The 72,089-nt window shown below is 43.4% G+C and overlaps 1 protein-coding gene across 1 annotated transcript; it reads left to right on the forward strand.

Moving 5' to 3' along the window:
- The first annotated feature begins 26,393 nt into the window (after positions 1 to 26,393).
- On the forward strand, positions 26,394 to 56,803 carry esd (esterase D/formylglutathione hydrolase). Its single transcript, XM_078559476.1, has 9 exons — positions 26,394 to 26,494; positions 35,074 to 35,149; positions 42,667 to 42,755; positions 50,232 to 50,330; positions 50,683 to 50,807; positions 52,647 to 52,766; positions 54,192 to 54,290; positions 56,124 to 56,291; positions 56,396 to 56,803. Exons 1-9 carry the CDS (start codon positions 26,443 to 26,445, stop codon positions 56,474 to 56,476), a joined length of 909 nt encoding a protein of 302 aa, XP_078415602.1. The 5' UTR covers positions 26,394 to 26,442; the 3' UTR covers positions 56,477 to 56,803.
- Positions 56,804 to 72,089: the final 15,286 nt, after the last annotated feature.

Here is a 72,089-nt window from a genome sequence, read left to right on the forward strand (position 1 = left end):
CCACTGGTTGGAGTCAAACCTAGCACAAGGGAAGATGGTTGTGGTTGTTGGGAGGTCAATCATCTCAGTTCCAGGACATCACTGCAGGAGTTCCTCAGGGTAGTGTCCTAGGCCCAACCACCTTCAGTTGCTTCATCAACAACCTCCCTTACATCATAAAGTCAGAAGTGGGGATGTTCGCTGATGATTGCATAATGTTCAGCACCATTCGTGACTCCTCAGATAGTGAAGCAGTCCATGTCCAAATGCAGCAAGACCTGGACAATATCCAGACTTGAGCTGACATGTGGTAAGTAACACTCGTGCCACACAAGTGCAATGACCATCTCCAACAAGAGAGAATCCAACCATCGCCCCTTGATGTTCAATGGCATTACCATTACTGAATCCTCCACCATCAACATCCTGGGGGTTACCATTGACCAGAAGCTGAACTGGACTAGCCATATAAATACTGTGGCTACAAAAGCAGGTCAGAGGCTAGGAATCCTGCAGTGAGTAACTCACCTCCTGACTCCCCAAAGCCTGTCCACCATCTACAAGGCACAAGTCAGGGTTGTGATGGAATACTCCCCACTTGTCTGGATGAGTGCAGCTCCCACAATACTCAACAAGCTTGACACCATCCTAGACAAAGCAGTCTGCTTGATTGGCACCCCATCCACAAACATTCACTCCCTCCACTACGCACACACAGTGACAGCAGTGTCTACCATCTACAAGTGGCACTGCAGGAACTCACCAAGCCTCCTTAGACCATACCTTCCAAACCCACAACTATTACCATCTAGAAGGACAAAGGCAGCAGGCACATGGGAACACCACCGCCTGGAAATTGCCCTCCAAACCACACACCATCTTGACTTGGAAATATATCACCATTCCTTCACTGTCACTGGGTTAAATTCCTGGAACTCCCTCCCTAACAGCACTGTGGGTGTACCTACACCACATGGACTGCAGTGGTTCAAGAAGGAAGCTCACCACACCTTCTCACAGGCAATTAGGAATTAACAATAAATGCTTGCCTAGCCAGCAAAGCCCACATCCCGTAAATTTTTTTTAAAAAGTGGCCTCAAGATGGTGCGGGCTGAGGAGGTAGTCTTCAGAAGAGATGAGGTCAGATGGAGATGTGAGATTGTGTGTGAGAGAGTAAGTGGTGATGTCCTTTGAGCTGGCAGTGAGTGAGATGCCAGTGAATGTGACGGCCTTGTGAGTTTCTTTTTCTATTCATTCATGGGATGTAGAAGTCGCTGGCTAGGCTAGCATTTATTGCCCATCCCAAGTTGTCCTTGAGAAGGTGGTGATGAGCTACCTTCTTGAACCGCTGCAGTCCATGTGGTGTCGGTACACCCACACTGCTGTTAGGGAGGGAGTGGCTTGGAGCAGAACTTCCAGATGGTGGTGTTTCCATGTGTCTGCTGCCCTTATCCTTCTCGAAGGTAGTGATTGTGGGCTTGGAAGGTGCTTCTAAGGAGGCTTAGTGAGTTCCTGCAGTGCATTTTGTAGATGGTGCACACTGCTGCAATTGTGCATCAGTGTGGAGGGCACGAATGTTTGTAGATGGGTTGCCAATTAAGTGGGCTGCATAGTCCTGGATGGTGTCAAGCTTCCTGAGTGTTGTTGGAGCTGCACTTATCCAGGCAAGTGGAGAGTGTTCCATCACACACCTGACTTGTGCCTTGTGGATGGTGTGTAAGAAATTGGGGTCTTTAATAAATGGGTATTTTCTGCATTTTATGGAATTAGCTAAGCAACATTGATTTTCTTTCTGTAAAAAGGATTCCTAAACACTTTGACCTCCAAATTGTCTTAGTTAAGTCTGCCATGTTGACATTCCTGAGTTGTTAGCTGACACCCTGTGCACCCCCTTATTTCCCAAGTGTTTAGAAAAGACCAAACTATGACCCTCAGCATGAAGTTTACTAAAACTGACATCGAGCGGGGTGACAGACAAGGTGGTGATAACCACCCTGACGTTTTGAGTACCCGTCTTGCATCCATTGGTCAGAATAGTTAGATAGATGATTGACACTGGGTAAGCTACCAGCCCCAAGAAGGGTATATATACTGGTGGTAGGGTGCTGAAGTGCTAGTGAGGCGGCAGTGCTCATTGGCAGCTGCCTTCTTCAGACAGAAGATGGACCAGAGGAGGAAGATCGAGAGGAGAGTTTCCTAACACTTTGACTGGAGTGTGGAATGCTGTTATCTCAAGGTGTTACGGGCCATATACTTGTTTTTCTATCTAATTAGATAATGTATCTTATCTAAACTGTTTTTTCTTAATAAACCATCTTAAAATTACATACGAATAGTCGACTGCCTATTTAGGTATGAGTGGTCCCGAACCCAGAAATCTTACACTGGAGAGGCTTTGAGCAGTCAAGAGGTGAGTTACTCGCCACAGGATTCCTAGCCTCTGACCTGCTCTTGTAGCCACAGTATTTACGTGGCTAGTCCAGTTCAGTTTCTGGTTAATGGTAACCCCAAGGATGGTGATAGTGAGGGATTCAGTGATGGTAATGCCATTCAATGTCAAGGGGCGATGGTTAGATTCTCTCTTGTTGGAGATGGTCATTGCCTGGCATGAATGTTATTTGCCACATGTCAGCCCAAGCCTGGATATTGTCCAGGTCTTGCTGCATTTGGCCATACACTGCTTCAGTATCTGAGGAGTCATGAATGGGCTGAACATTGTGCAAACGTTAGCGAACATCCCCACTTCTGACCTTATGATGGAAGGAAGGTCATTAATGAAGCAGCTGAAGATGGTTGGGCTGAAGACACTACCCTGAGGAACTCTTACAGTGATGTTCTGGAACTGAGATGACTGACCTCCAACAACCACAACTATCCTCCTTTGTGCTAGATATGACTCCAATCAGCAGAGAGTTTTCCCCCTGATTCCCATTGACTCCAGTTTTGCTAGGGCTGCTTGATGCCACACTCAGTCAAATGCTGCCCTGATGTTAAGGGCAGTCGCTCTCACCTCACATCAGGAGTTCAGCTCTTTTGTCCATGTTTGAACCAAGGCTGTATTGAAGTCAGGAGCTGAGTGCCCCTGATGGAGCCCAAACTAAGCATCAGTGAGCAGGCTATTGCTAAGCAGGTGCTGCTTGATAGCGCTGTTGATGAGCCCTTCCATCACTTTACTGAGTGTGTGAGTTTAGAGTGATGAGATGGTTGCCTTACCCTGCCAGCATGGATTTCATCATTCATCCTCTTTCTGCACTGGATGGCCAACCTCTTCTGTGCAGTATTAGCACTGACCACCACTGCCACTGCCTCCCAAGCTGGAGTTGGGAGATTGCTGGACCTCCTGTGGCCAGAGCAGGACATCATGGTGGGCCTCCAAAAGGCATTCTATGGACAGGTCAATGAACTCTTCTTGGCTTTCGGGGCCATGTCGTCACTGGAGCAGCCCTGGGCTGCAAGCATTGAGAACTGTGTGCGCGGCTGCAGTTTAGATACGGCACCTGGAGTAAGGAAACAGTGAGGTAACGGCGTGGTGGACAATTCAGAGGCTGCCTGCCAGCAAAGTGATGTGTTTGCTGTGGCTGCATAATTAATGAGATGGGAAGCGGACAATAAGGCGCAAAAACTTGCCCTTGTGGCCGGCAGGAAAAATGTCTTTTTTCACTCCCGCCACCACACTTAGTGCAATTCAGGGAAAATTCCACCTAAAGTCCCACGTAGCAAACTGGTTAAACAAATAAAAGCCCATGGGATCCAGGGGAATGTAGCAAGCTGGATACAAAATTTGATCAGTGGCAGGAAACAAAGGGTTACTGTTGACATGTGTTTTTACAAAGGGGAAGCTGCTTCCAGTGGGGTTCAGTACTAGGTCCCCTGATTTTTGTGGTATATATTAAAGATTTGGATGTAAATGTAGGGAGAATGATCAAAAAGTTTGCAAACAACACAAAAATTGGCCACGTGGTTGATAGTGAGGAGGTTAGCTGTAGACTGCAGGAAGATATTGATGGGCAGAAAATTGGCAAATGGAATTCAACCGAGAGAAGTGTCAGGTGGTGCATTTGGGGAGGTCAAACAAGGCAAAGGAATACACAATAAATGGGACAATACAGAGAAGTTTAGAGGAAGTGAAGGGACTTGGAGTGAGTGTCCACAGATCCCTGAAGGTAGCAGGATAGGTTGATAGGGCATTAAGAAGGCATATGGAATCTTTTCATTTATTAGCCAAGGCATAGAATATAAGACCAAGGAGATCATACTGAAACTATATATAACATTAGTTAGGCCACAACTTGAGCATGGTGTGCAATTCTGCTCACCGCATTACAGAAAGGATGTAATTGCACTAGAGAGGGTACAGAGGAGATTTACAAGGATCTTAACAGGATTGGAAAATTGCAGCTGTGAGGAAAGATTGGATAGGCTGGGGTTGTTCTCCTTGGAACAGAGAAAGCTGAGGGGAGATTTGATTGAGATGTACAAAATTGTGCGAGGCCTGGATAGAGTGGATGGGAAGGGACTATTTACTTTAGCAGAGAGGTCAGTGACAAGGTAGCATAGATTTAAAGTGATTGGTAGAAGGATTAGAGGAGGGATGAGCACAATTTTTTTCATCCAGAGGGTAATAAGGGTCTGGAAATCACTGTCTGAAAGGGTAGTGGAGGCAGAAACCTTCAACTCATTTAAAAGATGTCTAGATATGCACCTGAAGTGTCGTAACCTGCAGGAGTTCCTCAGGGTAGTGTCTTAGGCCCAAGCATCTTCAGCTGCTTCATCAATGACCATCCTTCCATCATAAGGTCAGAAGTGGGGATGTTTGCTGATGATTGCACAATGTTCAGCACCATTCACAACTCTTCAGATACTGAACCAGTCAATGTCCAAATGTAGCAAGACCCGGACAATATCCAGGCTTGGGCTGACAAGTTGGCAAGTAACATTTGCGCCACACAAGTACCAGGCAATAACCATCTCCAACAAGAGAGAATCTAACCATTGCCCCTTGATATTCAATGGCATTACTATGTCTGAATGTCCCACTATCGAATCCTGGGGGTTACCGTTGACCAGAAACTGAATTGGATTAGCCATATAAATAATGTGGGTCAAAGGCCTAGAAATCCTGCAGTGAGTAACTCACCTTCTGACTCCCAAAGCCTGTCCACCATCGACAAGGCACAAGTCAAGAGTGTGATGGGATACTCTCCACTTGCCTGGATAAGTGCAGCTCCAACAACACTCGAGAAGCTTGATACCGTCCAGGACAAAGCAGCCCACTTGATTGGCACCCCAACTACTAATATTCACTCCCTCCACCACTGATGCACAATGGCAGCAGTGTGTACTATCTATAAAATGCACTGCAGGAACTCACTAGGCTCCTTAGACAGCACCTTCTGAACCCACGACCACTACCATCTAGAAGGACAAGAGCAGCAGACGCAAGGGAACACCACCATCTACAAATTCCCCTCCAAGCCATTCAACATCCTGACTTGGAAATATATTACCATTCCTCCACTGTTGCTGGGTCAAAATCCTGGAAACCTCCCCTCCCCAACATCACTGTGGGTGTACCTACACCACAGGGACTGCGGTGGTTCATGAAGACAGCTCACCACTGCCTTCTCAAGGGATGGGCAATAAATGCTGGCCTAACCAGCGAAGTCCACATCCCATGAATGAATAAATAAACATGCCCTCACTGCTCAAACCCCATCATCCCCCCACACACTCCCTATGTCCTATCCATGCCAACCCATACCCCCTTACACCCTCACCCACCCTCAATGACTCATACCCTTCACAGCAACCTATGCCCCTTTACCCACTCCTCATGGATCCTCAGACCCTCCATGCCAAGCTACGTTCATCCCCCTATTCCCCATGGTCCTTTATAGCCTCTTTGCAAATCTATATCCCTCCATCCACCCCTCCATGGCTCTTTATAGCCCCTATGCAAACTTAGTGCCAACCCATGTCCCCACCCACCACCCTTTTCCCTTACATCTACAATGCTAACTCCCAAAGTATCCACCATGGGCAGACCTTGGAAGCTGATATTAAATGATGTTCTTAAGTGTCTATTGATGAATTCACTATTTCAAAAAAAACTCACATTCACAAAAGCCCATTCACTACATTTAAATTCTTTTAATCGCTTATGAAAACAATTGTTTGTATTAATGGTCACACTTTATAGAGTTTATAACCACATGGAACTATCAAACAAGCTGTGAACTGACAGGCACCACACTGTGATAATGAAAGGTTGTGAAACATGTCTTGCAGCACTCATTCTGTAATGATAACCCTCAGGCTTATGCCAATGGACAGAGTGAAGTAGCTGCACTGTTATTTTTTAAACACTGCAAACCGCTCTTTTAATTTAAAGGGCATGAGATTTAAACCTTGAAAGCTATCTTGATGGTTCACTTGACACTTCCAACGAGCTTAACAGTCCCAATGAGTTTATGCACTTTTTATGCTCATTCATGTCCATTTTTAACAATCCCAAAGGGTACCTTACCCCTCCCAAAGGTGTCCTGGGACCACATCCAAAAGGGTACCCTACCTCTCCAAAGATCTCTGACAGTTTTTGATCTTTTCCCACCAGGTCTAGAGTGCACAAGTCATGTTTTAGACATACCACTAGCCATAATCAGATCTGACCAAGATAGCAGCACTTTAACATGTGCAGTCGCCTCTGTGAACCACTGATGTGCAAGTTAGAATCGACCCCCATTCTCTCCCCACCCCCCCACCCCTGTGAAAATGGTAGAGGCTGGATTCGGTGGTGGGACTTCCAGATCCAGTCCTCTGCAGCCATTTTTTCAAAGATGGAGAGGCTCTCCACCTGCTTGAAAATACAGGCCTTACTCTCCCTATTACGTTGCGTGGGAGCCACAGGTGTCCATGCAGCAGATGGCACAGTTCAACCTGCTGTCCCAAACAATGATAAATCAGATTCCTAAGTTATTTGCCAGGCATGTGTGCAAGGGTCTGCAAAACCCTCTTGATAGCCAACCACTCAACACTTGCTTTTGATTGTTGAAGCATGGCATATGGTATCTCTGAAGAGCATGTGCACACATTTTATTCAGGTATTGACTTATCATAATGATGCTATATGCTATCTGGGAAGAGTATCCTGCAGTCAGCATTACAGTGAAGCAGTCTGGGAAGAGTATCCTGCGGTCAGCATCGTGGTGAAGCAGTCCAGGAAGAGTGTCCTGCAGTCAGTTCTTCTTGAAAATAACAGGAGTGACATCACAAGACAGCGCGAGAAAGCGGCGGAGAGATGATGCATTTCGTGATACACGTTGTAAAAGTTGAACCTGATTGTATTTGTGATGGTGATTTTGAAATGGTTTGAAATGTTGTTGAAGATATTTTGTGAATAAAGTATATTTTTGCAAAAAAAAAGGAGAGATCAGAACCAGCACGAGTGCGGGGAAGCTTCAAAAAGTGACATCAGCAAAATGGTGAGAGTTGATTGGTGAGTAATGGTTATGAGTTTTTCTCCAGTTTAAAATAGATTAAGCTAAGGAAAGGTAAGGGTTCTAATTTTTATTTAAAGTACATAAATAATTTAACTTTTTTTACTGTATTTAACTTAAATGAAGGTTTTTTTTTTGAACTAGAGGCATGGCAGGGCAGACCCGTGTTATATACCGCCTCCAACATGCGGGACGTCCTTGACGCTCCTTACGTTCTGACCGACCATGTGTGCAGGAAGTGCCATCAGCTGCAGCTACTTGAGCTCAATGTTTTGGAGCTTGAGCGGCAGCTGGAGACACTGAGGTGCATCCGCGAGGCTGAGAGTTTCGTGGATAGCATGTTTTTAGATGTGGTCACCCCACAGCTTACGGAAGTGCAGACAGAGAGGGAATGGGTGACCATCAGTCAGAAGAAAGGTATCAGACAGGTAGTTAGGAAATCCCCAGGGTGCATCTCGCTCGAGAACCGTTTTTCTGTGTTGGAAAACGGTGAGAGTGATGGTTCCTTTGGGGAATGCAGCCACGCTCATGGCACTGTGAGTGGCTCAGCTGCACGGGGGGGGAGGAAAAAGAGGGGAAGAGCAATAGCGGTAGGAGATTCAATAGTAAGGGGAACAGAGAGGCGTTTCTGCAGCCGTAGACGTGACTCCAGGATGTTGTGGTATGTTGGCTCTTTGATGCCAGGGTCAAGGATGTCACTGAACGGCTGCAGGGCATTCTAAAGGGGGAGGGCAAACAGAGATCGTGGTACATATTGGTACCAACAACATAGGTAGAAAGAGGGATGAAGTCCTGCAAGCAGAGTTTAGGGAGCTAGGAATCTCTGGATTACTTCCGGTGCCATGCGCTAGTGAGTATAGAAATAAGAGGTTAGTCCAGATGAATGCGTGGCTGGAGAGATGGTGCAGAAGGGAGGGCTTTAGATTTCTGAGACATTGGGACCATTTCTGGGGGCAGTGAGACCTGTACAAAGCGGACGGGTTGCACCTGAACCGGAACGGGACCAACATCCTTGCAGAGAGGTTTGCTAGTGCTGTTGGGGAGGGTTTAAACTAACTTGGCAGAGGGATCGGATCCTGAGAGGAGGTTCAGCAGGGGAAGATGCACAGCCAAAATTAGAAGAGAGAGCAAGTGAGTCTGGAAGGCATAGAAATTATAGGCCAGTTAAGACACAAGGAAGTTTGGCAAGGTTGGATGATATTTATTTTATTGCAAGGAGTCTGACAAATAAGGCAGATGAGTTGAGGGCACAAATTAACACATGGAAGTATGATGTTGATGCTGTCACAGAGACATGGTTGAGAGAGAGGCAGGATTGACAGTGTTGCAATATTGATCAAGGAATCCATTACCGCAGTAAGAAGGGATGACATCTTAGAAGGCTCCTCAAATGAAGCCATATGGGTAGAACTGAAAAACAAAAAAGGAGCAATCACATTGCTGTGAGTGTACTATAGGCCCCCAAACAGTCAGAGAGAAATAGAAGAGCAAATATGTAGGCAGATTTCGGAGAAGGGTAAAAATAAGGGTAGTAATAATGGGAGATTTCAACTTCCCCAACATTAACTGGGTTAGTCATAGTGTGATAGGTTTAGTGGGAGCGAAATTCTTAAAATGCATCCGGAAGAGCGTTTTAAGCCAGCACATAGAAGGTCCAACAAGAGAGAGGATGGTCCTGGACTTAATTTTAGGGAATGAAGCCAGGTAAGTGGTAGAGTTATCAGTGGGGGAGCATTTTGCAGATAATGATCATAACTCCATTAGATTCAAGGTTGTTATGGAAAAGGACAAGGATGAGCCAGAAATCAGAGTTCTAAATTGGGGGAAGGCCAATTTTAATAAAGTCAGATATGATTTGGCCAGAGTGCACTAGGAGCAGCTACATTTAGGTAAATCTGCGTCAGAGCAGTGGGACTCATTCAAGAAGAAAATAGGGAGAGTATAGGGCCAACATATTCCAGTAAAGACAAAGGGTGGGACCAACAAATCCAGGGAACCCTGGATGTTGAGGGATATACAGGGTTGGATAAAGAGAAAAAGGGAGGCTTATGACCGAGGGCTCAAAACAACGTAAGCCCAAGAGGAGTATAGAATGTGTAGGGGGGAACTTAAAAAGGAAATTAGGAGAGCAAAAAGCATTGGCAGGTAAATGAAAGGAAAATCCAAAGTTATTTTACAAGTACATTAAGAGTAAGAGGATAACTAAGGAAAGAGTAGGGCCCATTAAGGACCATAGTGGCAATTGTGTGTGGAGCCGGAAGACATAGGTAGGGTTCTAAATGAATACTCTGTGTCAGTGTTCACAAGTGAGAGGGATGACTTGGGTATGGAAATCAGGCAGAAGGACTATGAAATAATTTTTAAAATTAGCATTAATTAGGTTCTAAGTGGTCTGGCAGGCGTAAAAGTAGGATAAATCTCCAGGCCTGGATGAAATGTACCCCAGGCTGTTGAGTGAGGCAAGGGAGGAGATAGCAGAGGCGCTGGCATTAATTTTCAATACCTCTCTGGTCACAGGAGAGGTGCCAGAGGACTGGAGGACAGCCAACGTGGTACTGTTATTCAAGAAGGGAGGAAGGGATAAACCAGGGAACTACAGGCCAGTCAGTCTAACCTCGGTGGTGGGGAAACTATTGGAAGCAATTCTGGGGGACAGAATTAGCCTAGGCTTGGAGAGGCGGGGATTAATCAAGGACAGTCAGCGTGGTTTTGTTAAGGGGAAGTCACGTCTGACCAATTTGATTGAATTTTTCAAAGAGGTGACCAGTTGTGTAGACGAGGGCAATGCATTTGACATAATCTACTGGGACTTCAGCAAAGCTTTTGATAAGATCTTGCATGGGAGACTGATAACAAAGGTAAGAGCCCATGGGGTCCGAGGCAATTTGGCAAATTAGATCCAGAGTTGGCCGAGTGGCTGGAAGCAGAGGGTGATGGTCAAGGGGTGCTTTTGTGACTGGATGCCTGTGTCCAGTGGGGTTCCACAGGGATCGGTGTTGGGTCCCTTGCTGTTTGTGGTATATATAAACTATTTAGACTTGAATGTAGGAGGGTTGATCAGTAAGTTCGCAGATGACACGAAAATTGGTGGGGTGGTAAATAGTGAGGAGGATAGCCTTAGATTACAGGAGGATATAGACGGGCTGGTCAGATGGGCTGATCAGTGGCAAATGGAACTTAATCCGGATAAGTGTGAGGTGATGCACTTGGGCAGGACAAACAAGGCACGGGAATACACGATGAATGGTAGGACCCTGGGAAGTACCGAGGATCAGAGGGATCCTGGTGTGCATGTCCATACTCCTAAGGGAGCAGGACAGGTAGATAAGGTGGTTAAGAAGGCATATGGGATACTTGCCTTTATTAGCCGAGGCATAGAATATAAGAGCAGGGAGGTTATGTTGGAACTGTATAAAACGCCGGTTAGGCCACAGCTAGAGTATTGCGTGCAGTTCTGGAATCCGCATTATAGGAAGGATGTGATTGCACTAGAAAGAGTGCAGAGGAGATTTATCAGGATGTTGCCTGGGCTGGAGAGTTTTAGTTACGAGGAGGGATTGGATAGACTGGGGTTATTTTCCCTAGAGCAGAGGAGATTGAGGGGGGACATGATTGAGGTATATAAAATTATGAGGGGCATAGATAGGGTAGACAGGAAGGAACTTTTCCCCTTGGTGGAGGGATCAATAACCAGGGGGCATAGATTTAAGGTAAGGGGCAGGAGGTTTAGAGGGGATGTGAGGAAGAATTTTTTCACCCAGAGGGTGGTGGGAATCTGGAACTCACTGCCTGAAAGGGTGGTAGAGGCAGAAACCCTCATAACATTTAAGAAGTATTTGGATGCGCACTTGCAATGCCATGGCATACAAGGCTATGGGCCTAGTGCTGGAAAATGGGATTAGAATAGTTAGGCATTTGTTTGACCAGCGCAGACTTGATGAGCCGAAGGGCCTTTTTCTGTGCTGTAGACCTCTATGACTAGCATAGCTTCCTTCGGGAAGAAGCACCTCCACTACAACAACTTGTATTTATATAGTGCCTTAAATATAGTAAAATGCCCCAAAGTGCTATACTGAAGTGCTGTTAAATAAAGTTTTGCATGGAGCCACATGAGATATTAGGATGAGTGATCAAAAGCCTACTCAAAGAGGTAGATTTTAAGGGGGGTCTAATAGGAGGAGAGAGAAGTAGAGAGACAGAATGGCTTAGGGAAGAAATTCCAGAGCCTTTGCCCCAGGAGAGCTGAAAGCACGACTGCTAATGGAGGTTCGATGAAAATCGGGAATGCACCAGAGGTCAGAAATGGAGGAGCACAGAGATCACTGAAAATTGTAAGGCTGTAAAAGGTCACAGTAAAAGAGATGAATTATGAAAACGGATGAGAATTTTTAAAGTGTGTTGCCAGATTGGGAGCCAAGTTAGGTTAGCAAGCACAAGGGTGATGGGTGAATGGGTCTTGGTGTGAATCAAAATATGGACAGCAGAGATTGGATGAGGTCAAGTTTATGGAAGCTGCAAGATGGGAGACCAGTCAGGGTAGCATTACTACCAGAATGAGGTGATTAGACCACTCTCTGGAGATGCACCTCAGCGAGACTGACGAATGTGGAATCTCTATTCAGGTTCTCTTCCTTCTCTGAACACATCAGCTTGGATTCCCATTGCTGCCCTAGCTCTGGGAACAAAAATATACATAAGTGCAATTGGCCCAGAGGTTTGTAAGGCCTAAGTGCCAAGCAAAGCAACTGGAATGGTCTGAAAACACTCAACTCTCTGTGCCCGCCTCAGCTCCCCATTGCTAACAGACCTGGAGGCTGATTTCTTGTGGGAGGGAAGGGGAATGGTGGGTGGGGGGAGGTGGTGAGAGGAGATGATCATATGCTGGAAAACCCCATGCCAAATGAAACCTTCACCTACTTTGTACAGTGGCTTCCACTGTCTACCTACAGTTGACCAGGAAACCTAGTGAGGCACAAAGTGGGCATAAATGAATTGGAACCATTTTCCATTGCGTCCTGCCTGCCCCTGTTTTTCAGGTGCAGCCAAGATGAGAATTTGTTATGAGAATGAGAGATTTTGGTATTTCTTGTTTTGAACAGACAAGCTCATATATTTTGTAAACTTGGTTATTGTAAAGAAATAAAGGAAGATTTGCATTTCTTTGATGAACTCAGGAAGTCGAAAACACTTTACAGCCAATGAAGTGCTTTCGAAGCGTAATCACTTTTGTAATTTAGGAAATGTGACCATCAATTTGTGAACAAGGTCCCACGGGCAGCGATGTTTCAATGACAAGTTCATATTTTTAAATTAATGTTGACTGAAGGAGATACTGGCCAGTTCACTGTGGAGAATTCCCCTGCTCTTCTTCGAATGCTGTCATAGGATCTTTTACTTCCTCCTGAGAAGGCAGACAGGACCTCAATTTAATGCCTGATCTGAAAGACAGCACCTCTGATAGTGCAGCACTCCTTCAGTACTGCATTGTAGTGTCAGCCTGGATTTTGTTCCCAAGTCTTTGGACCAAAGGCTTGAAAGCACAACCTTCTGACACAAAGGCAAGGGAGCTACCACAAGGTGACACGTACAGCATCCATAATTATTAGCTTAGCTATTAGATAAATCTGACCAATAGGTTTAGCATGTATGGAACAATGGTGATGTGTTATTTTCAGGCTTTGGAGGTGTTTGAAGAACATGGTTGTCATAATAGCAATAATGCAATTAATCTAATATACACACACATCAGGTATCAGTATTCATTTCTTCTTTGTCTTGAAGCAGAGGGAGTGAAATATTCAATATAACTTTTAATCATTTTTAATGGAGTGTCTGGCTCTTCATCAAATTACATGTCATGGAACACGTAATTATTCAGAATTCTGACTTTGGTGTTTTTTTTCAGGCAAAACAAAATGTCAAGTGTTTTGCTTATGGGTTTTAAATAATGCATTTCATACAGTTATACCCTCCCATAAATAAATGCTTAAAAGTCTAGAGTTGACATATCTAAAGCACAGTCATCATTTGTTAAAGTACAACAACTACCTCACAGTGAACTCAAGAAACAGACAGTTACTTGAGATTAGCAAAATGTTCTTCAAAATGAACAAGATGTAGTTGAGTAATTACTGTCACATTATTGCATGTGAATCAGCATAGCAAATTCATCAGCCATATGCTTGTCATAGATGTTCGCATAAGCAAACATCTAATCATTTATTATCCCTCTAAAGTAGAAGTACTAATTGGACAAAAACTTCATGAATGAAATTTTGAAGGTAAATAATGGTGATCTGATGACGGTGTTCAATGTTTCACGGTAGAATCACTGCGAGTTTAGGGAAACATAAGTTCATCGAGTGGCAGCAGGAGCCAGCGCGAGAGGAGTAGTTGCTTTGGTAAGTAGGACCTGGTGAGTATTTCTACTGTCCAGTCTTTAAAGTAAAAATTGGTCTTTAGTTAAGATTAAGTAGTGTTTAAAGTATACGAAGGTAAGGTCCCTAGTATACATTTAATCTTCTTTAAACTAGAGGAAGCAAAAGTAAAGGCAGTAATTTAAGGATAAGTCTTGGCAGGGCAGCTCAGCCATGTGGCATGCTCCTCCTGTGCATTGTGGGAAGTCAGGGACATTTCCAGTGTCCAGGGCGACCACATGTGCAGGATGTGTCTCCAGCTGCAGCTACTCGCTGGAGCTGCGGCTGGAGTCACTGTGGAGTATCCGCAAGACTGAGACCTTCATGGGAAACACATACAGTGAGATGATAACACCACAGGTAAAGAGTGCACAGGCAGAAAGGGAATGGGTGACCGCCAGACAGAGTAAAGCCACTAGGCAGGTAGTGCAGGAGTCCCCTGGGACCATCTCCCTCTCTATCGTTTTCCATTTTGGATACTGCTGGGGTGATGGTTTCTCAGGGGAATGCAGCAAGAGCCAAGTCTGTGGCACCATGAGTGGCTCAGCTGCACGGGTGGGAGAAAGAGTAGGAGAGCAATAGAGATCCTACCATAAGGGGAACAGATAGGCGTTTCTGCAGCCGCAGACATGACACCGAGATGGTAAATTGCCTCCGTGGTGCCAGGGCTAAGGATGTCACTGAGCAGCTGCAGGACTTTCTGAAGGGGGAAGATGAACAGCCAGAGGTCATGGTCCATATCGGTACCAACAACATAGGTATAAAGAGGGATGAGGTCCTGCAAGCAGAATATAAGGAGCTAGGAAATAAATTAAAAAGCAGGACCTCAAAAGGTAGTAATCTCAGGATTACTCCCAGTGCCACATGCCCCAGGAATAGGAGAATAGAACAGATGAATGCATGGCTGCAGAGATGGTGTAGGAGGGAGGGATTTAGATTCCTGAGGCATTAGGACAGATTCTGGGGAAGATGGGACCTGTACAAGCTGGACAGTTGCACCCCAGCAGGACTGGGACCAATATCTTTGCAGGGGTATTCGTTAGTACTTTGGGGGAGGGTTTAGACTAGAGTGGCAGGGGTACGGGAATCTGAATGTGGAGATACAAGATGGAAACAATGATAGGGATGAAAGATAGAAAAATAAAAAGTAAAAGGGAAGGCAGAGGAAACAAGGGCTAGCAGCAAATAGGGCCATAGTACAAAAAAAGATGTGTAAAACTGTAAAAAGACAAGTCTAAAGGCACTGTATCTGAATGCACAGAGCATTCACAATAATGTAGATGAATTAACAATGCAAATAGACGTAAATGGGTACAATATGATTGCGATTACTGAGACATGGCCACAGGGTAACCAAGGCTGGGAATTGAATATCTAAGGGTTTTCGATATATAGGAACGATGGGCAAAAAGGAAAGAGAGGTGGGGTGGGTTGTTGGTAAAGGATGATATCAGTGCAATACTGAGAAAAGGATGTTGGCTCAGAAAATCAAGATGTGGAATCAGTCTGGGTGGAGCCGAGAAGCAACAAGGGACAGAAAACATTAGTGGGAGTTGTCTATAGGCCTCAAAACAGTAGTGGTAAGGTGAGGGATGGCATTAAACAGGAAATTAGAGATGCATGTAACAAGGGTGCTACAGTAATCATGGGTGACTTTAATCTACATATAGACTGGGCAAACCAAATTAGTAATAATACTGTGGCGGATGAATTCCTGGAGTGTGTACGAGATTTTGTTTAGACCAGAATGTCGAAGAACCAATTAGGCAACTGGCTATCCTAGATTTGGTATTGTGCAATTAGAATGGGTTAATTAACAATCTCGTTGCACAGGATCCTTTAGGGAAGAGTGACCATAACATGATGGAATTCTTTATTAGGATGGAAAGTGAGGTAGTCCAATCTGAAACTAGGGTCCTAAATCTAAACGAAGGAAACTACAAAGATATGAGGGGTGAGTTGGCTACGATAGATTAGGGAACTTCATTAAAAGGCATGACAATGGAGAGACAATAGCTAATATTTAAGGAATGAATGCAGATATTGTAACAGCTTTACATTCCCTTCTGGTGCAAAATCACAACAGGAAAATCAGCCCAACAATGGCTAACAAAAGAAATTAAGGATAGTATTAGATCCAATGAGGAGTCATATAAAGTTGTCGTATAAAGCTCCCAAATCCGATGATTGGGAGCAGTTTAAGATTCAGCAAAGGAAGGCCAAGATATTGATCAAGAACAGAAAATAAAGTATGACAATAAACTTACAAGGAACATAAAAGTGGACTGTAAAACCTTCTATACGTATGTAAAAAAAAATTAGTGAAGACAAATGTAGGTCCCTTACAGTCTGCTCTGGGAAAATTTACAATGGAGAACAAGGAAATGTCAGAGCAATTAAACAATGACTTTAGTTCTGTCTTCATAGAGAAGACACAAATAACTTCCCAGAAATGCTAGGGAACCAAGGGTCTAGTAAGGAGGAGGAATTGAAGGAAGTTAGTAGCAGTAAAAAAATAGTGCTAGAGAAATTAATGGGACTGAAAGCGCAGGGGAAGTAATGGCTTAGTGGTATTGTTGCTGGACTAGTAATCCAGAGACCCAGGGTAATGCTCTGGGGAACAAAAACAGAAAATGCTGGAAAAACTCAGCAGGATGACTCTCCTGCTGAGTTTTTGCAGCATTTTCTGTTTTTGTTTCAGATTTCCAGCATCCGCAGTATTTTGCTTTTATCTTAATGCTCTGGGGACCCGGGTTTGAATCCTGCCATGGCAGATGGTGGAATTTGAAACAACAAAAAAAAAGGTCTAATGGTCACCATGAAACCTTATCGATTGTCATAAAAACCCAGTGAAAGGAAATCTGCCATCTTACCTGGTTTGGCCCACATGTGACTCCAGACCATTGGTTGACTATTAAATGGCCTCTGAAATGGCCTAGCAAGCCATTCAGTTGTATCAAATCGCTACAAAGCCTCAAAAAAGGAATGAAACTGGACAGACCAGCCTAGGCACCAGAAACGCCAACGACAAAGGCAAACTCAGCCCTGTCGACCCTACGAAGTCTTCCTTACTAGCTACTACCAAAATTGGGAGGGCTGTCTCCCAGACTAGTCAAGCAACAGCCTGACATAGTCCTCCTCATGCAATCATATCTTACAAAAAAGTCCCAGACATCATCATCCTGTCCCACCAACAGGATAGACCCAGCAAAGGTGGCAGCACAGTAGTAGTCCTCAACATCGACTCCAGACCCCATGAAGTCTCATGGCATCAGGTCAAACATGGGCAAGGAAACCTCCTGCTGATTACCATGTGCTGCCTTCCCTCAGCTAATGAATCAGTGCTCCTCCATATTGAACACCATTGAAGGAAGCATTGAGGGGGGCAAGGTCGCAGAAGATACTCTGGGTGGGGGACTTCAATGTCCATCGCCAAGAGTGGCTCAGTAAGACCACTACTGACTGAGCTGGCCGAGTCCTAAAAGACATAGCTGCTAGACTGGGTCTGCGGCAGGTGGTGAAGGAACCAACAAGAGGGAAAAACATACTTGGTCTCATCCTCACCAACTTGCCTGCCACAGGTGCATCTGTCCATGACAGTATCGGTAGAGTGACCACCGCACAGTCGTTTTGGAGACGAAGTCCATCCTTCACATTGAGGATACCCTCATTGTGTGGCACTACCATCGTGCTATATGGGATAGATTTCGAACAGATCTAGCAACTCAAGACTGGGCATTCATAAGGTGCTGTGGGCCATCAGCAACAGCAGAATTGTGCTCGAATACAATCTGTAACCTCATGGCTCGGCATATCCCCCACTCTACCATTACCATCAAGCCAAGGGATCAACCCTGGTTCAATAAAGACTGCAGGAGGGCATGCCAGGAGCAGCACCAGATATACCTAAAAATGAGGCGAAACCTGGTGAAGCTATAACACAGGACTACTTGCATGCCAAACAGCATAAGCAGCAAGTGACAGACAGAGCTAAGAGATCCCAAAACCAACAGATCAAATCTAAGCTCTGCAGTCCTGCCAGTCGTGAATGGTGGTGGACAATTAAACAACTCACTGTAGGAGGAGGTTCTACAAATATCCCCATCCTCAGTGATAGGGAGCTCAGCACATCAGTGCAAAAGATAAGGCTGAAGCATTTGCTACAAACTTGAGCCAGAAGTGCCAAGTGGATGAACCATCTCGGCCTCCTCCGGACATCCCCAGCATCACAGATGCCGGTCTCCAATTCAATTCACTCCATGTGATATCAAGAAACAGTTGAAGGCACTAGATAGTGCAAAGGCTATGAGCCCTGACAATATTCCGGCAATAGCACTGAAGACTTGTGTTCCAGAATCTGCCGCGCCCCTAGCCAAGCTATTCCAGTACAGCTACAACACTGGCATCTACCTGGCTATGTGAAAAATTGTCTAGGTATGTCCTGTGCACAAAAAGGATAAACAAACCCAGCCAATTACAACCCCAGCAGTCTACTCTCGATCATCAGTAAAGTAATGGAAGGGGTCATCAACAGTGCTATCAAGTGGAACCAGGGCCACTCAGCTCCTATCCTCATTACAGCCTTGGTCCAAACATGGACAAAAGAGCTGAACTTCCAAGGTGAGGTGTGTGTGACTGCCCTTGACATCAAGGCCACATTTGACCAAGTGTGGCATCAAAGAGCCCTAGCAAAACTGGAGTCAATGGAAATCAGGGGGAAAATTCTCCACTGGTTGGAATGATACCTAGCACAAAGGAAGATGGTTGTGGTTGTTGGAGGTCAGTCATCTCAGCTCCCAGGGTAGTGTCCTCAGCTCAACCATCTTTAGCTGCTTCATCAATGACCTTCCTCCCATCATAAGGTCAAAAGTGGGGATGTTCGCTGATGATTGCACAATGTTCAGCACCATTCATGGCTCCTCAGATGCTGAAGCAGTCCATGTCCAAATGCAGCAAGACCTGGACAAAATCCAGGCTTGAGATGACAAGTGGCAAGTAACATTCGCGCCACACAAGTGCCAGGCATTGAGCATCTCCAACAAGGGAGAATCTACCCATTGCCCCTTGATATTCAATGGCATTACTATCATTGAATCCCTGACTATCAACATCCTGGGGGTTACCATTGACCAGAAACTGAACTGGACTAGCCATATAAATTCTGTGGCTACAAGGGCAGGTCAGAGGCTAGGAATCCTGTAATGAGTAACTCACCTGCTGACTCCCAAAGCCTGTCCACCATCTACATGGCACAAGTCAGGAGTGTGATGGGATACTCCCCACTTGCCTGGATGAGTACAGCTCCCACAACACTCAAGAAGCTTGACACCATCCAGGACAAAGCTGCTCGTTTGATTGGCACCACATCCACAAACATTCGCTCCCTCCACCACCGACACACAGTAGCAGCAGTGTGTGCACTATCTATAGGATGCACTGCAGGAATTCACCAAGGCTCCTTAGACAGCATCTTCCGAACCCATGACCACTACCATTTAAAAGGACAAGGACTGCAGATAGATATGAACACCACCACCTGGAAGTTCTTCTCCAAGACAGACACCATCCTGACTTCGAAACATATCGCCGTTTCTTCATTGTCACTGGCTCAAAATCTTGGAACTCCCTTCCTAATAGCACTGTGGGTGTACCTACACCACATGCACTGGAGCGGTTCAAGAAGGCAGCTCACCACCACCTTCTCAAGGGTAGCTAGGGATGGGCAACAAATGCTGACCCAGGCAGCGAAGCCCACATCCCGTGAATAAATAACAAAAAAATCCCCCGGGCCTGATAATCTATATCCTAGGGTATTAAAGCAGGTGTCTATTGAAATGGTGGATGTGTTGATTATCATCTTCCAAAATTCTGTAGATTCTGAAACAATCCCAGCAGATTGGAGGGTGGCAAATATAACCCCACATTTAAAAAAGGAGAGAGGGAGAAAACAGTGAATTACAGACTTGTTAGCTTCACATTAGTAGTAAGGAAAATGCTAGAGACCATTATCAAGGATATGGTAACAGGACACTTAGAAAATATCAACCGAACTCGACAAAGTCAACAAGGATTTATGAAAGGGAAATTATGTTTAACAAACCTACTGGAGTTTTTTTGAGGACATAACTAGTGGAATAGATAAGGGAGAACCAGTGGGTGTGGTGTATTTGGATTTTCAGAAAGCTTTTGATAAAGTACCACATAAGAGGTTAGTGTGCAAAATTAAAACTCATGGGATTGGGGGTAATATATTGACATGGATTGAGAATTGGTTAGCAGACAGGAAACAGGTAGTAGCAATTAATGGGTTTTTTTTGGAGTGGCAGACGGTGACTAATGGGGTGTTGGAGGATTCAGTGCTTGGGCCCAGTTATTCACAAAATGTATCAATGATTTGGATGAGGGAACCAAATATAATATTTCCAAGTTTGCTGACAACATAAAGCTAGGTGGGAATGAGTGGTGAGGAGGATGTAAAGAGGCTTGAAGGTGATTTAGACATGTTGAGTGAGTGGGCAAATATATGGCAAATGCAGTATAACGTGGATAAGTGTGAATAAGTCCATAGGAAAAACAAAATGGCAGAGTATTATTTAAATGGTGATAATTGGGAAATATTGATGTACAAAGGGATCTGGGTGTCCTTGTACATCAGTCACTGAAAACAAGCATGCTGTGCAGCACGCAGTTAGGAAGGCAAATGGTATATTGGCCTTCATTTCAAGAGGATTTGAGTACAAGAGCAAGGATGTCTTACTGCAGCTGTACAGGGCCTTGCTGAGACCACACCTGGAGTATTGTGTGCAGTTTTGGTCTCCTTACATAAGAAAGGATATACTTGCCATAGAAGGAGTGCAGCAAAGGTTCACCAGACTGATTCCTGGAATGGCAGGATTGTCGTAAGAGGAGAGATTTGTCAACTAGGCCCGTATTCACTGGAGTTTAGAAGAATGAGAGGGGATCACATTGAAACGTATAAAATTCTGACAGGGCTGGGCAGACTGGATGCAGGGATGATGTTTCCCCTGGCTGGGGAACTAGAACAAGTGGTCACAGTCTCAGGATACGGGTAGGCCATTTAGGACTGAGATGAGGAGAAATTTATTCACTCAGAGGGTGGTGAACCTGTGGAATTCTCTACCACAGAAGGCTACGGAGGCCAAGTCACTGAATATATTAAGAAGGAAATAGATAGATTTCTAGACACTAAAGGCGTCAAGAGGTATGGGGAGAGAGTGGAATTATGGCTTTGAGATAGAGGATCAGCCATGATCATATTGATTGTCGGAGCAGGATTGGGGGCTGAATGGCCTACTCCTACTCCTATTTTCTATGTTTCTATGATGGAATAAGTAAAATACAAACACGTGTCCAAAGAAAATAAATTGTGAGGAATTAACTTTTAAATATTGTGAAATGTTGATTAATGAATTATTTACTTTGGGGATTAAGGTGCAAGAAATTGGATTTACGTTGAAACAAATTCTGATGTCTATCCTTGAAAAGAACAATTGAGAAAGCAGATCTCCAGCATGCAGAGATGGCCTACCTGGAAGCCATTGTACTGTATTTCTTAATTCCTTAGAGTTTTTAAAGACAGAATTCCTGTTCTTAGAAATCATAGAACCATAAAATTTACAGCCTGGTAGCCTTTTGGCATCAAACTTTTAATAGTATAGATTCATGCTACCAAAGGTGATGATATCATTTTTGTGTGCTGATCTGATTCCATCCTGTTCTTATTACTGGGCTGGTTTCCTTTAGAGAATTCAACTGAAATACTATAATTGAGGAAAGGAACAAAACAGCAATATTCCAAAAATGTACATGCTCATTGCGCCTCACAGAACAACAGACTAGTTACTCACTCTGCTTCCAGCTGGCAGAGACATACATTTCAATTTCCCCAGGCATGTATAATCATTAAACAGATCTTTAAACACATTTGCCTTTACCTAATTAATTTGTAATGCCTGGTACAAACAGAATATATTGTGAAGGCCTGCGGGACAGCTGATTAATTATTGAACTTGTTACAGGTAAATTATTTTCCACTTATCTTCACAATATTTATACATCAAGATAACCTTGATTTTACATCTCCAGTTGCAAATTGGGTTGATTCGAATGATATGTTGTGATATTACACAAAATTCCCACACAAAATATATGATGGTATATTTGTGCTTCAATGAGATATTTAGAAATCTCTGAAATTTCAGGGTCATTATACAGACCCAGATTTAGAATTTGTCTACTTTCCTTTGCAGCTGTTTTTTGGAATTTTAGTTGCAATTTGCAAAAATAAATCTGGTTCTATCATTATACGATAATGTGGTAATTTTTATGACATGGTTCTTGGTTCAGTGGTAGCACTCTTGTCTCAAAGTCTGAAAGTTGTGAGTTCAAGTCACAGTCCAGAGACTTGACTACATAATCCAGGCTGCCATTTCAGTGACACACTGATGGAGTACTGCACTGTGTGAGGTGCTAACTTTCTGATGAGACATTAATCCAAAGCCCTGTCTGCCCTCTCAGATAGGTGCAAAAGACCCTATCCCATATTTTGAAGAAGAGCAGTGGAGTTCTTCCTGGTAACCTGGCTAACATTTATCCTCTCACCAACATCACTGAAACAGGTTTCTGTTTATTTATCTCGTTGCTCTTTGTGGGATACTCCTGAGCATAAATTGGCTGCTAAGTTTTGCACATGATAACAATGGCTACAATTCAAAAAGTACTTCAATGGCTGTAAAGCATTTTAGAATATCCTGCCATCATGAGTGGCAATATATGAATGCAAGTTCCTTCTTACCTTGTAATCTACTCCATGCAACTTACTTGACCAGTGGCCCAGGATTTCTGGAGCAGGATATCGCATAAGGTGTCCCCTTAGTTAGACTTTTTCCCATATCTTTCAGCTTGAAATTTTTTTTTGCAATGCAAATTATTGGAAGTGTGAGCTAATAGCAAGGGTAATAGGGCATCTGGGACCATAGTGAAGAACACGATCTCTTTAACCAATAAGATTTAAGGATTGAGAAAGAAACAGGAACGATGGAGAAGGAAATAGGCTGAATTAGAGTTAAATCAGGTAAGGAAAGAGCATTAAAGGGGGAGAAAGAAAAATTAGATTGACAGAGGGAAAAGACAAAGAATAAAAAGAAAACAAAATAAAGTAAAATTTTAAAGATCTCCAACTTTATCACCTGGGAGATTGATACCACAGTTTAAATTGTTCCCTTTCTGAACCAGGGGTTTAATGCCATTGGAGGAACATAAATAAAAGGTACTTATGCTGTTAACTACCCTCCCTAACTTTCTGTGATTAGCCTAATGGATGGTTAATCTGCAAATAAGCAATTTCTTGAAATTCAAGGGGCAGTTGATGGCGAGCAGCCGATTTCAGGAGGTCATGTCAGCGGTCAGTGCTCACCCTCAGCAAGCTCCCCTCTAGAGTGGAGCTAAACTACAGAACAAACGGGAGCCTGTTCAACATCTGCCACATACAGGCCAGGTCCAACACATCCTCTGACATTGAACTACAGTATTCAGCATCTGCGCACACTCGGAGGCCAAGCTCCAAGACATCATCAACACCTTCACTGAGGGCGCGAGAGCATAGGCCTTACACTAAATATCCAAAAGACAAAGGTCCTCTACTAACCTGCCCCCTCCACACCGCACTGGCCCCGGTTATCAAAATCCACAACAAGGCCTTGGACAATGTGGACCACTTTCCATACCTTGGGAGCCTAGTGAACAAGGGCAGACATTGATGACAAGGTTCAATACCGCCTCCAGTGTGCCAGCGCAGCTTTCAGCCGCCTGAAGAAGAGACTGCTTGAAGATCAGGACCTCAAACACGGCACCAAGTTCATGGCCTACAGAGGAGTAGTGATATCCGTCCTCCTATATGGCTCAGAGACGTGGACTATGTTCAGCAGGCACCTCAAAACTCTGGAGAAGTACCACCAGCACTGCCTCCACAAGATCCTGCAAATCCATTGGCAGGATAGGCTCACCAACATCAGTGTTCTCGCTCAGGCCAACATCCCCAGCATCGAAGCACTGACCATGCTCGATCAGCTCCACTGGGCGGGCCATATCGTCCGCACGCCTGGCACTAGACTCCCGAAACAAGCGCTCTACTCGGAGCTTCGACACGGCAAGCGAGCCCCAGGTGGGCAGAGGAAACACTTCAAGGACACCCTTTAAACCTCCTTGAAAAAGTGCAATATCCCCACCGACATCTGGAAACCCCTGGCCCAAGGCCGCCCGAAATGGAGGGAAAGCAACCTGGAAGGAGTTGAACATCTCGAGACTCATCGCCAAGGGCCATCTGAAGCCAAGCATCAACAGCAAAAGGATCATGTGCAACCCGGGCACCCCACCCACTCGTTTCCCCCCATCCCCATCTACCCCAACTGTGACAGAGACTGTAGGTCATGCGTTGGACTGTTCAGTCACCTGAGAACCCATTTTTAATGTAGAAGCAAGTCATCCTCGAACCCGAGGACCTGCCTAAAAAGAAAAATGATGGGATGGCATAAATCGTACAGCAGCTTATGGTGGTTCACAATTCTTTTATGCTGCAATTGCTGCACAATATGCACATTAATACCTATGTGCGTGCATTAAATTGTTATTTTGGCAGCAAATTCTAGCCCGTTTTATAATGCCGGTGAAAAACTGCTTTTAAAAATTCACAGGACTCATAATTATAGAATCTTACAGCATAGAAAGAGGCCATTCAACTAGTTGTGCTTGTGCCAGCTCTTTGTGCTTTCCAATTTAGTCCCAATGCCAGCTGTTTCTCCATAACTCTGCAAATAAGTTCTCTTCAAATATATGCCCAATTGCCTTATGAAAGTTGTAATGCAATCTGACTCCACCAAACTTTCAATTAGTGTTGCAAATCTTAACAACTCACTGTGTGAAGTCATTTTTCACTTCCCTCTAGTTCTCTGCCACTTATTTTAAATCTAGTTACCAATCCAACTGCCTGTTGAAACAGTTTTTCCCTACTTGCTCTATCTAAATTCCTCGTGATTTTGAATACCTCTGTTAGATTTCCCATGAAACCACCAGATTTTTCTAAGAACTCATTTAGTCCACTAATGTCCTTTAGGGAAGGAAATTGCTGCTCTTACCTGGTCTGGCCTATATGTAACCTCTGGTCCACAGCAATGTGTTTGACTCTTAAGTGCCTCTGAAATGGCCTAGTAAGTCCATCAGTTATACTAAACCACCACAACGAAGCATAATAAGCACCAGGTAGGCTGCAGTGGTTCCAAAAGGTGGCTCACCAACACCTTAAGGGCAATTGGGATGGGCAATAAACGCTGGCCCTGTCAGTGATGTTCACATCCTCTGAATGAATAAAAAAATTTAACTTAATGTCCCCAAGCCCAGGTCATTTATATATAACAAGAAAAGCAGTATAAAAACAAAAAAACTACTGCGGATGCTGGAAATCCAAAACAAAAACAGAATTACCTGGAAAAACTCAGTAGGTCTGGCAGCATCGGCGGAGAAGAAAAGAGTCGACGTTTTGAGTCCTCATGACCCTTCAGCAGAACAGTTCTGCTGAGTTTTTTCAGGTAAGAAAAGCAGTATATTTGGGGAGCCCAAATGCAAATTTCTCTCCAAAAAAAACTCCCGTTCTCTACTACACTCTGCTTCCCATTTCTACAGCCGATTTGGTCTTCAATGCATTTTTGTGACTGGAAAATTTTATACAGAAAATTGTCTTTTTTTCTGTTTTTTTTTAAGTTTCTGGTCAGTTGGACATTTGAATGAACAGGCATGTCCTGCCCGATAGAGTATTTTAGCCTATGGATATGCAATGGATGCAAAACCTCTTCTAATTACATTGCACTTTTCAGAACAACTTACAGGCCTGAAATAGATTTAGAACCAAGGATATACATTACAGGTATCATGTAATCTTAACAATGACCTTTACAATAATTCACAAGTTGTCAAGTTAAATGACTGAGTGATTGAAAAATGTGGATTAATGCAGTAGAAATACTAGAAAGTAGCACAATATTTACACTAATTTTTAATGTAAAATATTCAAATAATTTATAATTGCTATGTTTCTTATTACACATTAGGTTTCCCAAGGGGCTTACAGCTAGGCGAGGGAGTCATGCTCTTACCCATGGTTGGTGTATTTTCAATGACCTAGGTCAATACTGTTGAGTTTGGGACAAGTTATGAAAGTTTCATATCAGTTTATTGACCTCTCTGTAGATTGACCCTTGGCCCCTGCCAACTGTCTTGCTGCAGTTTAAATTAATCGTGTCTGTAAAACACATCAAAGCAGATTTTCAGTCATTAAGATGTTTACCAGGAAAGTAAACGATACAGATTTTAAAATGGCGATTTTAGAGACTTTAATATAATCATTAAAGTGTAGGCATTGAAAATATGAATATATAAGTCAAAGTCAAAGCCCTGCCCAGGAGGAGTTACCGCTATTTCCCTCCCCCGGGCCACAGTCCGCTCTCTCTCCGCTTCCCCGGCGCCTACGCGCACACTTTATGTTCCGTTTTCTGGGGACAAAAGCCGCCGCCGCCCGAGCCCGATTCCCCGGTAGGTATCGGCAAGGGAGGGGAGGGAGCCGGGATACTCGGCCCCGGTTTTTGCCGCTGGGAAGTGGAGCGGGTACAGCTTTAGGTTTCGGTGGCGGAGAGCCTGAGTCTCAGGCCGGAATCCTGAACCGAGTTTGTTGGGGAGGAGAGAGACTGCGTTATACCCTTCAGGGGGGGAGGGGGAGTGATATCCCCGGGGGGGGGGGGGGGGGTGGGGAGTGATATCCCCGGGGGGGGAGGAGTGATATCCCCGGGGTGGGGGGGGGGAGGAGTGATATCCCCGGGGGGGGGGGGGGGGAGGAGTGATATCCCGGGGGGGGGGGGGGGGGGAGGAGTGATATCCCCGGGGTGGGGGTGGGGGTGGGGGGGGGGGGGGGAGGAGTGATATCCCTGGGGTGGGGGGGGGGGGGGGGGGAGGAGTGATATCCCCGGGGTGGGGGTGGGGGGTGGGGGGTGGGGGGGGGGGGGGAGGAGTGATATCCCCGGGGTGGGGGTGGGGGGGGGGAGGAGTGATATCCCCGGGGTGGGGGGGGAGGAGTGATATCCCCGGGGTGGAGTGGGGGGGGGGGAGGAGTGATATCCCCGGGGGGGGGGGGGAGGAGTGATATCCCCGGGGTTGGGGGGGGGGGGGGAGGAGTGATATCCCCGGGGGGGGGGGGGGGGGGAGGAGTGATATCCCCGGGGTTGGGGGGGGGGGGGAGGAGTGATATCCCCGGGGTGGGGGGGGGAGGAGTGATATCCCCGGGGTGGGGAGGAGTGATATCCCCGGGGTGGGGGGGGGGGAGGAGTGATATCCCCGGGGTGGGGGGGGGGGGGGGGGGAGGAGTGATATCCCCGGGGTGGGGGGGGGGAGGGGGGGGGGAGGGGAGGAGTGATATCCCCGGGGTGGGGGGAGAGGAGTGATATCCCCGGGGTGGGGGGGGGAGTGATATCCCCGGGGTGGGGGGGGGAGTGATATCCCCGGGGTGGGGGGGGGAGTGATATCCCCGGGGTGGGGGGGGGAGTGATATCCCCGGGGTGGGGGGGGGAGGAGTGATATCCCCGGGGTGGGGGTGGGGGGGGGGGAGGAGTGATATCCCCGGGGTGGGGGGGAGGAGTGATATCCCCGGGGTGGGGGTGGGGGGGGGGGGGGGGAGGAGTGATATCCCCGGGGTGGGGGTGGGGGGGGGGGGGAGGAGTGATATCCCCGGGGTGGGGGGGGGGGGGAGGGAGTGATATCCCCGGGTGGGGTGGGAGGAGTGATATCCCCGGGGTGGGGGGGGGGAGGAGTGATATCCCCGGGGTGGGGGGGGGAGGAGTGATATCCCCGGGGTGGGGGGGGGGGAGGAGTGATATCCCCTGGGGGGGGGGGGGGGGGGGGAGTGATATCCCCGGGGTTGGGGGGGGGGGGGAGGAGTGATATCCCCGGGGTGGGGGGGGGGGGAGGAGTGATAGTCCCCGGGGGTGGGGGGGGGGGGGAGTGATATCCCCGGGGTGGGGGGGGGGAGAGGAGTGATATCCCCTGGGGGTGGGGGGGGGGGGGGGGGGAGTGACCCCCCCCCCCCCCAGTCTGATCCTGGTTAGTTTACTTGGTGCTTCCAATGTTGAGGAAAGGTTTCTGAGAACGAGGGCCCCGCTTGGCCAACAATTCAGGGATTTTGATTAGACAGAATGACTTGCATTTATATAGCGCCTTTCAGATAAAACTCGGCCAAAAACAAGCCATGAGGGACTTTTTGAAGTGCAGTCACTGTTGTAATGTAGAAAACGCTGTAGCCCATTTTCACACAGCAAACTCCCCCAAACAGCAATGTGATAATGACCAGATAATCTGTTTCTGTGTTGATTGAGGAAGGAGAACTCCCTGCTTTTCCTCAAAACTGTAGCATTGGATCTTTTGTGTCCAACTGGGAAAGAAGTAATCCTCAGTTTAATATCACATCCAAAAGGCAGCGCTTCCTCAGTACTGCACTGAAGAGTCTGCTGTGTTTTATTCTCAAATCTTTTGAGTGAGACCTAAACCCATAACCTCCCATCCCAGGTAGTGTTGCCAATCCTCCTGGAACTAAACATTAATCTTCTGCAAACATCTCAGGAGAATTTTAAAAAATTTATTTTTACACAGCAAATGGGTGTCACTGGCTAGACAACCTTTTATTGCCCATTTCTAAGTGCCTATGAAAAGGTGGTGGTGAACCACTGCAGTTGAGGTAGTGTAGGTACACCCACAATGCTGTTAAGAAGGGAGTTGCAAGATTTTTACCCAGTGATAATGAAGGAACAGTGATATAGTTCCAAGTCAGGATGGTGTGTGGCTTGGAGGGAAACTTGTAGGTGATGTTGCCATACATCTGCTACCCTTGTCCTTCTTGGTGGTTTTCGAAATTACTTTGGAGAAGAGCCCTTGGTGAGTTACTATATTGCACCTTGTAAATGGTACACAATACTGCCACTGTATATTGGTGGTGGAGGGAGTGAATGTTTTAAGGTGATGGATGGGGTGCCAGTCAAACGGGCTGCTTTATCCTGGATGGTGTCAAGCTTCTTGAGTGCTGTTAGAGCTGCACTCATCCAGGCAAGTGGAGAGTATTCCATTACATTACTAACTTGTGCCTTGTAGATGGTGAACAGGCTTTGGGGAGTCAAGAGGTAAGTTACTCGCCACAGAATTCCCAGCCTCTAACCTGTTCTTGTAGCCATAGTATTTATATGTCTGGTCCAGTTAAGGTTCTGGTCAACCCCCAGCATGTTGATAGTGGGAGATTTAGCAATGATAATGCTGTTGATTGTCAAGGGGAGATGGTTAGATTCTCTCTTTTGGAGATGGTCATTGCCTGGCACTTGTTGGCACGAATGTTACTTGCCACTTATCAGCCCAAGCCTGAATGTTGTCCAGGCCTTGCTGCATGTGGATACAGACTACTTCAGCATCTGAGGAGTCATGAATGGTGCTGAACATTGTGCAATCTTCAGCAAACATTCCCACTTCTGACCTTACAATGGAAGGAAGGTCATTGATGAAGCAGCTGAGGAACTCTTGCAGTGATATCATGGAACTGAGATGTTTGACCTCCTACAACCACAGCTGTCTTCCTTTGTGCTACATATGATTCCAACCTATGGAGAGTTTTACCCCTGATTCCCATTGATTCCAGTTATGCTAGGGCTCCTTGATACCACACTCGGTCAAATGCTGTCTTGATCTCAAAGGCAATCACTCCCACCTCACCTCTTGAGTTCAACTCTTTTGTTCATGTTCAAACCAAGGCTGTAATGAGGTCAGGAGCTGTGTGGCCCTGACGGAACCCAAACTGAGTCAGTGAGAAGGTCATTGCTGAGTAAGTTCCGCTTGATAACCCTGTCGACGACACCTTCCATCACTTTGCTGATGATCGAGAGTAGACTGATGGGCCGGTAATTGGCTGGGTTGGATTTGTCCTGCTTTTTGTGGACAGGATATAACCTGAGTAATTCTCCACATTGTTGGGTAGATGCCAGTGTTGTAGTTGTATTGGAACAGCTTGGCTAGGGGAATAGCAAGTTCTGGAGTCTTCAGTACTATTGCCGGAATATTGTTAGGGCCCATAGCCTTTGCACTATCCAGTGCCTTCAGCCACTTTTTAATATCACATGGAATCAGTCAAATTGGCTGAAGACTGGCATCTGTGATGCTGGGGTCCTTGGAAGGAGGCCGAAATTAATCATTTACTCAGCACTTCTGGCTGAAGATTGTTGCAAATGCTTCAGCCTTATCTTTTTCACTGTTGTGCTGGGCTCCCCCACCATTGAGGTTGGGGATATTGTGGAGCTGCCTCCTCCTCCAGTTAGTTGTTTGATTGTCCACCACCACCATTCACAACTGGCGGCAGGACTGCAGAACTTAGTTCTGACTCATTGGTTGTGGAATCGCTTATTTCTGTCTATCACTTGCTACTTAAGCTGTTTGGCACGCAAGTTGTTCTGTGTCGTAGCTTCACCAGGTTGATAACTCATTTTTAGGTATGCCTGGTGCTGTTCCTGGCATGCCCTCCTGTATTCTTCATTGAAACAGGGTTGATGCCCCTCCTTGATGGTAATGGTAGAGTGGGGGATATGCTGGACCATGAGGTTACAGATTGTGTTCGAGTACAGCTCTGCTGCTGCTGATAGCCCACAGCGCCTCATGGATGCCCAGTTTTGAGTTGCTATATCTGTTTGAAATCTATCCAATTTAGCACGGTGGTAGTGCCACACAACACGATGGAGGGTATCCTTAATGTGAAGATAGAACTTTGTCTGCACAAGGACTGCGTGGACTTCACTCCTACCAATACTGTGATGCATTTGCAACAGCTAGATTGGTGAGGACTCGGTCAAGTCGGTTTTTCCCTTTTGTTGGTTCCCTCACCACTTGCCACAGACCCAGTCTAGCAACTAAGTCCTTTAGGACTCGCCCAGCTCAGTCTGTAGTGGTGCTACCAAACCAATCTTGGTGATGAAGATTGAAGTTCCCTACCCAGAGTACATTCTGTGCCCTTGCCACCCTCAGTACTTCCTCCAAGTGGTGTTCAACATGGAGGAGTATTGATTCATTAGCTGAGGGGGTGGTAGGTGTTAATCAGCAGGATGTTTCCTTGCCCATGTTTGACTTCAAGCCACGGACTTCACGGGTTTGGGTGTTGATGTTGAGGACTCCCAGAGCAACTCCCTCCCAACCGTATACCACTGTGCTGCTACCTCTGGTGGGCCTGCCCTGTCGGTGGGACAGGACGCACCCAGGAATGGTGAGCATACAAGTTTAGCAGGTAATAGGGAAGGCAAATGGAATGTTGGCCTTTATTTCAAAGGGAATGGAGTATAAAAATAGGGAAGTCTTGCTAATACAAGGCACAAGTTAGACCACACCTAGAATACTGTGAACAGTGTTGGTCTCCTTATCTAAGGAGAGATGTACTGGCATTGGAGGCAGTCCAGAGAAGGTTCACCAGGTTGATCCCTGGGTATGGAGGGATTTTCTTATGGGGAGAGGTTGAGTAGGTTGGACCTGTACTCATTGGAGTTTAGAAGAATGAGAGGCAACTGTATTGAAACATATAAGATTCTTAGGGGGCTTGACAGGGTAGATGCTGAGAGGTTGTTTCCCTTTGTGGGAGGGTCTAGGACCAGAGGGCATAATCTCAGAGAATGGGGTTGCCCATTTAGGAAAGAGATGGGGAGGAATTTCTTCTCTGAGGGTAGTGAATCTTTGGAATTCTTTACTGCAGAGGGATGTAGAGGCTGGATTGTTAAGTATATTCAAGGCTGAGGTAGACAGATTTTTAATCAGTAAGGGAATCAAGGGTTATGGGGAAAAGGCAGGAAAATGGAGTTGAGGATTATCAGATCAGCCATGATCTCATTGCATGGCAGAGTAGATTCGATGGGCCGAATGGCCTACTTTTGCTCCAATGTCTTATGGTCTTATGGATGGTGGTGTCAGGTACATTGTAAGGTATGATTCCATGAATGTGACTGTCAGGCTGTTGCTTGACTAATCTTGGGACTAGCCCCCAGATGTTAGTAAGGAGAACTTTGTAGGGTTGACACGGTTGGGTTTGCCATTGCCATTTCTGGTGCCTAGGTCGATTCTATGTCTATTTTCATTCCTTTTTTACTTCTCTGTAGCGGTTTGATACAACTGAGTGACTTGCTAGGCCATTTCAATGTATTTTTAAAAAAGCCACCAAGCACATATCCAGAACTCAAAACCACCCTGGGCCAGCTTGAACTTGGCAAAAGGTGACCTTGGGGATGGGAGGGATGTGCTAACTTCTGTGAAGAGCAAGAATGACCAACAGAAATTCAGATCTTCCAATACCTGAAAATAATTTTGTTTAAGTGGGTTAATCATTTTGTTTAAGTGGGTTAATCATTGCTGTGGGCCTGGAGTCATATGTAGGCCAGACCAGGTAATAACAGGAGATTTCCTTGCTAAAGACATCAGTGAACCAGATGGATTTTTACAACAATCAACAATGATTTCATGGCCATCATTACTGAGACATTTTTGGGATATTATCATAAATTGCTACATTAGTCATAAAAATACTGATGGCAGAAGGAAAAAGGCAATTTGGATGGTCCTTTGCTCTCAATCAGGTAATAGACTATTTGTTTTCCAGTTGACCTGGCAAGGTCATGGCATGGATCTGTCAGATGACCAATAGCAGAGGTGGGATGGTTGTTGTTAGATCATGTGACATCTCCAGAAATATGTCCAGCCAACATTGGCAACCCCAGCCTCATTGTGCATCAAACAGAACAATCAACCAAGGAGCAAGGTGATAAGATAGGTACGTGTAGATTTAAGGTGCAGCTGATTGCCTTGAATTGATTAGAAAGTTTTGAATCCATTCTTAGATGGACAAGATGGAGATAACATTGGTTTATACTGCATATTACTGGCAACAATCATCCTTTAAGTGTTGATCAACCTACTTAAAAACCGTTTGCAGGCATTGGAAGATCTGAATTTCTGTTGATCGTTCTTGCTGTTCATAAAAGTTAGCACATCTTCCCTACCACCACCCCACAAATCCTGCTCTCCCCGCCCGCCCGCCCCCACACACACACACACAGCGCCCCCCCCCACCCACCCCGCCAGGTCAGTTGAACATAAAAACTAGGAGTAGGCATTTCAGCCCCTCGAGCCTGCCCCGCCATTCAATACAATCATGGCTGATCTCATTTTGGCCTCAACCCCAATTTCCCGCCCTCTCCCCATAACCTTTCAACTTGTTACTAATTGAAGATCTGTCTGTCTCATCCTTAAATTTATTCAGCGTCCCAGCATCCACTGCACTCTGAGGTAGTGAATTCCACAGATTCATGACCCTTTGAGAAAAGTAATTCCTCCTCATCTCTGATTTAAATCTACTGCCCCTTAGCCTAAAACTATGGCCCCTCGTTCTAGAATGCCCCACAAGAGGAAACATCTGCTCCACGTCTACTTTGTCTATCCCATCTAGCATTTTATACACCTCAATTAGATCTCCTCTCATCCTTCTAAACTCTAGTGAGTATAGGCCCAAACTGCTCAATCTCTCCTCATAAGACAAGCCCCGCATCTCTGGAATCAATCTAGTGAACCTCCTCTGAACCACCTCCAATGCAACTACATCCTTCCTCAAGGGGACCAAAACTGTGCACAGTACTCCAGGTGCGATCTCACCCAATGCCTTGTACAGTTGCAACAACACTTCCCTATTTTTACACTCTTCCTTTAGCAATAAATGCCAAAATTCCATTTGCCTTCCTTATTACCTGCTGTACCTGTATTCTAGCTTTCAGCGATTCATGCGCAAGGACACCCAGATCCTTCTGCACTGAAGCATTCTGAAGTTTCTCTCCATTTAAATAATAAATTGTTACCTTTTGCCAAGTTCAAGCTGACTCAGGGTGGTTTTGATTTCTGGATATGTGCTTGATTTTTTAAAAATAAATTGATAATTGAATGTAGGAACTAATATATATGGACAACAAAGGCACAGAATTATGTGGACTTCTGTTTCGAAAAGAAAAATCTATCTGATGTCTGCTTTAAAATTTTCGGTTGCCTACTCAAAAACCAGATCATCTTGCAGCCAGTCCTTGTATTCAACTGACCATCCTCTGCCATTTCTGTCACCTTCAGCATGATGCCACCACCAAATACACCTTCCTTTCCCATCCTCTTTCAGGATTCCGAAGGTCTATTCCCTCCCTGACTCCCTAATCCACTCCTCAGTCACCCCCAACATCCTCTCCCTTTCCCACGGCACCTTTCCATACAAGCACAGGAGAAGTAATACATGCCCTTTTACCCTTTCACTCAACAAGGCTTCCAGGTGAAACAATGATTTATGTGTACTTTTAATTCAGTATACTGTATTCGCTGCTCACAGTGTGGTCTGCTGTACGCTCAGGAGACCAAATTGCAGATTGGGCAACTGCTTCGCAGAGTACCTCCATTCATTCTGGCCCTGATTTTTCCAGTTGCCTGTTATTTTAATTCTTCACTTGCTCCCACTCTGACCTCTCTGTCCTCTGCCTCCAGTAGTGTTCCATTAGAGCTCAACGTAAGCTTAAGGAAAAGCTCCTCATCATCTTTCAGTTAGGCACTTTACAGCCTTCTGGATTCGACATTGGGTTCAACAATTTCAGACCATAATCTCTACCCCCATTTTGTTTCCGATGTTTTTGCTGGCTTTGGTTTTACACTTTTTTTCTCTGTTTTGAAATGATTCTGCCATTCACACCTCCCCTAGACATATCCTTTGTTCCTTTGCTTGTTCTATTACCACTTCCTTTGGTCTTACACCACCAACCCTTTGCCATTTCATCTCTCCTATCTTCCATCCAATCACAAGCCTTCTTTTTTGTTATTTTTACACACACCAAACCTCAGCTTACCATCTCAAATCATGGTCAGCACCTGCTTCAATACTGCACCCAAGTGTTAGCCTCGATTATAAACTCAAAACCCTCCTGACCCAGAACTGAAAGTGCTACCGGTTAAATCTTAGCGCGTTGTCATTGTGTAAGCTGCATTTATATTTGTGCAAAAGTTTAGTTGTCTTTTTTAAAAAAAAATTGTTTTATTAGTGAAGAAAATGATGCTGACTCAAATTTCAAGTGCCAAGTGCTTTGAAGGATATCAGAAAGTGTATGAACATGAAAGGTGAGTGAGTATAATCAGCCACAGCAACAAACTTTCTTTTTTTCCTGTTTATTACCCAGATTCCTTTCTGTTATATAAGGTAGCAAGTATTTTATTTCAATGCTGGTTAAGGTAAGCAGTGGTAATATTATGACCCAAAAAATAGAATTACATAGAATTTACAGCTCAGAAACAGGCATGTTAGCTGATCTAGCTAGTGGCTGAATATTGGGCTATGTGACTGGTGTTTATGGTCCAGATGTGTCTCCATACAACCATAGAAAAGTTACAGCACAGAAGGAGGCTATTCGGCCCATCTTGTCCATGCCAGCCCGAAGACACCCAGGTGCCCTTTCTAATCCCACCTTACTTCACCTAACCCTATCGCCAAATCCTCTTCATTTCTCCATCTTATCTAGCTTCCATTTAAATTAATCTATGATGTTTGCCTCAGCTACTCCATGTGGACGAGCGTTCCGCATTCTAATCACTCTCTGGGTAAAGAGGTTTCTCCTGAATTCTTTATTGGATTTATTAGTGACAATCTTATATTGATGGCCCACAGTTTTGGATTCCCCACACCTACACTCAAGTATTTTTTTTCTACATTTGCCCTGTCAAATCCTTCATACTTGTGAAGATCAGCATTAGGTCATCCCTCAGCCTTCTCTTTTCCACAGAAAAGAGCCCCAGCCTGCTGAGTCTTTCCTGTTAGTTATAACCTTTCAGTTCTGGTATCACCCTTGTGAAACTTTCGTATACCTTCTCAGTGCTTCTATATCCTTTATGTAATGTGGAGACCAGAACTGTGCATAGTACTCAAAGTGTGGTTTAACCATGGTTCGATACAGGTTTAATATAACTTCTCTGTTTTTCAATTTTATTCTCCAGAAATAAACCCTAGTTTTTTTGTTTGCATTTTTTATTATCTTGGTAATTTGTGTTGCTACTCCAGATGATTTATGTACTCCTTTGCACTCCTAGATCCTTTTGCTCCCCTACTGCATATAGATTCTTCTTTTCCAAGGAGTATAGTCCTCCATGTTCTTCCTACTCAAATGCACCACCTCACATTTATCTGTACTGAAATTCATTCGTCATTTATACAACACCCATTCTACAAGTTTATTAATATTGTCTGTCTTGTATTTTGTCCCAGTCTTCTTCAGTATTAACTACCTCCCAATTTAATCTCATTGGAAAATTTTGAAGTTGCCCTTCTAATTTCACAAGTTCTAATCATTTATGTATTTTGTAGCCACTAAATTAAAGTACGCCAGTTGCCCAATAACATTTTTCTACATATCTTAGAATGCTAAAATAGATTTTAAATGTTCTTATTGATTAATTTAATGCCTCTATTCAAGAAAGGAAGGAGACAGAAAGCAGGAAACCGCAGGCCAGTTAGCTTAACATCTGTTGTTGGTAATTGCTGGAATCTATTATTAAGGAGGTTTTGGCAGGTTGCTTAGAAAATCTCAATCAAGCATAATCAACATGTTTTTGTGAAAGGGAAATCATGTTTGACTAATTTATTGGAGCTCTTTGAGGAAGTAACAAGCAGCATGGATAAAGGGGAGCCTGTGGATCTGCTGTACTTAGATTTCCAGAAGGCATTTGACAAGGTGCCACATCAAAGGCTACTACACTATATAAGAGCTTATGGTGTAGGGGGTAACATATTAGCATGGATGGAGTATCGGTTAGCTAACAGGAAGCAGAGAGTAGGGATAAATGGATCATTTTCAGGTTGGCAAGGTGTAATGAATGGAGTGCCACAGGGATCAGTGCTGGGGCCTCAACTATTTACAATTTATACCAGTGACTAGAATGAAGGGATGGAATGTATGGTTGCTAAGTTTGTTGATGACACAATGATAGGTAGGAAAGTAAGTTGCGAAGAGGACATAAGGAGTCTGCAAAGGGACATAGGTTAAGTGAGTGGGCAAAAAATTGGCAGCTGGAGTATAATGTGGGGAAAATGTGAAGTTCTCCATTTTGGCAGGAAAAAAAAGAAAAACAGCATATTATTTAAATAGAGAGATGTTGTAGAACTAGGAGGTACAGTGGGATCTGGGTGTCCTGGTAAGTGAATCAGGAAAAGTTAGTATGCAGGTACAACAAGTGATTAGGAAGGCAAATAAAATGTTGTCATTTATTGCAAAGAGAATGGGATATAAAAGTAGGCATGTTTTGTTCCAGTTGTACAGAACTCTAGTGAGACCACATCTAGAGTACTGTGTACGTTTTGGTCTCCTTATTTAAGAAAGGATATAAATGCATTAGAAGCAGTTCAGAGAAGGTTCACTCGACTGGTACCTGGAATGCGGGGTGGGGGGCATTATCTCATGAGGAAAGGTTGGGCAGGCTGGGCATGTGTCCATTGGAGTTTTGAAGTTTGAGTGGTGATCTTATTGAAATGTATGAGATCCTGAGGGGACTTGACAGGGTGGATGCTGAAAGGATGTTTCCCCTTGTGGGAGAGACTAGAACTAGGGAACACAGTTTCTCAATTAGAGGCCTCCCATTTAAGCTGGAGATGAGAATAACATTTTTTCTGAGGGCTGTGAATCTTTGGAACTCTTCCCCAGAAAGTGGTGGAGCAGAGTCAATGAATATTTTTAAGGCAGTTGGAGATAGGTTCTTGACTAACAAGGGAGTCAAAGGTTATTGGGGGTAGGTGGAATGTGGAGTTAAGGTCACAATATCATCAGCCATCATCTTATTGAATGGTGGAGCAGGCTTGAGGGGCCAAATAGACTACTCCTGCTCCTAATTCGTATGTTATGTTCATAAAAATTATCTACATATACTTTGATATTGAATAATTGTAGCCCAACAAGGAAGAATGCACTTCCAAAGGTTATTACAGCTCTCTTGATGGCTGTTCAGACTTATGTAGTAACCAGCCAAGCCACACAAGCCAAGGAGGTCCCACATTCAATCCTCTGAGGTTGCTGATCAAAGTCAGTGGATGGGGGAGGGGGAGGGCCGGGGGAAGGTGTAGGGATGAGTTCATTTCAGTGCCTTTAGGGTTGTGGAGGGAGGAAAAAGATCGGCTCGGATTTTTACACTGACCATAATTCTACTGGTAGTGCACATCGACATTGGACAAGGACAGCTTCTATTTGTTTTATTTTGTCCTGGCTGTGACATTGGCTTGTTTGGTACATCATTGATATCAGATCAAGCCCATGGCCAAAAATGTGGCTGTGGGACAACTATATGTAGAGAAAGAAAAACTTCCATTGCTATAAAGCCTGTCACAGCCTAAAGATAACCCAAAAACTTTACAGCCAATTACATTTTTGAAGTGTAGTCACTGTTCTAACGTAGGTATGTCTCTAATCCACCTGACCGTAATCAGAACACGGAGTCGCCGGTATTATCAAGGATCATGTTTCCCTTTTCTAAATATAGTAACACCTGAGACATTTCCAGAATGGGTGCTTCAATTCCCCAGTGTATGGAGGACAGATACTTCTAAGTCTACTTGGATGCTCCAAAATCAGATTAAAACATTTTTAAAAATTATTAATTGGGGGTTTTTGTTTTACATATGTGATTATACAACCTTGAGTATATCTAGCCAGGATATGCCTTTTCAATCCATTTCCAGAACAAATGTTTAGACAATCCTTGCCTGTAGAAACTAGAAATTTGACATACTAAATCAGCTCAATGCATTGGAACAAATTGAATCATGGCCATTATTTTCATCAACCATCCAGCCTGGAGGGGCAGACAGTGGAAGTTATTCTTCTGCTACATAATAGCTCTGAATTTAAAATATTTTAGAACCAGCAAAACCGTATCTAGGCTTCAGGTATAAATTTTGCATTGTCCCTGTCCTGAACTCCCTATCTTATGAATGCTCCCTGGCCACTCCACCCCATCCAACATTGGACTTTGACAGTACAATCCTCTGGAAGACTCATTTTTCTTGGACCTGATGTTTCCCACAAGATTTAAATTCTATTATGTAGCTCTGTTTCTCAGTCTACAACATCCTTAGTACCGAATATTGTTAATATATTATGTCATTTTAATAATTGCTTGCAAAATATTGTCTCCATTTTAATCTTTCATAGTCAACTGTAGGACAATGTCCTCATCATTGGTTTACAAGTTGAGTGATCAATAGATATGATACAGATGCAGTGGAGAGATAATTTTAATTTGACTACAAATCTAATGTGCTGTCTTCTCTCTGACCAGTATCGCAGTCTCCATCACTGCTTCTAATGGTGCATGATATTGCAGTATAAATAAGAACCTTTAGAATGACTCCTGGGCTCAAACTTTGTTTAAGAAAATGACCTTAGCAGTTACAATAGAGCATTTTCAGCATGCTATATGAGGAATATTTAACAGAATTTCAGCAAAATTTGACTGGGTGGCGAATCATTTGATTTAGCTGTAGCGAGAGTTTTATGCAGCTAAAGTCTCAGCCCTCTATGCGGCATATTGAACACAAGAAACAGGAGCAGGAGTAGACCCTGTAGCCTGTCGAGCCTGCTCTGCCATTCAGTATGATCATGCTGATCTTGCGTTTCAATTCCACTTTCCCACCCATTCCTATATCTCTTAATTCCCTGAAGGACCAAACATCTGTCTGTCTCGGCTTTAAATATAGTCAATGATGGAGCCTCCACAGCCCTCTAGGATAGAAAATTCCAAAGATTCACAACCCTTTGAGTGAAGAATTTCTCCTCATCTCTCAGCTGTAAATGATCATTCCCTTATCCTGAGACTGTGCCCTCCTGTTCAGGATTTCCCCAGCCAGCGGAAACAACCTCTGTGTCTACCCTGTCAAGCCCCTTCAGAATCTTGTATGTTTCAATTAGGTCAATTCTTCTGAACTTCAGCGAATATAGGCCCAATTTACTCAGCTTCCCATCATAGGACAACCCTATTATTCCAGGGATCAATTTAGTGAACCTTCACTGTACCACTTCCTTAAATATGGAGACTAACATTGCACACACTATTCCAGGCATGGTCTCACCATAGCCCTGTACAATTCTTCATCCCTGTACCCCAATTCCCTTGCAATAAAGGCCAACATGTATTGGCCTTTGTAATTGCTTGATGTATCTGCATGCTAACTTTCTGAGCTCCATCTACGAGCGCAGCCAAATCTTACTGAACATCAACATTTACAAGTTTCACACCTTTTAGGATTCCATACACAGAAATCAGTAATAGCTAGTGGGCATGCACAAAAATAAAGGGTTAATGGAATCTTCACCTTATCTCGAGGCGGGGCTGGAACACAAAGGGGCGAAAGCTTTTCTACTGTTATATAAAGCTTTGGTTAAACAGTCTTTGGGGTACTGAGTTCAGATGTGGGCACCACACCTCAGGAAGTTCTTGGCCTTGGAGGGTTTTCAGCAGAATGATACCAGGGTCAAAAGGGTTAATTTATGAGGTATTAGTTGGATAGACTTGGCTTGTATTCCCTTGAATACAGAAGATTAAGGGGTGATCTAATTGAGGTGATTAGGATGATTAAAGGATTTGTTAGGGTAGATAGCGAGAAATTATTTCCTCTGTGGGTAGTTCAGAATAGGAGGTTCAACCTTAAAATTAGAGTTAGCCTGTTCAGGGTGATGTCAGGAAGCACTTCTTCATACAAAGGGTGATGGAAATCTGCAACCCTTTCTCCCAAAAAGCTGGTGAGGCAGGGGATCCATTGGAAATTGCAGATCAGAGATTGATAGCTTTACTTTTAGGCAAGGATATTAAGGATTGTGGAACAAGGGCAGGTAAATAGAGTTAAGATACAGATTGACAATGATTTAACTGAATGGTGAAACAGGCTTTAGGGGCTGAATGACTAACTCCTGTTCGTCTTTACATAGATTTTAAAACAGAAGCTGATTTCTCCACTGTGAAACTTCCTGCAGCATTAAGCTGACTGCTGGGCCAGAATCAACATAAACACTGAGCTTGTAGCTGCAGGCTGAGAGGCTGAGATTGACCACCTTGGTAACACAAGCTTCCCACAGAAATACAATCCCAAATCCATTGACGTTCTACTGACACAAAAAAACTACAGAGCTCTGCATCTCTTGTAATCCTATTAGATTACCAGTCATTCACAATTTTTCAATTGCTTAGAGTGGTTCCTCCAGTCAATAATTTTCACTTGCAGGACAATGCAAAGACAGCTCATAGCCAGGCTAAACTAACCTGTCAGTTTGAGCCAATCCAACTGAACAACACTTAAACAATAAATGTCATAAAATGAATCAACGGAGCAATGGGGTTGAAATTGGTCTGGGCTGAGTAGTGGGTGGGGTTGGTAGAATGAAACAGGCAGTAGCAAATCTGTAGCCCATTTTAAACTTCATCCAATCTTTCTCAAAGAAGTCAATAGGGAAGAAATTTTGGTGGAATCTTAAACAGGCTGCTATCATCTGTTTTGCAACACCACTCCACTGTTCATAGCCTGTGAACTAGAAACTGCCCTATTTATGCCTAATTCTTAGCTTCTGTCCGTTAGCTAGTGCTCTATCCATGATAATATATTACCCCAAACTCCATGAGCCCTTATTTTGTCTATTAACCTTTTGTGTAGCACCTTATCGAATGTGTTTTGGAAATGCAGGTATACTACATGTACTGGTTCCCCTTTATCTATCCTAGTTACATCCTCAAAAAACCCTTATAAATTTGGCAAAGAGGATTTCCCTTTCGTAAAACCATGTTGACTTTGTCTGCTCATACTGTCATCTTCCAAGAGCATTGTTGAGATTTCCTTAATAATAGATTCTAGCACTTTCCTGATGACTAATGTCAGGCTAACTGGCCTGTAGTTCCCTGTTTTCTCTCCCTGCTTTCTTGAATAGTGGAGTTGCATTTGCTAACTTCCAATCTGCTGGGACTGTTCCAGAATGTTGGTAATTTTAGAAAATCATAACCAGCCAATCCACTATCTCCACAGAACCTGGGATGTCGTTCATCATATCCTTGGGATTTGTCTGATTTTACTCCCTCTTTTTGTTTTTGACTCTAATTGATCCAGAATTGCATAAGTTCAGATATGCCTCAGTGGAGCCTTTTGTGAAATGAGTTGTAATCAATGTTTTTAAGTGGGTTGTGATGTATGTGAATTGACTATTCTGAACTGAGAGTGACCAGGTGACCAAAAGATAATACTAGGTGGGCCTTACATATAATTATTTCTCATTTTGAAACTTTTTTTTTTAAAAAAATCCTTTTTAAATGTCCCTTCACACCATAAATCAATTCTTGGCTGAAAGGGTTGTGCCCATTGGACCTGTCCAGCATCCTGGACTTCATCCAATCATCCCTGGTTTTTGTGGAGCATGGCCTTGAGTGGCTGGTTTGGAATTTGTTGCTCATCTCTGATCACTACTCAATCAAGGTAGGTGAGAACAGTGCTTGTGTGAACAGTGTGGCGAAGATCAGAAACCTTGCCCTGGAGCGGTAGATTCACCATTTTTATATTTTCCATATTGATAGGTTGTGTTACCGATTAAAATGTATTTAATTTTTGTTTTGAATGACAGCTCAGAGTTAAAATGCAAGATGCGGTTTGGAATTTATTTGCCTCCAAAAGCACAGCATGTGAACTGCCCTGCGTTATACTGGCTTTCAGGTAACTTATCTCTTATCTCTGAGACTTCCTACATTCCACAATAATTTACTGTGGTCCTAAAAAGATGCCTTTTCGTTATGGGCATAGTGTAACTTCAACAATTTGGAACTGACCCAGTAAGTTGATCACGAGAAAATAAACTATCATATCCCTTTGGTATTTCACTGTAACTTACTTATATATTTGGAGATTCACCAGAGAAACAGGGAAACCATTTTGAAATGAGGTTGCTTGTATGGATTGCTGCCAGGAAGATAAGATGAGCTTAGTGTCTGATGTCTTATATTTTTTCCTTACCTTAAAAAGTAAAGCTTTATTAAATTGATACAATTTCCCGAGGTACAACACATCACATATTGTAGACCCTCTTGAGGTACCAAGGATTCTTCAAAGTACTATACAGGTGTCAGAGATTGATGGGGCTCAACCTATTGCCTGGCAGAGGGATGAAGTGAGAAAGGTGCATTTGGGGCCCTGTCAGGGCAGGGCCATGGGATGGGATGTGGACAGGGTGTATTCTTCATAGGTGTCCAGATGGGCAGTGGAAAGCCAAAGCCTCCTCATTCCTTCCCCATTCCCACCTCATTCCTCCCCAATTCCCAGACGATCTTCAGCCTCTTCATTCCTCCCCCAATCCCAGACAATCCTTGGCCTCCTCATTCCTCCCCCATTCCCCAGCCATGTACATTTACAGTTTCAAAAGTTGTCAATTGTGATGTTTGCAGTTGTCTCATTTTTTGTTATGCCAAGTTGATGTTACAATTTGCATCGAGTGACGAACTATTCGTATTTCTTTTGTCTAAAATGGTGTGGATGTGGGGAAAGTACTGAATGAATGAATAATAAAAAAAAGTATGACCACTGATTTGCCTAGCGTAGGATAACATGTTCCATGAGCATTTTGGTATGAAACTTGGCAGATACCACCTGTGTTGGTGTGGCTGAACATCCACTGAACTTTAGTCATTGTCCAGCCTTGTAAATAAATATTTATTAAATGCAGTGGATGGAGTGAGAGTTCTTTCTGGATGCAATGTAGGGCAGTTTACTGGTTTGAGCAACAATAATGACTCTTGGGTAGGATTTAATGATTGTGGCAGTGGGCCAATCCACCAGTTGGAGAGCTGGTGGCAACCGAGCCACAGCCATTCCGAGCATCCCGACCAGACTTGATGACAATTGGGCATTTGGCTGGTTGGTGGCAGAGTCCTTGATGTCTTCAGAGCAGGTAGCCTGCCTCCAAAAGCTGCCAGCCAATCAGAGGCTGGGAGTTCTTCAGTACCAGCAGCGCCACTGGAAGTGGTGCCCACTGCTGTAGGACCTAGGAACAGGATCTTCATTGAAGCCCTGGAGGAAAGGTAAGCGAAGTGCGCCCAGTGAAGTGGGGGGGGTCAACTTAAAGGGCAGACGGGTGTCTTCCCGTGTGTGTGTCCCTTGCTGCCAGTGGGCTTCCCTATTGGGCACAGGCTGCCCATGCAGGTGGGAAGGCAGTCCTTGGTCCTTCCTGCTCCAGATTTTTTTTTATTCGTTCACGGGATGTGGGCTTCTCTGGCTGGGCCAGCATTTATTGCCCATCCCTAGTTGCCCTTGAGAAGGTGGTGGTGAGCTGTCTTCTTGAACCGCTGCAGTGCATGTGTTATAGGTACACCCAAAGTGTTGTTAGGAAGGGAGTTCCAGGATTTTGACCCAGTGACAGTGAATGAACAGCAATATATTTCCAAGTCAGGGTGGTGAGTGACTTGGAGGGGAACTTCCAGGTGGTGGTGTTCCCCATCTATCTGCTGCCCTTGTCGTTCTACATGGGTTTGGAAGGTGGGGGAGCCGGGAAGGTGACAGGATCTCCACCCTGCATCTTTCTGCCCCATTATACAACCCCCTGCCTCCCGGTTCACTCCCAGGGGAGCATTAAACTCTGCCTGGTGTGTCAAAAATACTGCATTTTGCAATTCTTGCCTCTAAATATTAATTATTCATAAATTAAAAGACTAATAAGAGGAGTCTGTTGTGCAGAATGACCAGTTTCCCATGAACTCCACGAAATAGATCTCTCTGTTCTTGTACTTGGAGCTATAGGATAGTCTGGAAAAAATCTAGTGGCGAGGAATCCACACTGTTACGATTCCTATAGAGAACAATAACTTGTTTTAAAATAAAGCTTTGAACTTCCACTGACACACAACAATATTTCAAATTTTAAAACTTATACTGTAACAAAACTAAAAATAACATTGACTAAACACTATTTCAAAAGGTCACCTTTACTCTAAAATACGGAAAAGATCCCCCATTTAACTTTTACAATGACTGAATATCCCCTTGCTACAGTTATACTTTAGTCTGTCCCTTAAGTAGATGCTTCATCCTCCCGGAACCAGTTCAAAGCTATTCTCAGTTCCTGCAGTTTCTCTTTATTTACTCTATCTAAATCCTTTATGATTTGAAACAGCTCTTATCAAATCTCCTGTTTGCCTTCTCTATTCTATGGAGAACAGCCCCAGCTTCTTCAGCCTGTCTACATCACTGCTTCCAGGGATGATTTACATTCTAGTAAATCTCTTCTGTAGCCTCCCCGATGCCTTCACATCCATCCTGGATTTTATACTTCTTTGCCTCTATAAAGCCTGGGAACCGATATATTTTATTAGCTGCTTTGTTAACCTGTCCTGCCACCCTAAAAGATTTGTGCACAAATAGCCCAGCTCTCCCTAATCTTGCATTCCCTCTAGATAGTACCAGTTAACTTGTATTGTTTGTCTCTCATTCTTCTACCGAAACTTGTCTGTGTTGAAGTTCAACTGCCATGTGTTCACCTGTCTATATCCTCCTGAATTTTATTACTAACTTTCTTGCCTTTTACTATGCTTTCAAGTTTCACACCATTTGCAGATTTTGAAAATGTGCCCATTACCCACAAGCCCAAGTCATTAATATATATCCGAAACAGCAGGTTTTAGTTAGTTGAAGGCCGTAGCACTAGCAGTGGGAGAGGTGCTCAGGAAGCCAGAGTCAGAAGGGGGTGCAATAATAGAGAAGGTTTTGGAGGTAGAATGGAGCAAGGCTATGGAAGGATTTGAAGATGAGAATTTTAAGTTTAAGCTTAATGTTTGGGGACCAGGAGATCAGTGGAGGTAAGTAATAACAGAACTGGTGGATGAACATGGCTTAGTGTGAGGCAGGACATGAGTAGCTGTATTTTGGACAGGTTGCAGTTTTATGGAGCCATTCTGTTGGGATCAGTGCTTTTAAAGAGTAAATGAATTTTATCTCTGGTGCTGTAATTCATTGAGCATAGCTTCTCTCAGGTGGGGCTACAAATGCGTTTGATGTTTTGATCTTTGAATATCATTGCGAAATCAGCAGTATCCTTGACTAGCATTGTAAGTGAATAGGGAATTGTGAAATGCTAAAAACGATGCAAGAAAGTAATTGTTAAAATTTGAGGAAAACTTGGAATTACAGTAAACCTTACAGTTCATTCTTCCCAAGAGGGAGGTGGAATGAAAGGCTGATGGGTAGTAATTCTGTGGCAATAATTCTGTTCCTACTTCTAATGCCACCTCCTTCAGTTTTCCTGGCAAACTGGAGCTCTGGCTGCTAACTCTGATGCATAAATAGAGGGCTAATGAATCCCTTCCATACTGTGGGGAGGTGCGGAAGAGTTTGTATGAGGGTTGGAAAACTGTGAATGTTCCCCTATGCCAACTTGTGAGTAACCCAATGGCTTGTTCAGAACAAGGATCTAGATAGCAATCAACCTGCGGCTCAGGAGAAAATAGTGGGATTCACACACTCTGATTTTAATTCATTTATAATATTACAGGGTGAACTTTTGGCATTCATTGTCACTATGTAGTTTTTGGCAGATTCTGTCTGCTCCAGTCTGCTATAGCAGCTGTCATTGTTTAACAATATTTTTTCATAAATCCTTCAAATGTCTCCTCCTTTGGATTGGCATCTAATTCTTGCACCTCTGTGAAGTACTTGGAACATTTTTACCACCTTGTGTATAATTTTTTCTTGATGAAAGGTCATCTGAAACATTAACTCTGTTTCTCTCTTCACAGATGCTGTCAGACTTCTGAGTATTTCCAGCAACTTCTGTTTTTATTATGTAAATTATTGATCTGCTTTAATAGTTTATAAGCTTTAGGGATGTTAAGTCATGATATTGCACCAAGTAGCTGGCAAATTTATCAAGTGCAAACATTATGATGGGCATCTGTATAATACAATGGTGAATACAGTGTGCATCTTTATACTTTTTAAATGTCTAACGTTTTTGTATCACATACACTAAGAAAACTTTTGTAGAATGGCTAAAATTAGAGTTAACTTATGTTTTTAAATTTTGCAATATTTCTGATTGTGTGGAAACATGTTTAGCAGGTCAAGTCCATTTCTTCCACTGGCACAGTACGCCTTGCATCAGCATAGATTCTGCTACATGGTTTGTTTTTCTACTGGTGTTATTTCTAAAGCTGGACTTTGTCAAGCTAATTTCCATTTGACAAAATGTTCATTAGTAATCATAATAAACTCTGGCTGCATTCAGCACTACATCAAAGCTATGGACAGATGAAGGAAAAGTGTGCCATTCTTAAAAAAATAATAGAGAGAAGGAACTCAAGGAAAGAAACTTGCTGTGGGCAGGATGTTTTTAATATCAACAGCCATGTTGTAATCAAAAGTACCAAAGTAAGCGTCCTTTTAAACCAGTAAAGAAATCCCCTCTCCAAACTACAAAGAAGCCTCACAGAATTTCTTGTTGCTTGTTTATGGCCAAAATGAAATTCATTGATACGAAGGATTACAATACTCGTCTTTTGGACCCAATGTTCAAGTTAGAATGCAGTTTACAATAATAGGAATCTTGAAATGACTTTATTCCTAAGTTTGCACAGCCTGAATCCAAGTTCTGGTGCTTAAAGATTCACAACAAAATATCCAATAATTCAGTGTAAATTGGCAACTCCCTCCAAGATTATAAGGATAATGACTGTTGAAAGTGGAATACTCACAGGGGTAGGTATTGCTGTTTTGAAGTTGAAATGCATTGAGATGTAGGAGTCAGAACTACCAAGAAGTGCAAATCGCAATTGGATTGCCACTCCACTCCTTTTCACATACCCAGGTCAGCTGCACATTTCTCACTTGCTTTTCCGACCCAGGGCCTGATTAGAAATATCCAGCCTACCTGGTTCCTAACGCCTTCCAGTGCAGGGCAGCAACGTTGGGGGAAGTGAAGTCACGCCCCCTTTTTATGGCACTAGCTGCTGTAAATCAGGTAAGTTTAAAGCTCCCAGTGTTTAAATGCACTTTGCAGGGAGAAGGTAGGTGTATAAGGTAAGTGGGTGGTATTGGAGTAAGATGGGTCTGGGGTTAGGGTAGGATGGGCCTGTCGTTAGGGTAGGATGGGTCGGGGGGGCATAGAATGGGTCGGAGTGGGGATAGGATGGGTTGGGGAGGATCAGTTGGGGGTTAGGATGGGTCGGGGTGAGGAGAATGGGTTAGGTCAGGGTAAGTTGGGTCAGGGAGGACATAAAATGGGCCGGAAGGAAGGGAGGATGGTCCAGGTTGGGGAGGGTGGGTCGGATGGTCAGTCGGGGTTGGGGAAGTTGCATTTTGTCCGAACCCAAAAATTTTAAAAATTTTAATGCCTAATATTGACTTCCTCAAAGAGCACAAAAATACTAATAAAAATCTTCCAGTAGGATTTATATAACCAGCTCATTAAATTCAGTGTGGGATCTTGAATAGAATTCTGCACTCATTCCTTGCACCCAGCATTATCCTTAGTCTGTGTTGGTTATTTCTTAACACAAGTGGGCAGCTAAACTATTCAAAATAGAGAAAACTAGGTCAGTCCCTTAAAACCAGAAAAACATAGACTATGATATGCATTCAGCATGAATACTTCAGAGAGGAGCAGGTAATGTTGGGAAGCAGTATCATCCTCAAAACTTGCTCCCATCCGTTAACAATGTGTGTGTGTCCGTCATGGGAGAGCTGTGGGTTTTCTCAGAAGTTATCCCTTCATTCATAGTGTCGGCAGATCAATTGTTGCCGTGAATGACTTTTTAACCTTTGCTTTAACACTAGTGCCATTCTTTTCTTCATCACGATATCTGTGGCAATCAAGTACATTACCCACATATGTTTTTAAATTGGGCAGTTCCTTAAATTGGCCAAAAAACAAAAACCTCCATCCATTTATATTAATATTAATTTTGAAGTTGCTTTATCCACCTTGTATTTTACAACATGGCTTTACATAATTTGAGCCTCAAAGAATCTAATGCCGTCACTGGAAAATAACCGTTCACCGTCATGTTTGGTAGCAACTTTGATTTATTTTTCATAGTTCGGTGCAATTTTGCCACAGCTGCTTTAGTTTTCCACCAGTTTGGTTAGACCTGTTGCTGAATCCCAAAGGTTATACTCTATTCTCTCATTGCTGTTGAATCCCAGGCTTTATTGCTGCATCCTTGCGGTCAAGTGTATTTTTGTGTGAACAACGCAGATTCCTCTCTTACCCAGGCGGTATGCAGAATCTCTTGATAAATATTTAGCATTCAAGGTAGGTTACAGAAAGACAGGTTAAAGTATAGTAAGGAAGAAGGCTTTTATGTTCAAAAAAACTTTCCATCAGAAAATATCTTTGCATCTTTTAGAAATAAAGTCCTGACTGTATCATAGAAATCGTGGGAGACCATTTGGCCCATTACACCCATTTTGATGTCAGTTGTTCAGCTGTCTTGGAGTTATCTACCCTTAATCCATTTTCCTGCTGCTTATCCTTTCCTATTTCTTTTGAAATAATTTTCCAGTTCCCTTTTAAATGCTGCTGTTGTTTCTGCTTTAGCAACCTATGATAAAGCATTCCACGTTCTAATAACCTTCCATGTGTAACCGTATCTTCCTCCTCCACTCTTCTACTGATGATCTTCAGTCTGTGGCCCTTTCTTACCAATTTACCAACCCAGTGGATATAATTTTCACTGTTTATTCTCTCAACCTCACCTATCATTTTGAAGACCTTCATCAGACCCCTTCTAACGTGTCTGTTTCAGTTAAAATTTCCAGTTTTTCTTCATAACTATAATCTCATTCCAGATACCATTTTAGTAGATGTTTACTGCACTCTTTCTTTGGTTCAATTATTATAATAGGCTGCCCAAAATTATATGCAATATTCCATTTGTAGTCTGGCCAATGTTTTATGTGAATTTAACATGAATTTATCCTTGCCCTAACATCAGAAATTCAGCATCCTATTTGCTTTTTTAAGGCCTTTTCTAACCACTCCCCTGTCTTGGAAGATCTTTTTATCTGCAGCCCTGGATCTCTGTGTTCCTCCAACAGGGACCTTGTTGTTTAGGGGTACTTTCTTTAAACTGTACTAAGCTATTTTTTGAAGTACAAACAAATTTGAAAATTCAGTCTTCTAAGCATGAATCCTTTCTGGGTTTTCTGTAGGCTTAACATGCACTGAACAAAACTTCATAACCAAAGCAGCAAGTCAGCAAGCAGCAGCTGAACATGGCATTGTCATTGTAACCCCAGACACCAGTCCTCGTGAGTACTTAATCTTCAAATCATTCCATTCAATTCCACTTGTCTACCCAAAATTAAGATGCACTTCAAGTAATTAAAAAAGTTGTGGTAAAGTAAATTGAGCTGTTTTATATAATATGCTTTCAAGGACAAAAAGAAGCAATTAAAAAGTATTAGGCAGTTTGAGTTTCTGCTAGTTATGGTAAATTGAATATTGAGTATCACCTTTGCCAATGCAGTAGGTCAGAAAATACATCATCCTAATGGTGATAGATCAGTAGAGGTGAAAGCAGTAGCAGCCTTTTATAATTCATTTAATCCACTTTATGTTCTGAGTGGCTTTGTGGGTCGCTGATGTGTTTTGTCACTCCAGGTGGCTGCAATATTCAAGGTGAAGATGAAAGCTGGGACTTTGGTACAGGGGCTGGGTTTTACATAAATGCCACAGAGGACCCTTGGAAGATGAACTACAGGATGCACGCATACATTACAGAGGAGGTACTCTGATCTGTGGCTGCAGTTTTCAGAATTAAAAATGTAATGTTTAATTTTGAAATGAGGTGAACATTTCTCTTGAAGTTGTTTGATTAATCAAGAGTACTATGCAGCTAACTACAGGCTGGCTCCCAGTCATGGTTACATGCTCAGACCGTAATGGATAGCTTTTCGAGGTTCTCGGATGCTTTGGTAGCTGATGGCTAGGCACCAAAGCACTCACGTTCTGAGGAAGGAAAGGCTGTTCAAGCTGAAACACACCCCCCTTTGGTGCTGAATCTTGAGTATTAAATATGAGGAACATAGGGACAAGAGTAGGCCATTCAGCCCCCTCAGATCTCCTCTGCCATTCCATTGCACTATGGTTGACCTGTATCTGAGCTCTATTTACTTGCCTTTGCTCCATATTCCTTTATACCCTTATCTAGCAAATTATCAATTTCACTTCTATTTGTTTGTGGACTTTCAGGCACCCAGCTTTTGATTTCAATGCAATTTTTGTTTCAAACCAACCCCTGCTGATTCTACCTGAAATATTCTAGCTTCTTTACAGAAAGATTGGTTTGAAACTGAGAGATTTATTTAATACTGTAAGTTTTGAGTGAACTTCTGCCTAGCTTTTTTGAAAGTGTATCTCAATGTGGTAAACAGGTGTTATTACACACGGGGTTTTGATCTCTCATATATCAGGACTGCTCCATACTAACAGTTATAATCAGGGCAGTGCCAGCTGTAGCACATCTGAGTCCCTACCTGAGTAGGGACTCACATCTGAGTGCTACCATGGGCGAACTTGATTTCACAATACTGCAGTGTCACATGAGCATTCAGTCTCCAAAGAGCAAGTGGTACACAAGTAATAATAAAACTAAACAATACTGTGTTCTGGCAAAAGGTGGTTAACATGAAACATTAATTCTGTTTCAGCCTCCACAAACATTGTCTGACCTGCTGAGTATTTCCAGCATTTTCTTTTTTTTATTTCAATAATGTGCAGCATTGAAGTGTATCTCTTTTCTTGCTGCTAGTTAATGTCTGATTTATAGCTTTTCTCAAGACTGTATCGCCTTGCCTTTCGTAAAATCTATAAAATGAGCCAGGGATTGGGAACTCAAAGCTCCCTTACATGCTTATGTTGTGCTTGAAAACTAAAGATTTCTATATAAACAGAAGTCAAATATTAAAATATTCTTTTAGAGTCATAGAGGTCTACAGCACAGAAAAAGGCCCTTCAGCCCATCAAGTCTGTGCCGGTCAAACAAGTACCTAACTATTCTAATCCCATTTTCCAGCACTAGGCCCATAGCCTTGTATGCCATGGCATCGCAAGTGCACATCCAAATACTTCTTAAATGTTATGAGGGTTGCCTCTATCACCCTTTCAGGCAGTGAGTTCCAGATTCCCAACACCCTCTGGGTGAAAAAATTCTTCCTCACATCCACTCTAAACCTTCTGCCCCTTACCTTAAATCTATGCCCCCTGGTTATTGATCCCTCCACCAAGGGAAAAAGCTCCTTCCTGTCTATCCTATCTATGCCCCTCATAATTATATACACCTCAATCATGTCCCCCCTCAATCTCCTCTGCTCCAAGGAAAGTAACCCCAGTATATCCAATCTCTCCTCATAACTAAAACTCTCCAGCCCAGGCAACATCCTGGTAAATCTCCTCTGCACTCTCTCTAGTGCAATCACATCCTTCCTATAATGTGGATTCCAGAACTAAAAGAGTGGCTACTTGTGTTGGTTTTTCCTCTGTGATATATTTCTGTTTTTGCTTGTATGACCCATATCTTGATTAATGCAATTAAATTTGCTAATTACTGTTTTTTTTCTCCTCAGTTGCCTCATCTGATAAATGCCAATTTCTCTGTTAATCCTGAAAAGATGTCCATCTTTGGCCACTCGATGGGTGGTCATGGGGCTCTAATTTGTACTTTGAGAAACCCTGGAAAATATAAGGTACATACACTCCTGGACACTAGCAGCTGGGTTAAAATGTCATACAACATGTATAGCATCATAACTTCTACAGTTTGATACTGTGATATGCCTGCTTACCCTAGGCATATGGCAGGGCTGCTGCTATATTATACTATGTGAGAGTAATTTTAAATATTATTTTCAGTCATGCTTCTGACTTCATTGCAAATAGTGCATTACCTGTTGTAGGAAAACATAGCGTGAGTTATATATCTACTGAACTAAATGGTCCAATATTTGAAAGATTGCTGACTTCCTTGAGTTTAATTTGGAATCTGTAGAACCAAAGGCTGCAGATGACTATTCAACCATATTTTGCTAGAACGACCCAATACCACTGCCCTGCTTGCTCGCTAAAGCCCTATATCTTCCTCTACTTTAAACATTATTAACTTCTCTCTTACAAGCTGCAACGATCTCTGTTCAATCAATCTCTGTGGCAAAGTATTCTGCAGTCTTAACATACTGCATAAAAAAAATCTCCTCACTTCTCTCCCCTCTCTTTGTGATCACTTTAAAGTGACGATCTCTTGGGACTCCCTAACCAGCAGCAAATTAAAATGTCAGTAGGATAGGAGGATCTTTATGAAAAGAGAGAATAATTGGACCAGGGTGCAAACACAATTTAGTATCCATTTTAAAGTCAAACATTCAGTCTTTATTTTTCTGCATTTCCATTATAAATTCCAATGTCCACATTTAGAATGGAAATTTCCTATATAAACTTGTCATGCTGTAATTGCATCCCCTCAGTAGTGATGGTACTGTAATGAAGATGTTGAAGGTGAGCCGTTTGGTGCCATTGATGGTTCGGCTTTCTTCTGGTAACATTCACTTAAGTGGCATGAATGTTACCAGCCATTGTGATTCCAGGCCTGGGTGTGGTCCCATTCTGCTGCAGGCTGGCATAGGCTACCTTGGAATGGTTGGAGTATGTTTATGAAATTTCATTCCACAGCACCTCTTGCTTACTTGAGAAAACAATTTTTTTTTGGTTGCACCTAAACTATACAAAATAAGCTAAAAACACATGGCGTCATTTTCTAATGTATTTTAATATTACCTTTCCCTGCACAATATTCTGGAGAAATGCTGATATCAATAATTAAAACCCATGTAAAAAAAAATTTCTTATTCCCTATTCATGCCAGCCTTGTTTAACCATTCCCACAAATTTCGAAATGTTTCCATGCACCTTTATTTTTGTTAAATGCTGATTTATGTCCGAAAAATGTATATTTATATGTTAATTTAAAAAGCAATAAAATGTTTGGTAATCCAGCATTGAAATTTAGACTGAATTATAGTCTGCGCTTTCTCAAGATGTACATGCAGCAATGTTGAAAAGTGAGATGAGATATTAATTTGTATTTCTGCTTTTGATCCCTGATAACATCTGGATAGTCTGTGTCAGCACTTGCTCCTATCTGCAACCCTGTGCTGTGCCCTTGGGGTCAGAAAGCATTTACTGGATACCTGGGCTCTGATAAAAGCAAATGGGAGGTAAGGTTATAATATTAGTAGGAAATTAGATTTATTTTTAAATTAAGTTGCAAATTTTTGTTCTTAATTAGGTAAAGGTAATTCTTTACTAGGACTTTTACCCTTTTGGCATCCTGAGTGTACTCTCCACTTTTTTTTAAATGTACATTCTATAATACTAACTTCCTTGAATCAATTCATGCGAAGGCAATATTTTTCACTCCCACATCTTTGTAGCGTGTGTGGGTGAGATGGACAGTTTGTACTGAACTGTGTTTGCTTCTGTGTGTAATAAGGGGTGGGTGATGCTGTTCAAACTCAACATGTAGGACTCATCACTGGAGTGAGGAGCCATGTAACCTATCTGGAGCTGATTAAAACCCAGGACCCCTGATGTGAACCACCTTGACCTGTTTTGAACTTGTATTGAAAATCTGTAGCAGCTTTTCTGTTAAACTCTCAGCACCCAGTTCTTGTTATGTATATTTTTTAATTCTTTGTTGAGTTTTTTTTCCAAGCAAGATTTTAAGCTATGAGAGATCCAAAGCTGCCAAAACTGTTCTCAATGGAAAAACCCCAATTCTGGCTCAGGGCTGACTGACACAAGACTTTGCCATAGTAATGCACTTTGTGGGTCCTGCCAGAGATGCTAGATGAGCACTCTCAGTTCACTATTGACCCAGCTGCACCTTGAGTTACAATGGCTCAGATCTTCAGGTCTTCTGATCGTCGGAGACCAGACATACTCCCCAAGATACGCATTGGGACCCGTCGGAAGTCCTGATGCGCTGAGTCTGTGGAAATTGCCTGGGAAGTTCGAACTTCCATTGGACAATTCCTCTGCTCCCCAGGACCCTCCCTCTGAGTTAGAGTCGGAGACTTCAAACAATTCCGACTCTCTTAGCTGGATAGTCACCCAGGGAATGTTAGACAGAAAAATCCTAGTCTAACACCTGGATAACTATTTAACTAACACTGTTGTGCTGCTGCCAAGGCACCCCCACTCCCCACAAGTTGACCTGACCCAACTTGCACCCAACTCCCCCCAGGGCCCCCAACTGCCTCCCCACAACCTGGCCTCATCACCCAACTCCACCCTCCCCCACCCGATTCCTCCCTGACCAAACCTCACCAACCTGCCCCCCGCCTCCCTTTCATCCTGTTTGCCTGCTGTTCTGCCCGCTACCCTACCTGCCATTCTGCCCTACCAGCTCCCACCCTGCCACCTCGCCCACTTACCTCACCCACCCTATACCCTTACCCACCTACTGCACCCACCCTACTCCCTTACCTAACTACACATTCACCCATACACTCAGACATTAACACACTGGAAAGCTGTTTAAATGTCCCAGCTTTTCAGTGTGAGTGAACTCCTCCCAGAATACAGTAGCTAATGCTGTAAAAAAGGGACGTGGCTTGTCTTCCACCAACAATCGGAGAAGCAGTTCCATTTCAGAAATGCTATGCATTTCTGCAGAAGCCAGGATCGGAAGTTCCAGCCAGAAATGCAGAGCTCCAGTGTGACATGGGAAAGTAAGAGCACAGCGGCAATCCGATGGTGATTGTCACTCCTTGAAAGACTCGGGTCTTAGTAAACACGTAGAAACTACATTGCTTCTTATGGCTAAGGTGCTGTTAGGATTTTAAGATAATCTAGGAAATAGTTTTTAAAACCATCTTGCCATATGTTTGAATTCCCTTTGGTTAGCAAACTGTACAGATGAATATATTTCCCATATTAAAAGCTGTGAGCAAATATCAAAGGTGTTTGTAGACAAGCAGATAGCAGATGAACCAATTATAGTTCCGTCTTAGACTGTGTAAATTGTGGAACTTCTTTATTCCCTGTAGACTTATGATGCTACTTGCCTGGCAAGAACCTATTCAGGACCCCCCCTCGATATACTTATTGACCAAGGGAAGGACGATCAGTTCCTGGCTGCAGGACAATTACTCCCCGAAAACTTCATTGCAGCATGTACTAACAAGAAGATACCTGTTGTTTTTCGGCTTCAGGAGGCAAGTGTGTCCAGGGTTTAGATTAGCCAAAGAATATATGGGATCTTAATCCCATATCAACATCTCTCTATGATTTTAACAGTTTCACATTTTGCTTTCTGCAGGGGTATGACCACAGCTACTACTTCATCGCTACGTTTGTTGGAGACCACATCAAGCACCATGCAAAGTACCTGAATGCTTAAGAGTCACCAGCAGTAATGAACATCTCAACTGTGCCTTTTAATCATGTAGCAGTCAAAGAAAATAATCTCCCTATGAAGAAGTAGCTATTGACATGATGTTCCAGAATGATGAACTGTCATCCTCTCCCTTGCCCCCATGTGGTGGCTGGCAGGTTTTTGAGAGTTTGTTGGCCTGCATTGTGCAGTTCATTCTGGAAACTGACCTGTGCCCATCTGAAATCATTACACTTGATTTGTTTTTGAAATTGAAGTCCTCATCATGCCCATTTCAACCCAAGGAAACCAACCTGTGAGCACAACCTTTGAATAAAGTCAGTTAAGCAGCAAGTTGAATCGATGTATCTTTGTAACAGCACACTGCCATCATTTCAGCAGACAAGCAGAGTTCACCCTTTGCACCTGCGGCAGCACACTTTCAGAACTGGCTGAAGTTCAGACGGTTGACAGCTTAAATTACTTTAACTTTTAGTTGAGTAACCTGTAATGAGTTTTCAAAAAAAATTTGAACTGGAATACTCAGCTGCCAAGGTTGGTTCACAAGCTAGCTATGTACTTGAAGTGTTGACTCAGGCTGAACATACAAATACATGATTGAAATTGGTGAGCAGGGTACATCACACAAGTACGGTGCTTGAATGTAAATCAACCTTTTTGTTGCTGTCGATGCAGCTCCTCCAAGGAACTGATTCTCTTCAGTCATTGTCAAAGTGACTGAATTGTATTCCCTGGTAACTAGAGGAAGGGCCAATCAGCGATCAGATATTAATGGGGTAAGGTAATCTCATTCTAAGAAACATTGGCTGTAGTAAAAAGGAGCAAAAAAGAAATCTTGGACCTGCTTTCTGATTTCAATGATTGAAAAGAACTACCTTGCCAGATATATTTAATGATTGAACCGCGTTCTGGGGCTAGGTGGCTAGTGAGAAATGACCTTTGAATCCCAAGCTTGGAGCCTGACTTCACAATATGAACGGGTAGAGAAAGTGTGACTCTTGTCTTCCTTGCTATGAAAGCAGAGCCAGTATTATGTTAGCCTTTATTGCAAGGGATTTGCAGTTTAAGATCGAAGATGTCTTGCTGCAAACATTTGGGGAGACTACACTACAACTGTGTACAGTTTTGGTCTCCTTACCTAAGGAAGGATTTAGTTGCCTTGGGACGTGGTGGTGAGGTGCAGCAGATCGAGGTTCACTGGATTCATTTCTGCTTAGGACTGTCCTCTGAGGAGAGATTGAGTAGAATGGGCCTATACTCTGGAGTTTAGAAGAATGAGGGGTGATCTCATTGAAACATAAAATTCTGAGGTGTTTTGATAAGGGTAGATGCTGAGAGTCTGTTTCACCTGGCTAGAACAAGGGATTATAGCCTCAGGATAAGGGGTTGGCCATTTCAGACTGAAATGAGGAGAAATTTCTTCACTCAGGAGGTTGTGAATTTTGGGTTATCTTTATCCTAGACGGCATGGATGCTTGGACATTGAGTATATTCAAGGCTGAGATTGATAAATTTTTGGGTACCAGGGGAATCGAGGGATCAGCCATGATCTTATTGAATGACGGAGCAGGCTTGAAGGCCGTATGCCCTGCTCCTGCTCTTATTTCTTATGTTAATACTGCACATTAAAAATGTACACTAATGTACTTGTCTTACCATTTTTTCCCTACTTTTTGCCTTCTTTCTTTCTTTCTTCACTTTCTTTTCCTCTGCTTTTTATTTCTCACTGTCTCTTTCTGGCTTCTCAACCCACTTGGTGTAAGGACCATCATCACTAACCACTTGTCCGTTCGTTCTTTTGGGTTAAAATTCAGCCCAGTGAGTCCATGTTGGGCTGGGCAAGTTCCATTTAACTGAAGCAAAACCTCACAATGTGGTCCCTCTTGCTCTCTCCAATTGCATGTCATGGATGTAGTCTTTTCTTTACCTCTTCCTCTTCCTCTGTGGCTGCCTCCAGATCCCAGGAGGTAGTGGCTGGGCCCTCAGAATTGCAAAATTGTGGAAGAATTGCATGGAATTGTGGAAGCAGCCAGTAGTGCATTGCATGCAACAAAGACTAAAACCATCTGCTTTGGTGGCCCAAAATATTTTTCATCCATCTCTACCGTTCCCCCGGCCCCCTTCAATGATTAGCCCCTTCCATTATAGCCTGGGTTGGTCCATATGACAGTGACTGCTGTTTGGATGGCACAGTGGAAATTTCCTGCCACAGTCCCGAGCAGGTTTACTTAATCAGCGGACTCTGACGAATTTATTGTGAAAAGTCATGGTGCAAATTACAGGTGTCTCTCAGCTGAATACATATCCCAATCACATGTCCTTTTCCATATTATCTTCCATTCCTCACCCCACCCATTGTGCTCATAATTAACATCTGGTTTGGGGATGATGTACTGTTAAATCAAGGGTGTAATATGTGAAGCACTTCTTCACACAAAGGATAGGGCAAATCTGGGACTCTGTCCCCAAAACATTGTTGAGGCTTTTGAGATCAATTGAAAAAAGGTCAAAAATGAGATTGATAGATCCTTGTGAGGCAAGGGTATTAGGGATACAGAACCAGGATGGGATTGATGGAATTTTGACACAAAGCAGTCATGATCTGATTAAAGGGAAGAACAGGTTAGCCCTGTTACTATGTTCCTAGAAGAGCAAGTATCATGTTATTTACTGTTTTGTAAGCAGTAATTAGAAAATGAGTAAGCATGATGAACTATACTTGCTTCCATCTCATAAATACTGGACTTAGATCAGGAATATTGCAAGTGTATCCTGCCTACATCTCACCAGGCTCCTCACTTCATTGGATTTGGAATGAGATTCATAAAAGACTAGTGCCTCATCATGCTTATTCCTTACTACATCAAGACTCAGGCCAAACTAGGTAAGCAAGCAGCATTGACCAGAAACTGAACTGGGCTAGCCATATAAATACTGTGGCTACAAGAGCAGGTCAGGGGCTAGGAAACCTGTGACAAGTAATTCACCTCCTGACTCCCCAAAGCCTGTTCACCATCTACAAGGCAAAAATCAGGAGTGTGATGGAGTACTTCCCACTCGCCTGGATGAGCGCAACTCCAACAACACTCAAGAAGCTTGACACCATCCAGGACAAGTCAGCTCACTTGATTGGCACCCCATTCACAAATATTCATTCCCTCCACCACCAACGCACAGTAGCAGCAGTGTCTACAAGATGCACTGCAGGAATTCACCAAGCCTCCTTAGCACCTTCAAAACCTACGACCACTGCCATCTAGAAGGACAAGGGCAGCAGACACATGGGAACACCACTACCTACAAAGTCCCCTCAAAGCCACTCACCACCCTGACTTGGAAATATATTGCCGTTCTTTCACTGTTGCTGGGTCAAAATCCTGGAACTCCCTCCCTAACAGCACTGTGGGGTTACCTACACCACATGGACTGCAGCGGTTCAAGAAGACAGCTCACCACCACTTTCTCAAGGGCAATTATTCAAAAAGGGGGGAGGCAGAAAGTAGGAAACTATAGACCAGTTAGTTTAACGTCTGTCGTTGGGAAATTGTTGGAATCCATTATTAAGGAAGTAGTAATGGGGCATTTGGAAAGTCAAAATGCAATCCATCAGAGTCAGCATGGTTTTATGAAGAGTAAATCATGTTTGACTAATTTGCTAGAGTTCTTTGAAGATGTGACAAGCAAAGTGGATAATGGGGATCCTGTAGATGTAGTATATCTGGACTTCCACGAGGCCTTTGATAAGGTGCCACACAAAAGATTAACATACAAGATAAGATCACACGGAGTTAGGGGTAATATATTAGCTTGGATAGAGGATTGGCTAACCAACAGAAAGCAGAGAGTCGGGATAAATGGGTCTTTTTCTGGATGGCAAGCTGTAACTAGTGGGGTGCCACAGGATTCGGTCCTTGGGCCCTAACTATTTACAATCTATGTTAATTACTTGGATTCAGGGATAGAAGGTACTATAGCTAAATTTGCAGATGACACCAAAATAGGTGGGAAAGTAAGTTGCAATGAAGAAATAAGAAATTTACAAATGGATATGGTCAGGTTAGGTGAATGTGCCAAAATTTGGCAGATGGAGTTTAATGTGGATAAGTGTGAGGTTATCCATCTTGGTCGGAAGAATAAAAAGGCAACTTATTATTTAAATGGAGGGAAACTTCAGGATGCTTCAGTGCAGAGGGATCTGGGTGTCCTCGTGCATGAATCGCTGAAAGCTTGTATGCAGGTACAGCGGGTAATAAGGAAGGCAAATAGAATTTTGGCATTTATTGCTAAAGAAATAGAATATAAAAATAGGGAAGTGTTGTTGCAACTGTACAAGGCATTGGTGAGACTGCACCTGGAATACTGTGCACAGTTTTGGTCCCCTTACTTGAGGAAGGATGTAGTTGCACTGGAGGGGATTCAGAGGAGGTTCACTAGATTGATTCCAGAGATGCTTGTCTTATGAAGAGAGATTGAGCAGTTTAGGCCTGTAGTCGCTAGAGTTTAGAAGGATGAGAGGAGATCTAATTGAGGTACATAAGATGCTAAAGGGGATAGACAAAGTAGACGTGCAGCGGATGTTTCCCTTTGTGGGGCATTCTAGAACGAGAGGCCATAATTTTAGGCTAAGGGGTGGTAGATTTAAATCAGAGATGAGGAGGAATTACTTTTCTCAAAGGGTCGTGAATCTGTGGAATTCACTACCTCAGAGTGCAGTGGATGCTGGGACGCTGAATAAATTTAAGGAGGAGATAGACAGATTTTTAATTAGTAATGGTTGAAAGGTTATGGGGAGAGGAGGGAAATTGGATTTGAGGCCGAAATGAGATCAGCCAGGATCGTAATGAATGGCGGGGCAGGCTCGAGGGGCTGAATTGCCTACTCCTGCTCCTAGTTCTTATGTTCTAATTATAGATGGGCATTAAATGCATATCCTGTGTATGAATTTTAAAAAGCAAGCACAAAGGTAGCAGCTAATAACTGAATGATAGCTTGGAAATTTGATGCAGTGAAGGAGCAGGTGCTGCTGTGTCCTTTTACAAACTAGATCAGTTACTTCGAATTTGGTCCATGATCAGGGACAGGACGGTGTGACGACAAGCGAGGCAGGTTAGGGATCCAGAAGGTAGCACTGGAGGAGCCACAGTCCTTGCAATTGTCCAACAGGTTCTTCCAGCCTATGCAGACAAGAGCAAAGACTGCAGGGAGGATGAGCAAACTGACAATGGCAGCATGATGCAGGCAGCCATTCAATTGGGGGGAGTTAAAAGGAATGTAGCTGTAGTAGGGGACAATATAATTATGGGGATAGGTATAGTTCTCTGCACCTGAGAGCTTGAGCCCCAAAGGCTGTGTTGCCTCCCCAGTGCCAGGGTTAATAGCACCTCCTTGGTGCTGGAAATGAACTTGTGGTGGGAGGGGAAAGATCCAGTTGTCATGGTCCACTGGTATCTGTGATGCTGGGGACCTCCGGAGGAGGCCAAAATGGATCATCTGCTCGGCACTTCTGGTCAAGAATTTAGCAGATGTTTCAGCTTTGTCTTTTGCCCTCATGTACTGGGCTTCCACATGATTTGGAATTGGGATATTTGTGGAGCATCCTCCCCCAGTGAGCTGTTTAATTGTTCACCACAATTCATGACTGGATGTAGCAGGACTGCAGAGCTTAGATTTGATCCGTTGGTTGTGGGATCACTTAGCCCTGTCTATCACTTGCTGCTTATGCTGTTTGGCACGCAAGTAGACCTATGTTATAGCTTCACCAGATTGACACCTCATTTTTAGGTGCTGCCCCTGGCATGCCCTCTTGCACTCTTCATTGAACCAGGGTTAATTCCCTGGCTTGACGGTAATGATAGAATGGGGGATATGTCAGGCCATGAGGTTATAGATTGTGTTCGAGTACAGTTCTGCTGCTGCTGATGGCCCACAGCACCTCATGGATGCCCAGTCTTGAGTTTCTAGATCTGTTCGAAATCTATCCCATTTAGCATGGTGGTAGTGCCACACAACACGATGGAGGGAATCCTCAGTGTAAATGTGGGACTTCATCTCCACAATGACTGTGCAGTGGTCACTCCTACCAATACTATCATGGACAGATGCCTCTGCGACAGGCAGGTTGGTGAGGATGAGGTCAAGTATGTTTTTGCCTCTTGTTGGTTCCATCACCACCTGCCGCAGACCCAGTCTAGCAACTATGTCCTTTAGGACTCGGCCAACTTGGTCAGTAGTGGTGCTACTGGGCCACTCTTGGTGATGGACATTAAAGTCCCCTAGCCAGAGTACATACTGTGACCTTACCACCCTCAGTGCTTTCTTCAAGTGGTGTTCAACATGGAGGAGCACTGATTCATCAGTTGAGGGAGGGCGGTACATGGTAATCAGCAGGAAGTTTCCTTGCCCATGTTTGACCTGATGCTATTAGGCTTCATGGGGTCCGGAGACAATGTTGAGGATTCCCAGGGCAACTCCCTCCTGACTGTATACCACTGTACCGCCACGTCTGCTGGGTCTGTCCTGCTGGTGGGACAGGACATACCCAGGGATGGTGATGATGGTGTCTGGGACATTATCTGTAAAGTATGATTCTGTGAGGATTACTATGTCAGGCTGTTGTTTCACTAGTCTGTGAGACAGCTCTCCCAATTTTGGCACAAGCCCCCAGATGTTAGTAAGGAGGACATTGCAGGGTTGACAGGGCTAATTTTGCCATTGTCATGTCCGGTGCCTAGATCAATCCTGGGTGGTCGTCCCATTTCGTCAGTGACCTGGTGAATCATAAAACCAGGGCTATAGTAACAGCTTTAAACTAAATAGTTAGTTTGGGGGGGTGGAGGGAGGTTCATGTGAGGGGAGTTGGGTGGGAAGGTTAGCTACAGAATTGTAAATATAATGATTTCTTTATAGCCACATTCCTAACAGTTGATTGCTCTGTGATTAATTATCCTGAGAGAATCAGCATTGGGCGTCCAATTTTTAAAAATTTGTTCATGTGATATGGTTGTCACTGGCTAGCCCATCCCTAATTACCCTTGTTTAGAGGGCAATTAAGAGCAGGTCTGGAGTCACATGTAGGCTAGACCAGCTAAGGACAGTAGATTTCCTTCTCTAAAGGACATTAATGAACCAGATGGGTTTTTATGACAATCAGCAATGGTTTCATGGTCATCATCATACTTTTAATTTCAGATTTTTATTGAGTTCACATTCTACCATCTGCCATGGTGGGATTTGAACCCAGAGCATTACCCTGAGTCTCTGGGTTACCAATCCAGTGACTATGCCACCACCTCTCCTTTCACCATTTCTACAGTCACTCTGCCTACTGCATGCAGGTGTAATGAAGGAATGACAAAACCTACATTTATACAGCATCTTTCACGATGTGTTGAATTGCTTTACAGCCAATTAAGTACTTTTGAGTTGTAGTCACTAATATAAAGTAGGCAATGTTATCAAATAGCAGAGCAGGCTTGAGGGGTTGAAAAGCCTACTCCTGCTCCTAATATGTATGTTTGTATGTCATTCTGGGATGGATGAGATGAACTAGGTTAGATGGCCTTTGTCATCCATAATTATCTTATGAATAGAGGGTGGAATCATGGCTGGAGTTCTGTTTATTTTGTTGCTAATGAAAGTTTACTGTAAGCTGGGTTTGTGAGGTGAGATTGCCAGGTCAGAAGAGTGTAATGGGCTCATAGTGAAACAGGTTGCCGATTCATCTGCACATGATTCTTGAGTTTTTTCCATTGATTTCAATCTTGTCCTTTTTGTTTTCTTACCTATCATTTCACTTTATCTTGGTGCTTTTTATGTTTTTTGTGGTATTGAAATATTATGGTGAAGTTGTGTTGCATAGCAGATATTGAAAATATATTGTAGTGAGGAGCAGCAATCAGTAGAGTCTTCAAACTTGCTGATCAAGAAAACACATACAATAGTGAACCATCCAGTCTTTGTCCTTTGGCTTCTTAAAAGTTGTGTTGCACAGAGACACCTGTTGGCTCCAATGCTTCTCACAGGCAGAGAGAACCTATGTTGTTCAATCATTCCACTTTGTTGCTCAGGAGTCATTTGATCTTTCTATCTTGTGAGATTACTGATAAAATAGAATCTAATTACACCACTTGTATGAAATAATTATATTGAATTATATCATGCACCCAGGCAGAAGAAAGTCTTCTTCTACTTCTACAGAATGGAAAAGATATTGTGCAGTTTTTCTGGGGTGTAAGTATTGAATCTTTCCACCAAATATGAATTTACTGTCACTGTCTCCATACGGTGCAATATGCGGAACATGTTAATAAGGGCTGAGGCAGTCACCAAAATCAATGTTATCACCTGCACAGTGTTATCAATAACCAATTTTCTCCTCAAATTAACAATATTGCATGATGTTGTTAAAGTAATATTTGAACTTTCTGGTTCATTTAATATTAATGGTGGGATCACCTATAGGATGCAAACAAACTAATATTGCATTATATCATTGCTACTCTTAATAATGACCCATGATGCATATATATCAGACGATATTTGTAACCAGATGACAACAATATGAGTTATAATTTTACTAGGACATTTCTGTGATTGGTGAATCTTGAAAGTGGAGAAAAATATCACACATGATTGAGGGGGAAGGTTAAAGTGGGTGCGGGGAAGGAATAAGGGGCCCGGAAACAGGAGACTGGGGCTCATGATTTCTCTTTTTGGGTCTACTCCAAAGTCCTCTGTTCCTCTGCACTTCTCAATATTCTACCTTTATTGAGTATTCACTTGCCTTGTTAGTTTTCCCCATATGTATTATCTCACACATCTCCACCTCCTGATGAGAGCAACCACCCTTGACTCCTTCACAACAGAGCACCTGCCTTCAGCAGTCATAGGAACAGGAGTAGGCCATTCAACCCATTTAGCCTGCCCTGCCATTCAATATGATCATAAACTTCAATGCCTTTTTGCCCACACTATACCCATATCCCAATATGTCACAGGTATTTAGAAATCTGTCAATCTCTGCTTTAAACATACTCAATGACAGAGCTTCCACTCTGGAGTAGAGAATTCCAAAGATTCACAACCCTCTGAGTAAAGAAATTTCTCCTCATCTCGGTCCTAAGTAGCTTCCCCCTTATTTTGAAATTGTGTCCCCTGGTTCTGGACTCCCCAACCAGGACCTGCATTTACCTTGTCTATTCGTTTAAGTATTTTGTAGGTTTCAATGAGATCACCTCTCATTCTTCGAAACTCTAGAGAATAGAGGCCCAGTTTCCCCAATCTCTCTTCACAAGACAATTCTGCCATCCCGGGAACAAGTCTGGTGAACCTTCGTTGCACTCCCTCTATGGCAATATCCTTCCTAATGTAAGGGGACGAAAACTGCGCACACTACTCCAGGTATGGTCTACCAGTTGAAGCTGGACTTCGCTCCTCCTGTACTCAAATCCTTTTGCGATAAAGGCCAACATACCATTAGCCTTCCTAATTGCTTACTGTACCTGCATGTTAGCCTTCAGTGACTTATTGACGAGGACACCCAGGTCCCTTTGTACTTCTATACTTTCTAATTTCTTATCATTTAAGAAATACTCTGCACATCTGCTCCTCCTACCAAAGTGGATAACGTCACATTTTTCCACATTATATTCCATCTGCCATGTTCTTGCCCACTCACTTAGTGTGTCCAAATCCTCTTGAAGCCACCTTGCATCTTCCTCACAGCACACATTCCCACCTGACTTTGTCATCTGCAAACTTGGAAATATTATATTTGGTCCCCACACCCAAATCATTGATATATATTGTGGACAGCTGGGGCCCAAGCACTGATCCCTGCAGTAACCCACTAGTCACAACCTGTCAATGCGAGAATAACCCGTTTATTCCCATTCTTTGTTTTCTGCCTGTTAGCCAATCCTTAATCCATGCCAGTATATTACTTCTTATCTCATGTGCTTTAATTTTGTTAACTAACATCCTGTGGAGGACTTTATGAAAAGCCTTCTGAAAATTCAATATACTATGTACACCGACTCCCCCTCCTTTATAAATTCTGTTCATAACATCCTCAAAAAACTTCAACAGGTTCATGAAACGTTGATTTCCCATTCATAAATCCATGTTGACTATGCCCAGTCAGATCATTATTATCCAAGTGTCCATTTATCACACTCTTTATAATAGCTTCTAGCATTTTCCCTACTACTGATGTAAGGCTAACAGGTCTGTATTTCCCTGTTTTCTCTCTCCCTCCCTTCTTAAATAGTGGGGTGACATTTGCTACCTTCCAATCTGCAGGAACTGTTCCAGAATCTATAGAATTTTGGAAGATGATCACCAATGCATCCATTATCTCCATAGCAACCTCTTTCAACTCTCTGGGATGTTGAATATCAGGTCTCAGGGACTTATCAATCTTCAATCCCATTAATTTCTCCAACACAACCTTCCTACTCATACTAATTTCCTTCAATTCCTCATTCTCCCTAGTCTCTTGGACCTCTAATTCTGGGAGATTTCTTGTATCTTCCTCAGCGAAGACAGAACACAAAGTAATCATTTAGCTTCTCTGCCATTTCTCTATTCCTCATTATAATTTTTCCTGACTCTGCCTGTCTTCTGATAGGCGAGATTATTAACATGTTCCCTGTAGAAGTTAAGTTTTCTGAAGTGTCCCTCTGCTCTCCTAGAGCAATTATTCGTATTTACGTAAATAGACAACATGTATCCCAAGGAAAATGCGAGACTCAAACTGGGTTGTGAAGAGAGGCTCACAAAAGAGGCTTAATTTTATTAACAAGTCATGTCTCTCATGATAAATGTCTACCTTTGATACATATGCTTAGTCCCACTGGCCACTGGTATGAACAACTTGGAGATTGGTCCCTACATGAATAGCGCTAAACTGACTCTGCTGGCTGACTGTGCTCCATTCTGTCTAAGATTTTACTATTACGTGTGCCACTGATATTCGAAGGAGATAACTTAGCTTGCCCACTCCAAATAGGTGATGAAAAGAAGGCACAACCTGAGGCGTTGAAGGGGTATGGCTGGATATTTCATTTCTTAAGATGGGTAAGGAATTAAGTCTTTCCCCTTTGAATGTTTTGGAAGTGGAAGAGGAGGCTAAAAGGAAGACTACCTGCACGCTCCTTTACCCACATAGCTGTGTCTGCAGATTCAGGTGCATTTATTTTGGAATCGCTGAGGACAATTGTGTTTTCACCCTGTCATCATCAGAGAAGCACTCTACGGCAATGTATAGAATCATAAAATGGTTATAACACAGAAAACCATTTGACCCATCATGTCCACTCCAGAACATGACAAGTATTCAGAAACTTGGCACAGTCAGTGGCAGTCATCACCACAGAACTGAAATTCAGGCTCATTCCAGGGGACAGCATTAGTGATCATAGCAGAACGTTCTGATGAAAAGTCATCGACCTGAAACATTAACTCTGTTTCTCTCGCCAGATGCTGCCTGATCTACTATTTCCAGCATTTTCTGTTTTTAATGGCAGCATCAGTGAATTGGCTATGCACACTTCCATCAAGTAGGTCACCGATGGGTTTCTTGCCAGGTTAAGTACATTCTTCACATTCCTCATGGTAAACTGCCAGCAAGCACAATGAGAAGATGTAACAAATTATCTGAGCAGCGATTCTCCAAACTCCAGTGTGATGGTGATGCCACCTTTGTGGTCATTCTAAACATTCTCAGGACCTTCATGATCAGCAAGAGCCTCCCCACCTCTCCCCCACCCCAACCTCCACCACCGTTCAGATGATCATTGACCAACACGGGGTTCAGGCAGCTGACTGCTCATTTTCCAAGCAGGAGTGATGATTCCTTCAATTAATAGTTTCATCATTGTAGTTGGTTTCACAAGCAGCTTCTAATTACTTCCAAAATTTCATGTACTTTCACCATTCCTTATGGATGCCTCTGTTCTGTCTGCATTATCTTGAGATACTCTGGTATGATTTATGATGATTATGATTTTCTGCAGACTCTCTTGCTGTTTTACTGGGCTATTATCCAAATATTTGGGTTGAGCTGATCATCAGTAATTGCAAGCTTTTTTTAAAATCTTTTTATTAATCTAATATCTATGCAGTTGCTTCTTCTATTCTCATTGTATAGTTCCTTGGACATAGAGCCACCAGTGTAACACGCTTAACTTTGAGAAACATGCTATAACCCTCTGAGCTTAGTTTCTGCTGAAAGGCCAATATATTTCATACCAATTATGTTAGTATTTGCCTTGGCTGGGTAGAACTCTTAAGTGCATTAGGTTAATAATGCTTTATTATTAAAAGTTATGTGATTCTTCAATGTCTTATCTTCATTGGATTTAAAATATATATATGTATATATATATATATATAACTCCTCCTGGCACCATTTTCTCTCCCCTTCATGAAAATTGTTACATGGCCAAAAGCTGCCATACTTCATGTGTGGACCTGGACATTGAGTGTTTAGCAGGCTCCACATTGCACTGGGATCAGCTTCACACCAATGGGAAAACCAAATCCAGTTGTCAACCTACCACCAGCTTGGTTGAGATCAGCTAACTCAGCACGCAAGAACAATTGTCTTTTTGAAAAATTATTCTTTCTCCGATATGAGCGTTGTCAGCAAGGCCAACATTTATTGCCTATCCCTAACTGCCTTTAAGGTGGTATTGAATGATCTTGAACCACAGCTGCCTATCTGGTCTAGGTACACCCGAGGTGCTGTTAGGAAGGGAGTTCCAAGTTTTTGACCCATCAACAGTGCAGGGAGAGGTAGTTCCAAGTCTGTGTGACTTGTCAGGGGGAACATGGAGGGTGGTGTTCCCATGCATCTGCTGCCTTTCATTTTCTAGAGGTTGTGGGTTTGGAAGGTGCTGTCGAAGGAACTTTCATGAGTTGTTGCAGTGCATCTCGTGGATGGTACACACTGCTGCCATTGTGCATCGGTGGTGGAGGGAGTGATTGATTAAGATGATATACGGGGTGCCGATCAGGTGAGCTGTTTTATCTTGGAAAATGACGAGCTTCTCATGGTTGCTGGTTTTGTTTTGTGTTAAATATTTCTTGCTTTATCATAAAGTTATTTCCTGTTATTGTTTTGTTAGTGATTTCCACATGCCCATTTATTTACTGGCGTCCCCATTACAGTTTTGCCTGAACGGCATAGCTTCCTATTTGTAGCAGTTCATCCCCGTCGTGATCAATAAAGTTCATTCCCTCCTGTGCACAAACTTATTCCCACAATATCTTTGATCCTTAACTTTAAAGTTATCATTGTATTTTTATATTTGATTCCTTTTAAACACATTCCTGACATATTTCTCACCACAAACAATACCACTACTGTCAGCTGCTGTGTTTCCCTACTGCAGCGACCACATTTCAGAAGTATTTCATTGGCTGTGAAGTTGTTTGGAATGATCCAAGGTCATGAAAGGTGTTAAATAAAGAATTTGCATTTATATAATGAAAGCAGCCTATTAACATAGCAAACAAACAAACAGTTCAAAGCCCACTAAGACCCTTGTAACAATGATAAAAGCAAAAAAATACGGATGCTGGAAATCAAAACAAAAATAAAAATACCTGGAAGAACTCAGCAGGTCTGGCAGCATCTGCGGAGAGGAACACAGTTAACGTTTCAAGTCCATATGACTCTTCAACAGAACTAAGTAAAAATAGAAGAGAGGTGAAATATAAGCTGGTTTAAGGGGGGGGAGGGTGGGACAGGTAGAGCTGGATAGAGGGCCAGTGATAGGTGGAGATAACCAAAAGATGTCATAGACAAAAGGACAAAGAGGTGTCGAAGGTGGTGAACTTCAGTTGAAATCCACGTGGGGTAAGTCGGAGACGGAGACAGTCACTGAGAAAGGAAATATGGCTGTGAAAGCGGGTTTTAGTAAACACCTTGTCAAACACCAGGAGAGAAATGGAAAGCGATGAAGGTGAACAAGGCAAAAGAGAGATACAGAAATCTTGTCGGAGAGAGGAGCAGTACTTCTTCAAGGTAGGCATTCCTTGAAGAGAATGGCGGTCAATTAAACACTAAGATAAGAGCAAAAAATTGCGGATGCTGGAAATCCAAAACAAAAATAAAAATACCTGGAAAAACTTAGCAGGTCTGGCAGCATCTGTGGAGAGGAGCACAGTTAATGTTTCGAGTCCTTATGACTCTTCAACAGAACTAAGTAAAAATAGAAAAGAGATGAAATATAAGCTGGTTTAAGGGTAAGGGGGGGGGCGGGGGGACAGGCAGAGCTGGATAGAGGGCCAGTGATAGGTGGAGATAACCAAAAGATGTCACAGACAAAGGAACAAAGAGGTGTTGAAGGTGGTGAACTTCAGTTGAAATCCCTTGTAACAATGGTTCATTTAACTGTACCTGTGCTTCCACTACCTGAATCACTTCAGCTCAGATATTATGGCTTCCTTTGTTATTTTGGATATCTGATTCTGCCAACTATTTGCTGTTGTAAAGGTTGTTTGGTGCTTCACAGAGAGGTCTGGAGGCTTGTATGGGTGAACATAAACCGTTTATTGTTAACCCATAACTATGTATTCAAGGTACTGAATGGGTGCTGTCTCCATGCCAGCTCCTTCCAGACTCTACTCCACAGTCTACATCGCTATGTGGACGGTACTGTTCTCCGGTCCCACATTAACCCTTATTCTGCCAAATACCCTTATCCTACACCACCCCCAAGTCCTTACCCGAATACATTTACAATACAATCGTTACTCGCTACCCTTTCTCCACCCCTCAAGTCTCTGAGTTTATAAATTCAGATGGTCTGAAGGTATGACAATTCTTCCAGATCTCGTTCTGTCACATTTGGAGGGATGGCAGTCTCAGTTGCTTTGGGTTGACTTTGTTGGTTTGACGTTGAAATTGTAGTACTCTGTGTTTCTGGTACTTGGTTGTCTGCATTTGATTTGCTTTATGCACTCCTTCGAGTTGCAATTCTCTTGGGTTTGTCCCATTCCTACCAAAGGGAACATGCACTCCATTCGATCCTAGGGTGGGCTCGGATTTTCTTTTTCCATGGGGCCTGTCATGTTCATGTTGGACATTGACGTTTCTAAAATGGAACCTTCATTTCCACTTGTTTCACAATTTCAGCCACTTCATTTTTCAGCAACTCAGTGGTTCTCAGTACCTTTGAGGCATCCAGTGTTTTATCTTCTAGTTCCTGAGCTTCAGCATTGGACTTACATTTTCTGATCTTATTTCTGTTTTTTCTTCTCTGTCTGCAGCAGCACTTTGCCTTTGTCCTTCATTTTGGTTTTACTGTTGGCCAGGTCTGTCTCCAGCGAAGTTTTACCTTGGGGAGAATTTTCCCCATGTCATGCAGGAGCATGCGTGGGCAGGCACAGACCCGATCGCCACCCGTGCCACCATTTTACATGGGCAGGCCAATTAAGGCCTGCCCAGTGTAGTTCACAACTCCCATGCATAGTGGGAGTGGGAGGGCATGCTCAGACCGCTGGGTCTGGAGGCCTGTATAAATGAAGGCCTGGCAGCCTTGGAAAGGCTGCTCACAATGGCTGGGAGAAGGGCTCAGCAGAGGGGCAATGATCGTGACGCAAGTCCGGAAGG

The sequence above is a fragment of the Cetorhinus maximus genome, chromosome 16, assembly GCF_964194155.1.
Source record: "Cetorhinus maximus chromosome 16, sCetMax3.hap1.1, whole genome shotgun sequence".
Taxonomy (NCBI): Eukaryota; Metazoa; Chordata; class Chondrichthyes; order Lamniformes; family Cetorhinidae; genus Cetorhinus; species Cetorhinus maximus.

Excerpts from the sequence above, each read along its gene's own strand:
- esd (XM_078559476.1), top strand. The coding sequence starts at position 26,443 with ATGTTCCGTTTTCTGGGGACAAAAGCCGCCGCCGCCCGAGCCCGATTC. Across the intron at positions 26,495-35,073 it reads CGCCCGAGCCCGATTCCCCG|TGAAGAAAATGATGCTGACT; the intron begins GTAGGTATCGGC and ends TTGTTTTATTAG. Across the intron at positions 50,331-50,682 it reads AACCCCAGACACCAGTCCTC|GTGGCTGCAATATTCAAGGT; the intron begins GTGAGTACTTAA and ends TTGTCACTCCAG.